Below are 72,089 nucleotides of genomic sequence, written 5' to 3' on the forward strand. Positions count from 1 at the left end.
AAAAAAGACATCCAAGGAAATAGGTTTAAGGGCTAGGACAAGTCAGCATGACGGTAACTCTACCTAGCAGACTGGAGATCCCAAGAGCTAGGTTCAAGGAGATCAAACAAAGTTGTGTCTGACAGGTTTAACATTGTCGAATACCCAACCCATTCTCATGATATAGATAATGTTTAGTAAACAAGGATAAGACTTCAGGTGAAAAGTCTTTTAACGATTATCTAAATTTGGCAGATTTGACCAAATAGTTTAATCTACAGAATTGAACGTTTAGAAATCACCTATGTGAGGGCAAAGTGGAAGCCGCTTCAAGGAGAATATTAGTAAAGGCCTATTCTCTAAGCTCTCATGAAAACCGAGACGTGTTCATGGCTGAAAAGAACAAAAATCGTGAGAACCATAAACGTTAAAAGGTTGGTTGTGTGACATGTGTTGTCTAGGTGTACATTAAAGCTCGATGGTTTAAATATATCAAATCTACCGATTGACCGAGTGCATCCGAAGCATGTTCACTACGGAAAGTTCAAAGGAAAACCCACTTATCCAGATGTAATCAGTCTTTGCTTGATGATCACATATTTGTCCATAAAAGTTTTACGAAAAATAGCCATTCCCCATTCATGTGGGGGATTGTTGGGGTCATAGAAGTGTGAATGAAAAATGGAGAAAAAATAGTGAAGAAGAGGAGACACCAATTTGGAAAATGTACTCCCAAAATTGGAAAGTTCACTAATTATCCCACATTGGTGGGAGAAGGGAACTTTAGAGTGTTTATAATGATGAATACTTACTCCACATGATAAGCAAGACAAGAAATAAGAGATACCTCACCCCGTCGTTGCCGTCGCTCGGCTTCGGCTTCGGATTTGGATTTGGATTTGGATTTGTCAAATGATCGATCGATAAGATCTATCTTTTTGGACAAACTTTATTTGTCAAAATCTGATCAATACTTCATTTATATGCATGCAGTAACAGTAACAGATGCAATGTTTCGACAGAACTGATGCATTATTTCTGAACTGATGTACTATTTCTTTTCGACTGAACTTGTGCATGCACTGAACTGATATACTGTTTCTGTTTCGACTGAACAGATGCAATTCTTCAATGAAGTGATGCACTATTTTGAACAGGTGCACTGTTTGGTGAAATGGTATACTGCTTCAGCAAAAATACTGCAGACATGCATTTTTAAAAATATCACACCATTTAAGTGAACCAATGCCACCTTTTCGAAGAGGCATCTGCTAGGCTATATAAACCAGCTTTCCTTCATAGGTTTTGATATGAAATTTTCAGAATAAAAACTCTCTTCTTTTCTTTACAAATATTCTGTGTGATCAATCAAAATGTTCTGTGTGTTCGAAGAATTCGCCTATTTGAGGTACCGCTATAGTCGGATTGAAGACCATTTTATCTTGGGAGGAAGATTCCATAACCTCGGGTACAGTGAGGGAAATTATTCCTTAAGGAAAGTCCGTGAATTCGGAAGACTTGGTCTTATTCATTTCTGTTTCATCTATTTTCTGAAAAATAAAATACACCTCTTGGAAAGGTCATTTTGATGTTGTGTTGAGGGTATTTGATATACTTCATTGTGTTCTTGTTTATATACTTGAGCTTTAGTTGAAGTTGTTATTTGTACTATACAGATTCTGCGTACCCGTAGAAGGAATATAATAATCTTAAGGAATAATCTTACAGAATTTGTATAACTTGTTTTTGGAGATTAAAGCTTAGGCTTTCTACTCCGCTTGAATTTAACTAGTGATTAGAAGACATAAAATCCTCATCACAAGTTAAAGTTCACTCGGTTGACGAGTTGAAGTTATAAAAACTTCATCGTTAACTAGAAACAAGAAGAAAAGTTGAAAAGTTATTTAACTTTATAAATAGTATTTTGAAAAATAATAAATTTTTCTGTCTTGTGTTTACAGGAAAGATGACAAGCGATAGTCAAATGCAAGATGCGACAACGTCTATGGGGGAAACTAATATTGCCACACAAGTCGCACAAATGCTCCGCCAACAATGGCATCGGCGGAGAAGCCCGAAAAATTTTTGGGCATTGACTTCGAGCGGTGGCAACAAAAGATGTTCTTTTACCTTACCACTTTGTGTTTGCAACAGTTCACTAGCGAAGACGCTCCTGAGGTACCCGAGGAAACCTCAGACAAAGACCATTTTATTATTGTAGAAGCTTGGAAACATTCAAACTTCCTTTGCAGGAATTATATTCTGAGTGGTCTCCAAGACGACCTTACAATGTTTATAGTGGAACCAAGACATCAAAGGAACTGTGGGGGTCACTTGAACGAAAATATAAGATGGAGGATGCGGGAATTAAGAAATTCCTTGTTGCACGGTTCCTGGACTTCAAAATAATAGATAGCAAATCTGTTGTCTCTCAAGTACAGGAGTTGCAAGTCATCATACATGATCTCCTAGCAGAAGGTATATCTTTGAAAAATACCTTAGTTGAACAAATTAAAAATGTTCTTAATACTCACATAAACTATTTTGTAGTTTTAATTGTGAATGATGCTTTCCAAGTAGCGGTGATAGTTGAGAAACTACCACCTTTGTGGAAAGACTTCTAAAACTACATAAAGCATAAACGCAAGGAGATGACTGGTGAAGATCTTATTGTCCGACATTGTATTGAAGAGGATAATAAAGCTGCTAAAAGAAGGTCAAAAGGGAATTCTACAATTAATGGAGCACATATTGTAGAAGATGACCAAAACAATTCCAAGAAAAGGAAAAAAGTTGAACAAGGAAGCAATCAACCCAAGAAAAAGTTCAAGGGAAAATGCTTTAACTGTGGCAAGAATGGCCATAAGTCCACAGATTGTCGTGCCTCAAAGAAAGGCAAGAAGAAGGATCAAGCAAATATGATTGAATCCAACAAAAAATGCGATGATCTTTGTGCTATATTCTCAGAATGCAACTTGACGGGGAATCCTCGCGAATGATGGATGGATTCTAGTGCCACCCTCCATGTATGTGCCAACAAGGAGTTGTTTTCGTCATTCTCTCCGGCTCAAGTAGAAGAAATGATCTACATAGGAAAAATTTACTTAAAGATGACTTTCGGAAAGGTCTTGACACTTAACAATGTCTTGTATATTCCGAAGTTACGTAGGAATTTAATTTCTGTTTCACTTCTAGACTAGAACGGATTCAAATATGTAACCATTTCTGGAAAAATTGTAATTAGCAAAGGAGAAATGTATGTAGGAAAAGGCTATCTGACCGAAGGCCCATATAAGATGAATGTAATGACTGTTGAAATAAATAAAAGTTCAAATTCATCTTATTTGCTTGAGTCTTATGATTTATGGCATGAACGTTTAGGCCATGTTAATTACAAAACGTTACGAAAACTATTAACTTAGAAGTTTTGCCAAACTTTGAGTGCAATAAATCAAAGTGTCAAACGTGTGTAGAATCGAAGTATGCAAAGCATCCATATAAGTCCGTTGAAAGGAACTCCAATCCCTTATACTTAATACACACTGAAATTTATGATATAAAGTCAATACTATCATGTGGTGGAAAAAAGTATTTCATAACTTTTATTGATTATTGCACTTGATACTGTTATGTATACTTGCTAAATAGTAAGGATGAAGCAATAGTTGCGCTTAGGTAATATAAAACTGAAGTTGAAAATCAGTTAGACAAAAAGATCAAAATGATAAGAAGTGATAGAGGCGGAGAATATGAATCTCTCTTTGCGTAAATATCTGTAGAGAATGGAATCATCCATCAAACTACGGCCCTATATTCACCTCAATCTAATGAAATTGCGGAAATAAAAAACCAAACTTTGAAGAAAATAATGAATGCCTTACTTATAAGTTCTGGTTTACCGCAAAACTTATGGGGGGAGGCTATCCTTACGGCCAACAGTATACTCAATAGAGTTTCCCATAGTAAGACACAATCAATTCCTTATGAAAAGTAGAAAGAAAGAAAACTCAACTTGAAATATTTCAAAATGTGAGGGTGTCTAACAAAGATCCAAGTTCCTGTGCCTAAAAGGGTTAAGATAGGACCTAAGACGGTGGACTGCGTGTTCATAGGATATGCTAAAAGTAGTAAAGCATGTCGGTTTTTGGTTCATAAATCTGAACATCTGGATATTAATGAAAATACGGTTATTGAATCAGACAATGCTGAATTCTTTGAAAACATTTACCCGTATAAAATTAGACATGAACAGTCTAGTGGAGGATCTAAACGACCTCGAGATGAACCAAGTGAGAATGTACATAATGAAGAAAATCCAAGACGTAGTACACGTCAAAGAACGTCAACTTTGTTTGGATCAGATTTTGTAACATTTCTCTTAGAAAATGAGCCTCAAAGATTTAAAGAAGCGATGTCGTCGTCAGACTCATCCATTTAGAAAGAGGCAGTCAATAGTGAGATAGATTCAATCTTAAGCAACCATACATGGTCTTGAAATTCATCAAATGGATGTGAAAACCGCTTTCCTAAATGGAGAATTAGAGGAAGAAATTTACCTGTAACAACCTGAGGGTTTTGTAGTTCTAGGGAAGAAGAATAAGGTGTGTAGACTTATTAAGTCATTGTATGGATTAAAGCAATCACTTAAGCAATGGCATGCAAAGTTTGACCAAACCATGTTGGCAAACAGATTCAAGATAAATGAATATAACAAATGTGTATATATTAAAGACACAGCAAATCACCAAGTAATTATTTGTTTATATGTGGATGATATGTTGATCATCAGCAGAGATATTTGTGACATAAATGCAACCAAACGAATGCTCGAGAGCAAGTTTAATATGAAAAGCCTTGGAGTTGCAGATGAGATCTTAGGAATAAGAATCCATCGAAATCCACAAGGGTTAGCATTGTCACAGTCTCATTATATTAAAAAAGTACTTGACAAGTTCAAGGATATGGAATTCGGTATTGCCAAGATTCCATTGGATGTGAACTTTGCACTTTGAAAGAATGAAGGTGAAAGTGACTCACAATTGGAGTACGCAAGAGTATTGGGATGTTTAATGTATATAATGAACTGTACACGACTAGACATAGCATGTGCAATTAGTAAATTGAGTCGGTACATGAGTAATCCCAACAAAACTCACTAAATGACAATGAAAAGAGTTTTGGGTATCTTAAGTACACTCAAAATTATGCCTTGCATTAAAATAAATATCTTGTGGTACTTGAAGGATATAGTGATGCAAATTGGATCACCGGATCGAACGACATAAAATCCACAAGTGGATATGTATTTACTATCAGTGGAGGAGCAGTCTCTTGAAAATCATTCAAACAGACTTATATTGCTCGCTTTACAATGGAATTTGAATTTCTCGCATTGGACAAAGCGGTGAAGAAGTAGAATGACTCCAGAATTTTTTAGAAGATATTCCTTATTGACCCAAGCTAGTGGCACCAGTATGTATACACTGTGATAGCCAAGCGATAATTGGTAGGGCACGGAGCATGATGTACAACGGTAAATCTCGTCACATACGACGAAGACACAATACCGTTAGGGAACTTTTCTCTAGTGGAATTATCACTGTAGACTATGTAAAGTCAAAGGATAATATGTTGGATCCTCTTACAAAAGGCCTATCTAGAGAAGGAGTAGAAAGGACATCCAAGGGAATGGGTTTAAGGCCTAGGATAAGTCAGCATGGCGGTAACTCTACCTAGCAGACTGGAGATCCCAAGATCTAGGTTTAAGGAGATCAAACAAAGTTGTTTCTGACAGGTTCAACATTGTCAAATACCCAACCTATTCTCATGATGTAGACAATGTTTAGTAAACAAGGATAAGACTTCAGGTGAAAAGTCTTTTAATGATTATCTAAATTTGGAAGATTTGACCAAATAGTTTAATCTACAGGATTGAACGTTTAGAAATCACCTATGTGAGGGAAAAGTGGAAGTCGCTTCAAGGAGAATGTTTGTAAAGGCCTATTCTCTAAGCTCTTATGAAAATCGGGACGTGTTCATGGCTGAAAAGATCAAAAACCGTAAGAACCATAAATGTTAAAAAGCTGGTTGTGTGACATGTGTTGTCTAGGTGTACATTAAAGCTCGACGGTTCAAAAATATCAAATCTACTGATTGATCGAGTGCATCCGATGCATGTTCACTACGGAAAGTTCAAAGAAAAACCCACTTATCCAAATGCAATCAGTCTTTGTTTGATGATCACATATTTGTCTGTAAAAGTTTTACGAAAAATAGCCATTCCCCATTCATGTGGGGGATTGTTGGGTTCATAGAAGTGTGAATGAAAAATGGAGAAAAAATTGTGGAGAAGAGGAGACACCAATTTGGAAAGTATACTCCCAAAATTGGAAAGTTCACTAATTCTCCCACATTGGTGGGAGAAGGGAACTTTGGAGTGTTTATAATGATGAATACTTACTCCACATGATAAGTGAGGCAAGAAATAAGAGATGCCTCATGCCGTCATCGCCGTCGCTCGCTCGGCTTTGGCTTCGGCTTCAAATTTGGATTTGGATTTGGATTTGTCAAATGATCGATCGATGAGATCTATCTTTTTGGACAAACTTTATTTGATGAAATTTTATCAATAATCCATTTATATGCATTCTGTAACAGTAATAGATGCAATGTTTCGACAAACTGATGTACTGTTTTGACTGAACTGATGAGCTGTTTCTGAACTAATGTACTGTTTCTTTTCGACTGAATAGATGCATGCACTGAACTGATATACTATTTCTGTTTTGACTGAACAGATGCAATTCTTCAATGAAGTGATGCACTTTTTTGAACAGGTGCACTGTTTGGTGAAATGGTATACTGCTTCAGTAAAAATGCTGCAGACATGTATTTTCAGAAACATCACACCATTTAAGTGAACCAATGCCACCTTTTCGAAGAGGAATCTGCTAGGCTATATAAACCTACTTTCCTTCACAGGTTTTGATATGAAATTTTTAGAATAAAAACTCTCTTATTTTCTTTACAAATATTCTGTGTGATAAATTAAAACGTTCTGTGCGTTCGAAGAATCCGCCTATTTGAGGTACCGCTATAGTCGGATTGAAGGCCATTTTATCCTGGGAGGAAGATTTCATAACCTCGGGTACAGTGAGGGAAATTATTCCTTAAGAAAAGTCCGTGAATTCGGAAGACTTGGTCTTATTCATTTCTGTTTCATCTATTTTCTGAAAAATAAAATAAACCTCTTGGAAAGGTCATTTTGATCTTGTGTTGAGGATATTTGATATACTTCATTGTGTTCTTGTTTATATACTTGAACTTTAGTTGAAGTTGTTGTTTCTACTATATAGATTCTGTGTATCCGTAGAAGGAAGATAACAACCGCTACCTCGTGAAGGTAGAGAGGCTGTTTCCAAAAGATCCTCGACTCAAGTGTAGCAATTCCAAAGTACAAGTGAAGACAATATAGTAACTAACCAGGGAACAGCACAAAGTCTCCGAGAAATAACAAGAACAACAATAGGCTAATGCGATATTCAAAACACAATAAACAGCAGACTAGGATAGATTTCACAAGCAGGGACTATAATATTAAGGCTAGTGCAACAATAAACACCTACAAGCCTAACCCCTCAAAAAGTACGACAATACTCCTACCCTACTAACCCTTTACCCTAGCACACTCCTCTTATCTAAGGTTATATCCTTAGCAGCCCATGTCATATCTAATCACTCTCCCTAATACTGCTTCAGCCTACCTCTACCACTCCTTATACCTACTATATCTAACCTCCTGTATCTCCTCCCTAAGGCATTTTCATCTTGCTCTTCACAGGTCCAAACTGTCTCAATCTTGCTTCCCTTATCTTGTCCGCCATGAAGGCCACTCCCAAGTTATCTCGAATATCCTCATTTCCAATCTTATCACACCTAGTGTGACCATATATCTGCCTCTATATCCTTATCCTCACAACATGCATCTTCTTAACATGAGAGTTTTTGACTGGCTAAAACTCCACCTCATACAACAACGTCAGTCTAACCACCACTCTGTAAAACTTACCTTTAGGTTTTGGTGGTATCTTCTTATCACACAAGACTGTGAGGCAAGCCTCTACTTCATCTACGCTGCTCTAATATGATGTATGATATCATCGTCGATGTCCTTATTTCCCTAGATGATAAACCCAAGATCTTGAAACCATCTTGTTGGGGATAAACCCGCCACTAAAATAATATTTGAGTAATAAAAGCAATAAATGTGGAACACGATAATGCAGTTAATCAACAAGAACAAAAAGAGTTATAATGACACAAAGATTTTTATGTGAAACCCTTCTGAATAAGGAAAAAAACATGGAACGAGAGGAGCAACTAATATCACTAGAGGAAGGAATTCTATACTTGTAGGTCTGAGTAAAATACTCCAAAACCATTACACACTCAAAAGAAATATCTCTCTTTTGATTTTCCCACCCTACTACAATATCGCTCACACTCTTCCTCACAAACTATTTCTTAAACCCTCTGTGATACCTCACTCTTCTTTCTCTCTTTTGTTTGGTGAGTTTAAGAATAAAAATGACTCTCCTCTAATAGGAGAAAATACTTAGGCTCCAAGTTGAAAAATAGAAACTTGCAAACCAGGTTCTATTTTCAACTAATTAAATTGGCACATGCCAATTACTATCAAATGAAACGGATCCAACATGTCTCTCTAGGGGATAGCCTTTATGTCAAGACTCACTTCGATGGTTGCCTTATGCAACCCCTCACTAAATTTGCACTACAAATATTTTGGTCCAGCTCAACCTGAATTCTTTAGCCTCCAAAGTTGGTCTCTGCACCTCCAACCTAGCATTAACACCATTTCGCATCTCATCAATCAGTACTATGTCATCTGTAAATAATATACACCAAGACACTTCATTTTGAATGTTCAGTGTCAATTCATCCATAACCAAGGCAAACACGAATGGACTAAGAATGGATCCCTCGTGCAACCCCATTTCAACTGAGAAGTGCTCCAAGTCTCAACCTCCTGTTCTGACCCGTGTTTTAGCTCCATCATATATGTCCTTTATTGCCCTAATAAAATCCCATGATACACCTCTAACCTCCAAGCATCTCCAGAGATTTTTTCTTGAGACTTTGTCATAAGCCTTTTCAAGGTCAATGAACACCATATGCAAATTCATCTTATTTTTCTAATATTCTCCATCAGTCTACCCACAAGATAGATAGCTTTCTAGTAGATCGTCCCAGCATGAATCCAAACTGATTCTTGAAAATGGACAGAAGACCATCTTAACTAACCAAATCACACACATTCACAAAAAAAAGGATTTTACAGAACTATTTTCTACATAGCTATTACTCTTTTCAAGAAAAACAACTATAACAACATATCTAGTGTAATTCTACAATTTATAAACTTGAGTGAATAAACAGAGGAAACTGCCCCATTACTTTGGATTATAGCCTATGAAAGATGAAACGCTATTCTTATAACAAGCAAAAAAAAAGATAAAAGAAACCTATTACAAAAGCAAATAATGCTCTCAACACACTATTTACGAAATGAGTGCATAAGTAATGCCTATTTGGGTATAGAACTAAATTGTTGCTACAAAGTTTACTTCCGTAGAAAATGTTTCAGAAAAACAATAATTTTATTATAAATATATTATCATATATAGTGAATCTACTTTACCATATATAGTGAATGTCTTCTTTACCATATATAGTGAATATCTATTTATGAAAAAGTTAGAAACCTCAAGGTTAGTTTTTCCCTATAAATAAAAGGAGTTTTCTTCACTTCATTGTAATTCAACTCATCAAGAATCCCTCAAGAGAAATAAGAATTACTCTCTCTTATCTCTCTATTCTTCTTCTTCTTTGCTTTATATTTTATAACATGTTATAAGTACAAGGCACTGCCAAATAAGGTGAGATTATAAATCTAAAGGTAATTTCAAGGCTAGTAATTTTTTATGTTATTTGTCTTTTGCTACTAATGATATAATTATGGGAAAAAGCTCAAATATGTCATCGAATTATCAAAAATGACTCATTTATGTTATCTGTTAAAAGTTTGGCTCATTTATGCCATCATCATTACAAAACAGGTTCATCCATGCCATTACTTGTTAACGGTGATTTTTCACAAACAACTTTGCCACGTGTCGTGTTACTAGATGTCCACATCATTAAATAAAACAAAGAGAAAAGGCTCAGATATGCCATCGAACTACTAGAAATGGCTCATTTATGTCATCCATTAAAAATTATCTCGTTTATGCCATCACCATTATAAAATAGGTTCATACATGTCAGACTTGTTAATTGCGATTTTTCAAAAATATCTTTGCCATGTGTCATCTTACAAGAGGTCCACGTCATTAATTGAAATAAATCAATGAGAATTGATTTATTTTCTCTTACAATTTGTTCATAATAGTCAGTGCCTTGAATCTTTGAGGAAGATCATCCATCATAGCGTTGAATGAAAACTCCCTGAAGAACGAATATTAATCGACCAAAATGTATGCAACTGAAAATGATTAACTAGTCATTTTGAGGTTCATAAGGCTTGGCAAGAGAATATTTTAGGCCTCACTTGTGTTTAAAGTTATTGGAGCTTGGTCTAAGAATATCTCGAAATATATTCAGTTGTTTAGTTAACTTAATTGGGATAATCACATAATTTTAATTAGTGACGTGGACCTCTAGTAAGACGACGCGTGGCAAAGCTGTTTTTGAAAAACCACCGTTAACAAGTAATGGAATGGATGAACTTGTTTTTTAATGACAATGGAATAAACAAGATAAACTTTTAATGGATGACATAAATGAGTCATTTCTGATAGTTCAATGACATATTTGAGCTTTTTTCCATTATTTTAGTTAATGATGTGGATCTCTAGTAAGACGACACGTGGCAAAGCTAAATTTGAAAAACCACCGTTAACAAGTAATGACATAAATGAACCTGTTTTGTAATGATGATGGCATAAACGAGCCAAACTTTTAACGGATGGAATTAATGAGCCATTTCTAATAGTTCAATGGCATATTTGAGCCTTTTCCCTATAATTATTGTTGGATTTGAGGAAAAATAATTGATTTGGAACCACTTATGTTTTAAATTTATTCATGAAGAACAATAATGTTAAAAGATACGATGATGAATTTAAGTCTCACCTCATTAAGAGGGTAAAACATTGGGTTAAGTTCTAATGCACCATGATGATAAGATGTTGGGTTAAGTCTCATCGAGTTATAGCCTAAGACGCCTCTATATGGATAAGATATTGAGTTTGAATCTCAATACACCATATTGATGATATTATGATGGCTAAGGCAAAATAATGGGTGTTTGGTGAAAAATCATGAAACATATCCTATTGAATATGCTTCATTTCATCAGTGAGTGTGGTAGCAATATGTGATAAGTCTGAAATATGATAGTTTGCTCCATTCTTGAAGTAAATGTGGTAGCAATATATAATATACTCTAAAAGATATGTTAAGACAAATTCTCTACATTATATGCACACCTCGATTTGCTCAGCAATATTTTGAAAGAGGCTATAAACTATCATAATTTGATAGGCTTAAGGCACAATTATATTTCATTCCTAAGAATGATATTTTTGATTGTTATAAGCACAGATCCATTTTCTAGGGTGAATATGATGATATTTAGTAAAGCTTATCAATACAAAAGTGCACTTGATTGTGATGGTATCACAACTCACCTCAAAAAAAGGTAGAATAATTAAGAAGAAATATTCTGCAATTTTCTCAGAAGGAGTAAATATGATGTTTATTCTCGTAAAGTAAATCTAAAATTTACTAAAGCGAAAAAGCACATGTCATGATAAACTTGGAGTTTACTAGTATCAAAATCATTCGTTGACATGAACAATTGTGACATTTCGAAGATGTGCATATTAAGTATTAAACATATACTGAAGAATTCAAAAATTCTTCATGAAATTTTAATGTTGCTTGTTCTCACGATAAGTTGATTGAACCAACTAATTTTGGAACTAGATCCCTTAAAATCTGAAAAGTATAAAAGGTGAATACGGGTCCGTTCACCTATCATGTGATATGTTGAAAAGATACATCAATAAGATGATCACATGCATATTTATTATCAACTTGCAGTTTGACATTCATAAAGTTGCTTGTTCAATAAAATTAAGAGCATAATTTTCAGATTGTGCAATCAAGACAATTCTTCATGATAATGTTGATTTGGCATAGAATGACTGATAAATAGATGAACCATTGCTAATGAGAACAAAAGCTTCATATGTTGGTTTGAAATATTATATACAAAAGTACTTATATGCATCAGATCAATAAATTATGATTAATTTCCTCTTAAAGTTGGTTCTGAGTCAGGAACCACACATTGTCCATCTAACAGTTTTGATGTGTAGTATACAATTAATAAATATACGATAATGCACAATGATGGATTCCTCAAAAAAGATGGAGGATGTATGTTACTTTTTCTAACATAAGGGAGAGATTATAAGCAACTATAAAATATGTTTGGAATTATCATCATATTCTCATTCAAAAGATAATTCAAGTCAAATGTCAAAAGTATCTCATATTTAAGCTGTAAGTGATCCTATTTTGTGTCCCTAAAGGACAAAGTCTATGCATGCATGAAGCGTGGTAGACCAATCGATTTCAAATGAAATAATCCTTGAAAAGGATAAGGAGCAAATAATTATAATAAAAAGGCAATGTGCTTTTGAAGAGCCTATGACATAATACCTCATGAAACCTTATGAGAGGTTCAGGTACCTAAAAATAATGAAGTGATGAGATCTCAAAATGTTATGTCACATTGTGAACGGGTACAAAATGATATATCATCGATAATTTCTTTGATACAATATTGACGCAATATTGTAAAAGATTACGAGGATCTAAATTCTACGTTTATTTAAGCATGCTGACATAGAAACATTTATCGAGTGATATGAAAGAATGCATCTTGATAAACATAAAACTTATTTAATTTACAGTCCAGACACTTAAAGATGTCACACATGAAATGTTGAATATTGTCAGTTGACAAAATTTATATGAAAATTTTTTAAGGATTCAAAATGTTTGAAACATATAAAAGTTTATAGGAAACTTATTTATAATCCTTATATTGAATAAGCTTATAGCATAAAAATTATTGGAACTCTTGGAGAGTTTCCCAAAGCAATAGATTATTTGCTGGAATGAGAAATATACCTAATTGAATTGGTTATATATCTTAGTGCAATTGGTGTACTAATGTATCTTGTAACTACTGCAAGACTTGATATAGCCTTTCGAGCAATTTATTAGCAAGGTATGGTTCTGCTCCTACTAGGAGACATCAGAATGAGATCAAACACATGAGCTTATTTTATTCTAAAGATTGTAGTTCCAATCTTGTTGGTTATGCTGATGCTGGGTACTTATCTGACCCGTATAAAACTCGAACTCGAATAATCTATGTGTTTATATATGGGTGTACTGTCATATCTTGGAGATATCCAAAGCAGTCTATCATAGCCACTTCATCGAACCATGTTGAGATAATAACTATTTATGAAGCAAGCCGAGAGTGTGTGTGGTTGAGCTCCACGATACATCTCATTCGTGAAAATGTGATTTAAAATGTGATAAAGTACCCATGATTTTTTATGAGGATAATGCAGCATGCACAACACAACTTAAGAGAGGACTCAAGCAGATAGAACGAAGCACATTTCGTCAAAACTTTTCTATACACACGAGCTACAAAAGAATGGTGATATTAACGTGCAACATATTCGTTCAAGTGACAATGTGGCTGATTTATTCATCAAGTCTCCTTCAATTGCAACTTTCAAGAAGATGGTGCACAAGATCGGAATGCAAAGGTTAAGGATGTTCTCATTCGGGGGAGTTAATACGCATTGTACTTTTTTTCCCTTACGAGGTATTATCCTACTGGGTTTTCCTTGTAAGATTTTTAATGAGGCAGCTTATATGCATATTGTTAGAGATGTGTACTCTTTTTCCTTCACTAAATTTTTTTTTCACTGGGTTTTTCTAGTAAGGTTTTAACGAGGCACATTATCTATCAATTAGACATTCAGGGGAGAGTGTTATAAATATATTACCATATATAGTAAATGTCTATTTTACCATATAAAGTGAATTTTTATCTATGAAAAAATTAGAAACCCCAAGGTCAGTTTTTTCCTATAAATAAAGGAGGTTTCCTTCACTTCATTGTAATTCAACCCATCAAGAATTCCTCAAGGAAAATAAGAATTACTCTATCTGCTCTCTCTATTCTTCTTCTTTTTTGCTTTATATTTCATAACAAATTTCATAAAACATCTTCATTGGTTGGGTAAATTTTAGAAGATGTTAGCTGCTTATGCAGAACATTTTTTACAGTTTCGAACAACCAAACACAACAATACATAAATTTACACAAGGTGCATACAACAAAGAAATTATGTTGTTAGGGAAATAAGAGGTTGCTTAAATGAGAAAATTTGCCATGAAATTTCAAGATTGGTTTCTCTCCATTAGTAATAACCTCAAACTTTATGCAATCTCCCGCCTTCAAGTCATTATCAGCACATCACGCAACCCCTCTCCAATATAGAGTCCAACATTGTTGGTATCCAACCTTAAATTCTAGGGTCTATGTCTTTCATCTCTAATAACCAAATCGTATTTCTTGTTGATGAGACTGTTTGACTGAGCAAATCATTTGCGTAGGTACTGAAAAGGTTTATAAGTTATAATGATTACCACATATCGCCAAACAATTCATCAGCTCCATTTTTTTGTTGTATCATTCTTCCAATAAACAAAGAGTGGAAAATAAAGAAAATGATGCATATGTTTCCTTTTAAGACTCACCAAGTAATTCCTTGTAAGGCAATACGGCTTGACAATGCACACAAAATGAGATTTAGCAAAAGAGTTGTGAGTAGCAGATTCTTCGTTGGGAAAAGCCTTTCTTTTTGAAATGATGTTGGGGTTTGGTGTGTCTGTTACATGTTTATTGTAACAAACCCAAGTCAAAAAATCAAATATGACAAGAATTAAAGTATGAAAGAAGTACACAGCCTCTCTTTTGACTAATTTAATCAAAAAATAAATTAAGCTTATTTCAACGTTAAGGTTATTAACTTGGTATTCATCTAGTATAAACTAACTGTACTATAATACGTGGCAGTTTATTATTGTTAGTCATGCTCTTCATGTTCTTTTCAAAAACTACAATATGTTGGACTAATGTTTTGAAGCTCTAATTTCTTTGTAAAATCATAAACTACTACATTATACTTGTGTCACAATATATCACCAGAAAAGTGGAGGACTAACCCTCGTCTCTGTCAGACTCTAAAGATCCCTTAACTTTGATTTCAAATTTCCAACTGTTTGCTTGATTTCTCGCAGGGCCGGAAGCAGTGCACGTCGAGTTAGATAGAGCAAAGAAGGGTCCTCTAGTAGATTGCCCTTTCTTTTCCTTTCTTGGGCTAGGTAGCCATTAGTAGAATATCCGAGGCATTATAATTATTTGAGTAAAGCATCAAGTACCCCTGAATTATGATTAAATTTGCTACGACACACTCCAACTTCACGGGGGACCTATTATTCCCTAAACTAACTTTTAGCGTATTTTTGTCATCCTGTTTAGCTGACATGGCACCTTTTGTTAGTCTTTTTAGCTGACATGACACCTTTGATGTGGGTCTTAAATAAAGGTGCCACGTCAGTACAATGTGTAATAGGATTCTTTGCACAACTAGCTGATTGGATTCACTATTTACTTTTCTAGCCGATATACCTAGATTGTAAACTAATTATACATAAATTATTCGGATTAATTTTTCTAAATTTAAATAGGTTTCCCGACATTAAAGTAGCATTTTCAAGCTTGTTCTCTCTATGTGTAGCTTGTAAATACGAAGTTTATAATGTTAATCTTTCTCCTAAAATTCCAGCTTCGTTGTTGCAACTGTGGTCATTACTCCAACACTTACGAGCCTCTTATTGACGTAAGTCTGTAGATCAAAGATGCTGACAGCTTACATTCAACATTGGATTCATTTACAAGAGTTGAGAAACTTGATCTAGAGATCAGGTTTACTTATGAACAATGTAACGCTCAAGTCTCAATTATGAAGCAGCTGATGCTAGATAACGCCCCTTCTTCCATTTGAAGATGTTCCAAAATGATGGTTCTGTTGTTCGGAAGGTTGATAAGCATGTTTCATTTCCACTGGAATTGGACCTGCTTCCTTACACCGAAAATAACCAAACCAATAATGTGAGTATGTTACCTATATGAGCTAAATGAGTACTTGCCTGTTGCTGATAAGTAATTTATTAATAAGTTGTTTGGAGATTGATGGTAATAAATTACTTATTAGCAACAAGAAAATACTCATTTAGGTAACAAATATTCACATTATTGGTTTGGTTATTTTCGGTGTAAGGAAGCAAGTCCAATTCCAATGGAAATGCAACATGTTTATCAACCTTGCGAACAACAGAACCGTCATTTTGGAACCTCTTCAAATGGAAGACGGCAACAGAATGGGCGTTATATAGCATCAGTTGCTTCTCAATTAAGACTTGCATGTAACATTGTTCACAAGTGAGCCTGATCTCTGGATCATCAAGTTTCTCAACTCTTGTAAATGAATCCAATGTTGAATGTAAGCTGTCAGCGTATTTGACCTCCAGACTTGCGTCAATAAGAGGCTCGTAAGTGTTGGAATAGTGGCCACAATTGCAACAGCGAAGCTGCAATTTGAGAGAGAAAGATTAACATTATAAACTTCATATTTACAAGCTACACATAAAGAGAACAAGCTTGCAAATGCTACATAAATGTCGGAAACCTATTTAAATTTAGAAGAATTAATCCGAATAATTCATGTATAACAACTATGTGTAATTAGTTTACAATCTAGGTATAGCGGCTAGAAAAGAAAACAGTGAATCCGATCAGCGTGACACCTTTGAGTTCAGGTGGGTAATAGGACCCTGTAAAGTTGGAGTGTGTCGTAACAACTTTGGTCATAGTTCCGGGGGAAGGGGGGTACTGTATGCTTATCTCTAATTATTAAAAGGGTTAATTATTGTGAAGAACATGTTTTACAATATGGAGAACCAACTACAAAACCCAATCCCGCAAAGTGTGGTTTGGGGAGGGTAGAGTCTATGCAGATGTTATCCCTACCTTGGAGGTAGAGAGATTGTTAATGATAGACTCAATATATTTGATAGTATGGAGAACCAAACACAATAATTTTGACAAAGATGCAATATAGTGTCATGATGTATATAAAAAAGTACAAGGATCATTGAAAAAAAGTTGCTTAAATTGAAAAAATTTACCGCGAAATTTTCATATTGGTTTTTCTCCATTAGCAATAATCTCAAACATCATATAATCCCCCCCCCCCCCCCTTAAGTCATTCACAACGCGGAATTCAGCCCATCCAAATATATGGAGTCTGCTAGCCTTAAATTCCATGATCTTTGTCTTCTATCTCTAATAATCAGACAACGTTTCTTGTTGATGAGACCATTTTCCATTGCAAATTCTTTAGGAAGGCGCTGAAATGGTTTATAACAATTCACACATATGTTACATTTCACGACATGGAGCAGTTACAGCTTACTGAAGACATGACCCTAGATAAGAAGGTGTGGAGGTCGCGGATAAGGTAGAAGGCTAGTGTGTGTGGGTGAGTCATAACTAGTAGTTAGGAGAGCTTTTGTGTAGCCGGATTAGTAATCCTAGGACTGCGTCCATAGGTAGGAGCAGCTAGTTAGGAGAGCTTGGGTGTGGTGGGTGTCTTTGATCTGTGAGTGTATGGTACTATTGAGTGGGTGTCTTATTTCTTATTTCTCTTATCTCTTATTTCTCTTATTTCTTATCTCTTATTTCTCTTATTTCTATTTTTATTATTTCTTATCTCTTATTTCTGTTATGTCATCTATCCTGTTTCATGTTTCATTGCGACCTTGTTTACTATTCTTTATCTTGAGCCGGGGGTCTATCGGAAACAGCATCCCTATTTCTTCGGAGGTAGCGGTATGGACTGCGTATATTTCACCCTCCCCAGACCCCACTTTGTGAGAATGCACTGGTTTATTGTTGTTGTTGTAAATAACTCCAATAAACAAAGAAGGGAAAAAAACAAAATGGTGCAATGTTTCCTTTAGCATGAACTTTTTGAACGGTAAAAGGGGAAATGAGCTTTGAGACTTACCAAGTAACCATTTGAAATACAATATGGTTTGCCAGTGCACTCAAAATGAGATTGATCGCAAGGGTTGTGAGTACCAGCATCTGCATAGGGAAACACCTTGCTTAATGACATGATACAGACGTTCAATTTGGCTATGAAATTGTTAGTTATAGAGATATCCATGTCAAAAAAAATTAGATATGACAATTTTTATTTTTATTTTGATAAAGTAGATATGACAAAAATTATTACAATCAAAGCATGAATAGCGTCTTAACATCCACCCTATTATTAGTTAGTTTTTTTAGCTAAACAAGTTGAAATTTTTTTTTTTTTTTAGAAGGTAACATTTGTGTAGATTAACAAAGGACAGTACATAGGTTGTACTGAAAACCATCTTTACAACATATCACAATAGAGAACTGAATCAAAATCCTAACAAGAGCCTAGGATGTCAATGATTGACTCAGTATACTCTAAGTACATCTGTTTACACCAAAAACAAAACAATTTGGTGGAGTTTAGCTTGATCTTCTGTAGATCACAATTTATGCCCCCAAAACATCTAGAATTTCTCTATTTCCATAATGTCCACTACCAGATACAAGCTGGAACAATCCTCCATCTGTCTCTGTCTGCAGCTCTTGCTCCTGCCTCCTCCCACATAAATAATAATTGAGTGAATTTGTTGGGCATAACCCAAATAATACCCCTGAGGCTAAGAAAAATCCTCCATGGTTGACATGTAATCTTGCACTGTAGAAATGGATGACTGACTGTCTCACCCTCTTCACCACAGAGGTAACATCTAGAACAAAGGGAAAATTTCCTTTTCTTAAGGTTTTCTTGAGTTAAAACCGCTTCCCTTGCTAATAACCAGAAACAGGCAACTTTGAAAGGTATCTTCACCTTCCAGATATGCTTCCAAGGCCAGTGATGTGATTAACGACTTCCTTTGACCAGAAGTTTATATGCATAGCTAGCCTTAAAAATACCTTTACTGTCCAGATTCAACCACAATCTATCAGCTTCTTCATTTGTGCCTTTGAATTCCTCCAACACTCAGAAAAAATCAGTCACTGTATTCATTTCCCAGTCATTGAAGTTCCTTCTAAATTGGATGTTCCACCCTTGATGTGTCCAAGAGCTTGCAACATGCTGTTGTTGTTGGACAACCACCCCATACATCGGAGGGAACAAACCTTTAAGACTATCTGACCCCAACCATTTTGTCCTACTTTGACAACAATGTGATTTTTTAAAAATGGCCAAAGTACTCTGATGGATCTCCGGAGACTAACAACATAGGGAATATGAACCTCTTTTGTCATCCCCCTATTCTCTTCTCCATATTTTGCTTTGATGATCTTGCTTTAGTATTCTCGAGGTTTATGGGAGTACTTACAAAGCCATTTTAATATAAGAGCTTTGCTTTGTAGCTTTAGATTCCTTGTACCTAGACCCCCTTGTTTCTTCCCCAAGAGAACATAAGTTGAAACTTATGTTAAGATTAGTTGTGGCAAATGAATAAGTTACCTATAAATACGTTGTACACAGGTAAATGGATTCATTCATAAAATAAGATCAATTTCTTCTCTCTTTATATGCATTTCTCTCCTCAGCTACAATTCTTGGTTCATTCCATGATTTAGCAATCATCTTCTTCAAGTTTCTACTCCTGGATTAACTACTTTCCATCTTAATCACTTCTGCTTGTATCAGGTACAACAGGTAATACCTTAAACCAGTCGGAAAGCTAGAAATCCACACAAATTTGAAACCGCATTCAGCTCATTTTGAACCATTGTGTTGAGGATTGAGAAAGTGTTAGATTAGTTAACCATATTTAAAATGGGACGGCTGAATATGAGGTTGTTACGGGTGACTTGGGCGGGTAAATCAAATATAGGTGGAAAGTGCCACTACCAAGGCGGAGCCAGGTAGGGTTGAGGGGGTTCATCTGAACCCGATGAACCTCCTTCAATGGAAAATTACACTGTTTACACATGATATGCTTAAAATTATTATTATGTATCTATATCGTAGATGTTGAAGCTCTTAGTGAAAATCTTGGCTCCGCCACTAGCCATCATTTGTTAAGATCTATGTTGCTCGGACTCTTCAAAAATGTCAGAGAGTGCGTGTCTGATTCTCCAAAGTAGTGTATTTTTGGAGAATCCAACATGGGTGCGGCATCAAAAGTGAAGAGTCCGCGCAACTTAAGTTAAGATTAAGGGATTCTAAAGATGTTACCTTTGAATTCAAAATTTTTGGAAGTCTCTTCAACATTATTGCATCCTCCTTCTTCCTGCAGATACTCTGCATACTCTCTGTTGCGACGACTTGAATCAAAGATGGAAACTTCAAATTCCATGTCTCCTTCATGTCTGAAAATCAACAAATCTCCCATTTGCAAATCATGTTCTTCTACAAATGCAGCCCAACCTGCTTCGAATCGGCCGCCATTAGACCTTCACCAATCAACATTTGACCTCCTTTCTCAGTATTGCATGTTTAATTTGATCTTGTCCCTTCAAATACTTAAAGAAACCTGTAGGAATTTTCTGCAGTACAACATAAACTTTCCCAATAAGTACTACTATTTTGTTTTGTTTAGGACCTGAAATTGTACTCTCTCTCGACCTTGTTAAATATACAAAAACGAGAAACCCAATATAATCCCACAAAGTGGGGCCTGAGGAGGATAGAGTGCACATTGTCCTTACCCCTACCTTGGAGATAGAGAGGTTGTCTCCGATAGACCATCGGCTCATGGAATAACACCCATAAGGACTAACCAGTTAAATATACTACAACAACATACCCCGTGTAATCCTACAAGTGGGGTTTGGGGAAGGTAAAGTGTACCTAACCTTGCATCTACCTCGGGGAGGTAGAGAAGCTCTTTCCGAAATACCCTTGGCTCAAATGCAGCAAATCAAAGTATATACGAAAAAGAAATACAACAGCAAAACACGTCAATCAATAAGGAAGGTAGTATAGAGCCTACAAAGAAAAGAAACAGTAACAACAACGAGAAAATGTGATAACTGAATAGAAAATACATGTATAAGTCCAATACTACAACAGCCCTAGTGCTCCCAAGCTCCCACCAAGCCCAAACCTATCAAAAAGCGAGTCAAAGGACAGTTAGCTATTAATCTTCTTCCCTAATCCACGACCTCCATACCCTCCTATCTAAGATTGTCTCCTAAGTGAGCTAAAGCTATGTCATGTCCTGTCTAATCACCTCTTCCTAACACTTCTTCGGTCTACCTCTACCTTTCATACTACCCTCTATATCCAATCTCTCACAATCGCCTCTTTACAAATTCAAACCATCTCAGTCTCGCTTCCCTTGCCTTCGCCTTCTCTACCACAAAGGCTACTACCCAGTTAAATATGACTTATAAAATCTTTAAAAGAACTATAGCTTTCAAATTTTAGTGTTTTATTTTTTTCTGGGATAAATTCTTCAACTTTTATATCATATATGCAACACATAGTAGGCAAAGGAAAGACTGAAAAAAACAAAGAAACAGAAGGGATAACTTACAAGACCATGCTTGAAACCTTTTTGAAGGGGTTTGAAAAAATGAGGATTCTTTGAAGGGATTTTCATGGCAATCAACAAAATGCCCTTTTCTGTTTTGCAATTGAAAGTTTGAAACTTCAGTTGATATAATTGATTTTCATGGGATTTAGCATGTGAGACTTGAAGAATTCTAACATTTTTCTGCACAAAGCACACATATATGAAAAATCACTAAATTTCTTAAAAAAAGAAAAAAAGGTATCTGATGAACTTATATGTGCAAAATCCGAGGAAGGGCGTTCTAAAAGGGTCTAACACACACAACCTCATCTTGTATTTCGCAAGAGGCAGTTTCCTCAGCTCGAAATTGTGTCAAATGGAGACAACTTTACCAATTATGCAAAGGCTTTACATATATATATATATGAAAAATCTAATAATGTACCAGTTATGGAAATATCTACTATATATACATGATTAAAAATTATTGAAATCTGAAATTATATGTGCGGAATCTGAGAAGGACCAGTCCTCAAGGCTCTATGTACACAGTCTTACCTTGTTTTTATGCGAGAAATAATTTTAACGACTCGAACAGTCAAACCTGTATCACATGGAAACAACTTTATCAATTACACCAAGGATTTACATATAGGAAAAATCTAATACTGTAGCAGTTCTGGAAATATATATTATATAAATTTCTAACAATAATTTGAATCTGAACTTACATATACGAAATGTCGGTCCACAAGGGTCTATGTACATAGTCTTACCCTGTATTTATTGTGGCTTGAACTTGTGTCACATGTTACTCCAGGAATTTACACACATATATATGAAAAATCTAATATTGTAGTAGTTATGGAAATACATACCATATATAAATTTCTAGCAATTATTGAAATCTGAACTTATATGTGCGGAATCTCAGAAAAGATTGGTCAACAAGAATTTATATACACACTCTTACCCTGTATTTATTGCGAGAGGCAGTTTTCATGGCTCGAACCTCTGTCACATGGAGACAACTTTACCAATTACGTCAAGGCTTTAGTTTCCACAACTCAACCTGTGTAACATGAGACGGCTTTACCAATTATGTCAAGGCTTTAATTTTCACAACTCGAACCTGTGTAACATGAAAATGACTGTCAAGATTATATACATATATGAAAAATCAAATAGTAAATTTGTAACAGTAAATGTACCTTTTTCAAGGCAGTGGACTAAGTAAATCAGATGTCATTTTGTAGACTCCCGGAGAAAAGTTGAACACTGTTGGTCCAAATGAGGAGAAATTTGACCACATGGAAAATTGTGGGTCCCATTTGAAATTTCTATCCAACTACTCACTACATTTAAAAAAAATATCTTACTTTTCTTTTTAATTCGTTTAAAAAAGAATAATTTTTTCTTTTTCTGATAATATTTTAATTTCAACTTTTCAAAAAACATATTTAGGACTACAAGATTAAAAAGCATTTTGATACATTTGACACAATTTTAATTTAAGACCACAAAATTCAAAAATTTTCTTTATCTTTTTAAACTTTATATCAAATCAAAGTAGATCATTCGTTTTTACATGGAAGGAGTAATACTTACATGAGTGGCAAAGCCATATTGAAAATTAGATGGAAAATGGAGTGTGTAAAGCAGATGACATTTTTGCAGCTTTCCAAAGTGAAATTTGAACACATGTAAAGTTGTGGATCCCATCAAGGACTAACCCTATCAAAATACCAACGTATATATACCTAAAAATCTCCTCAGTGCAACCAACATAAATTTTCTTATCCACGTCACATTATTTATTTATTTTTAACCTTTTAAGTTCATCAATTATTTAAAGCTATCATTTTTGGGGACAAATATGTAAAACAACATTGCATTAAGAATATATTAATTATAAATTTTTAATTTTGTTAAAGATAACGATATTCTAATCAAATATATTTTTACATATTTGGCTTAGTAAAGAAAATATACATGCTTAGAAAAAATAATCATTGCATCTAAAATACACACACATATATATAAAGCTACATTCTTTATACTTGTCATCTATTGTCTTCGAAACAAATAAAAAGGACAGTCCATTGCACTAAAGCTCCCTTCGGAGAAGGGTCGAACCACGAGTTTATTGTACGCAACGTTACCATGCATTTTTACAAAAGGTTATTTCCACGGAACCTGTGAAAACATAAACAACCTGAATGATTTCCGATCCCACATGGTCTACTTTTTCCTTAAAGAATTTGATCTCCTCACAGTACCAAGTTATGGATCATTTTGAAAACAATGCACAGAGAGAGGAGATATATTTCAAAAAATCCATATCAAATTTTGAGACATTGACTTAGTACAAGATCCAAATATATTATATCCACTTGCTTCAGTGCTAGTTTCCTTGCCCGCCACCAACTACTTCCTATTATCCTGTCAGTGGCTTCTGTGATGTTTGGCATCCTTAAATTCCCAGAAAATTTACCTACAATGTCAAAAAACAAAACATAGCCCCAGTTCTGAGATTGAATTGTATAAAACAGACACTCAAACTTAGCCTAAACTGACAAGGAATTATGAAGTCTTAGAATGCAAAGTACCTTTGTCCATTTAAGAAAGTTGCTTCATCCAAGAGATATACCAAAAAGAATCATAACTTATGTGCATATAAGATAATAGCAAAACAAGTCGTGCTTAAATGAGGAAACTTACCATTGTATTTCCATATTGGTGTGCTTCCATTAGAAACAACCTCAAATATTATGCAATCTCCTTCCTTTAAGCAATTTGCATCACGGAATTCATGACATCCACCTCTGATATATACACTATTGCCAGAAGAATGTAACTTAACATTCCACGATCTTTCCCTTTCATCTCTAATAATCAAATCACATCTCTTGTTGGAGAGACGATTTGCAAGAGCAAATTTTGTAGGAATGACCTGAAACGGTTTATGACCAATTGCACAGATAACCAAAGAGTGCTCTACTTCATATTTTCACCAAGAAACAAAGAGGGGGAATGGTATTCTTGAAGGAACTTCTTAAAGTAAATTTTAGACTTACCAATGAATCACTGACGAAGCAATAAGGTCTAACAATGCATACAAAATGAGATTGACTAAAAGGCTTGTGAGTGCAGCTCCTGCATAGGACATGCATGACTTGATGCTGGGATTTTGTTTGACAATATATTTCAGTAGAGTTTAAAACGTCTAAAAGTGTTTTTACCTGCTAAAATGTTGTATCTCTTCTTTTTTATCATCAAAAAATATTGCATCTCTTGTTCTTAAAGCAATTTTTTAAAAAAATTACAAAAACTGACAGTCTAGAAAGGTTGAGAAAGAACTAACCGAAGACCACCTTACAACAACAACAACAATGTACCCAGTGAAATCACAAAAGTAAGGCCTGGGGAGGGTAGAGTATATCCACGCCTTACCACTACCTCGTGGAGGTAGAGAAGCTGTTTCCAAAAGACACTTCGCTCAAGTGTAGCAATTCTAAGTACAAGTGAAGACAATATAGCAACTAACAATGGAAAAAGTGCAAAGTCTCAAAGAAAGAACAAGAACAACAATAAAATAACTCGACAATCAAAACACAACAGACAACAGACTAACAGATTTCACAAGAAAGGACTACAATATTACGACTAGTACAACGATAAACACCTACAAGCCTAACCCCTCGAAAAACACGACAACACTCCTACCTTACTAACCTTCTACCTTAATACACGTCCTCAACACCCTCCTATCTAAGGCCATGTCCACAGTAACCCAATTCCTATCTAATCACCTATCCCCAATACTTCTTCGGTTCACCTTTACCTCTCCCTATACCTACTATATCCGACCTCTCGCATCTCCTTACTAGGCGTCTGCACTTTGCCTCTTTACATGTCCAAACCATCTCAATTCGTTTCCCTTGTCTTGTCCACCATGAGGCCACTCCCACATTATCTCGAATATCCTCATTTCTAATCTTACCACACCTAGTGTGACTACACATCCACCTCTATATCCTCATATCCACAACATGCATCTTATGAACATGTGAGTTTCGAATGGCCAAAACTTCGCCCCATACAACAAGGTCAGTCTAACCACACTCTATAAAAATTACCTTTAGATTTCGGTGGTATCTTCTTATCGCACAAGACTCCAAGGCAAGCCTCTACTTCATCCACATTGCACCAATGCGATGTATGATATCATCGTCAGTGCCTCCACTTTCCTGGATGATAGACCCAAGATACTTGAAACTGTGTTTCCAGGGAATAGCCTCAATGTCAAGCCTCACTTCGATGCTTGCCTTATGCTACCCCTCACTGAATTTGCACTCCAAATGTTTTGGTCCAGCTCAACTTGAATCCTTTAGCCTCCAGAGTTTGTCTCTGTGTCTCCGACCTAGCATTAACACCATCACGCATCCCATCTATAGTACAATGTTATCTGCAAATAACATATACCCAGGCACCCCATCTTGAATATTCCGCGTCAATTCATCCATTACCTAGGCAAACAGAACAGACAACGAACAGAGAACTGATCCCTGGTGCAACCCCATTTCCACTTAGAAGTGCTCTAAGTCTCCACCTACCGTTCTAACCCGCGTTTTAGCTCCATAATATTTGTCCTTTATCGCCCTAATATAAGCCACCGGTACACCTCTAACCTCCATGCATCTCCAGAGAACTTCCCTAGAGACTTTGTCTTGGGCATATTCAAGGTCAATGAAAACTATGTTTAACCCATATGAATTTTTCTTCAAATTTTTTAAATAACAAAATATGAAAACTTATCAAGATGGAACCTGGGAAAGAGCCTTAATAGATGACTCAACATATAAAAGTGAGTGAATAAACCTAGAAAACTGCCCCTTTACTTTGGATTATAGCCTATGAAAGATGAAACACTATTCTTATAACAAGTAAAAACAACTAAAGGAAACCTATTAAAAAGCAAGTACAATAGCATGTAAAGCTCTCCATACACTACCTACTAAAGGAGTTCATAAATAAGGCCCTATTTGGGTATACAACTAAATTGTTGTGCTACAAAATTTAGTTCCGTAGAAAATAATTCGGGAAAACAACAATTTCATAAAACGTCTTCATTAGCTGGGTAAATTTTTGAAAATGCAAGCTGCTTATGAAGAACATTTTTTACAGTTTCGAACAACCAAACACAACAATACATACATTTATACAAGGTGCATACAAGAAAGAAATAATGTTGGGGAAATAAGAGGTTGCTTAAATGAGAAAACTTGCCATGAAATTTCAAGATTGGTTTCTCTCCATTAGTAACAACCTCAAACTTTATGCAATCTCCCACCTTCATATCATTATCAACACAGAATTCACGCCACCCCTCTCCAATATAGAGTCCAGCATTGTTGGTATCCAACCTTAAATTCCAGGATCTATGTCTTTCATCTCCAATAACCAAACCACATTTCTTGTCGATGAGACCGTTTGCCCGAGCAAATCGTTTAGGAAGGTACTGAAAAGGTTTATAAGTTATAATGATTTGCACGAACCACATTTTTTCACTGTATCACTACTCCAATAAACAAAGAGGGGAAAATAAAGAAAATGATGCAGATGTTTCCTTTTCAGACTCACCAAGTAATTCCTTGTAAGGCAATACGGCTTAACAATGCACACAAAATGTGATTTACCAAAATAGTTGTGAGTAGCAGATTCTTTGTTGGGAAAAGCCTTTCTTGTTGAAACAATGTTGGGGTTTGGTTTGTCTGTTACATTGTTTATTGTAACAAATCCATGTCAAAAATCAAATATGTCGAGATGTTTACAATTAAAGTACTGAAGAAGTACGCACCCTATCTTTTGACTAATTTAATCAAAAAATAAATTGAGCTTATTTCAAGGTTGAGGTAATTAACTTGGTATTCATCAAGTATAAACTAATTGTACTATAATACGTGGCAGTTTATTATTGTTTGTGATGCTCTTCATGTTCTTTTCAGTCATTACAATATGTTGGACTAATGTTTTGAAGCTCTAATTTCTTTGTAAAATCATAAACTACTACATTATACTTATGTAACAATATATCACCAGAAAAGTGGACTAACCTGCATCTCTGTCGGACTCTAAAGATCCCTTATCTTTGACTTCAAATTTCCAACTGTATGCTTGATTTCTAGCAGGGGCGGAAGAAGCGCATGCCGAGTTAGATAGAGCAAAGGAGGGTCCTCCAACAGATTGCCCTTTCTTTTTCTTTCCTGGGCTAGGTAACCGTTAATGGACTATCCGAGGCATTATGAAGAACATTTTTTTCAGTATGGAAATCCAACAACGAAACCCAATCCCGCAGAGTGTAGTTTGGGGAGGATAGAGTGTACACAGATCTTACCTTACCCCTACCTTGGAGGTAGAGATACTGTTAATGATAGACTTAATTTATTTGATAGTATGGAGAACCAAACATAATAATTTTGACAAAGATGCAATATAGTGTCATGGTGTATATAACAAAGTAAAAAGATAACTGAAAGAAGAGTTGCTTAAATGAGAAAACTTACCGTGAAATTTCCAAATTGGTTTTTCTCCATTAGCAACAACCTCAAACATCATACAATCTCCCTCCTTTAAGTCATTTGCAAGGCGAAACTCACTCCATCCACCTAATATATGTAGCTAGTCTTAAGTTCCATGATCTTTGTCTTTCATCTCTGATCATCAGACCACATTTCTTGTTGATGAGACCGTTTTCCATTGCAAATTGTTTAGGAAGATGCTGAAATGGTTTATAACAATTTGCACATATGATACACTTCATATTTTTTTTGTAAATAACCCCAATATACACAGGAGGGAAAATAAAAAAATGGTGCAAACGTTTGCTTTAGCATGAAGTTTCTTAACGGCAAAGGGAAAATGAGCTCTGAGACTTACCAAGTAACTATTTGAAATGCAATATCGACTGACAGTGCACTCAAAGTGAGATTGACCGCAAGGGTTGTGCGTACCGGCATCTGCATGGGTAAATGCCTTGCTTGATGACATGATGCAGAGCTTCGATTTGCCTATTAAGTTGTTAGTTATAGAGAAATCCATGTCAAGAAAATTGAATATGACAAAAATTATTATAATCGAAACATGAATGGCACTTAAACATCCATCCCATTATTAGTTACTTAGTTTTCAAATACAGTGTTAAGATTGCCCATAAATACACTGTAAACATATAAATTGATTCATTCATGAAATAAGATCAATTACTTCTCTCTTTTTCTACATTTCTTTCCTCAGCTACAATTCTCGGTTCATTCCTAGATTTAGCAATCATCGTCTTCGAGATTCTGCTCCTAGATTAACAACTTTCACCTTGATCAATTCTGGTTGTATTAGGAACAGAAGGCAATAGCTTAAACCAGTCGGAAAACTAGAAAACCATACAAATTTGAAACCTCATCCAACTCAGTTTTACCCATCGTATTGTGGATTGAAAAAGTTTTAGATTATTTAACCATATTTGAAATGAGTGGGTTGAATATGGGGTTGTTACAGGTGGCTTGGGTGGGTAGAGAAAATATAGGTGGAAATTGCCACCACAAGGGAAGGAGCCAGGTAAGGCATCCACACCCTCTTCAGTGGAAAATTACATTGTTTATATATGGTTTTGGTTAAGATTACGTTTTTATGTAGATATAATAGATGTTGAAACTTGAACCCTTTAGTGAAAATCCAAGCTCCGCCACTCACCTCCACTATTTAAGAGAAACAGATTCTAAAGATGTTACCTTTGAATTTAAAATTCTTGGAAGTCTCTTCAACATTATCACATCCTTCTTCTTCCTGCAGATACTCTGCATACTCTCTGTCACAATGACTTGAATCAAAGATGGAAACCTCAAATTCCATATCTCCTTCATGCCTGAAAATCAACAGATCTCCCAATTGCAGATCATGTTCTTCTACAAATGCAGCCCAACCCGCTTTGAATCGGCAGCCTTTCACCTTCACCAGCCAACTTTTGCCCCCACTTCTCAGTACTACATGTTCAATTTGATCTCGTCCCTTCAGATACTTCAAGAAATCCGTAGGTATGGTCTGCAATACAACATAAACTTGTCTCAAATCACCATTCTGCTCTGTATAGGACCTGACAATTGTACTATTTTTCTACCTAGCTAAACAATTGTACTCACTCCGTTTCAATTTGTTTGTCTTACTTTCATTTTTAGTTCATTTTACAAAGAATGTCATTTTCTTTTTTGTGGCAACTCTTCAAATTCAACTTCCTATAGAGCATGTTTAAAACAACAAGATTTAAGTACATTTTGGTTCATTCTATGTATCTTTAGTTTAAGACCACAAGATCAAAAAATCTAATTACTTTGTTAAACTCTGTGCCAAGTCAAAACAAGACAAACAAATTGAAACGGAGGAAATACTTCAAAGAAATATGGTGTTCAATTTTTTAGTGTTTTATCTTTTTTGGGATGAATTCTTCCACTTCCATATCATACATGACACATATATTAGACAAAGGAAAGATGAAAAAAACTTAAAAAAGGATTACTTACAAGACCATGCTTGAAACCTTTCTGAATGGGCTTGATAAAATGAGGTTTCTTTGGAGGGATTTTCATGGCAATCAACAAAATGCCCCTTTTCTGTTTTGCAATTGAAAGTTTGAAACTTCAGTTGATATAATTGAAGAACTCTTGACATTTTTTTACACAAAGCACAAAAATTTCGAACAATTATTGAAATCTCTAATTATATGTGCGGGATTTAGGAAAGGATGAGTCAACAAGAGTTTATATACACAATGTGCTCCAACATTCATCACATGGAAATAACTTTACAAAACTTCACGAATACCTGAAAAAGTTAATCGTAAATTTGTAACAGTTATTGAAATCTAAATTTATATGTGCGGAATAGAGAAGAACCGATCCACAAAGGTTTATAGTACATAGACTTACAGAAAAAAGTTAACAATATTGCACCAAAGGTGTGGCGCAGTTAAATTTTGTGTGCGCACCCTAGTCAATTAAATTAATATAAAATTAAACACGTAGATACATGCATATTATGTGGTCAATTCATATTGTATATGATGTTTTACGTGTATTATACTATACATAATAAGTGAGTCTATTTATTTAATTTTATAGAAGTTTATATATTATGCCTTTATTATGAATGTCAAGGGGGCAAACGATCTAGGTCAAGTTCCCACATACTCTTTCTGATTTAAAAAAAAAATAATTAGGTGTATATTTATTATATTAACTTTATTAATAATGTTTTGAAACTTTATATTTGATTATTATTACACTATGTAATTATTTACTACTAAAATTCGAAAGAGAAAAGTATAATAGAATTTTCTTCATTTTATAAATTAAAACAATTATTTTTAATATAATAACTTTTTTTTATTTTATAAATTAAATAAATAAATTAAAACAATTACTTTTAATATAAGCGACAAGTAAAACGAAATAGAAAGTGTAACTTTAAAATTCGATGGTCTTTATTTTGTCTCATATAGTAGGACTCTTATAAAAATGCCTTTTATAATGGCTATCTTAATGAATTGGTCCGGCTTAACAAACTTTACCATAAAGTAAATATTTTAATATTTATCAGATAGACGATCAAGATATTTTAAGATAGTGAATTTACACAATTAATAAGAAGTTCTACCTTATAGATAAAAGTAAGATTTTGGTACATTATTGTCAATTAAACGTAGATTAAATTTTTGTTCATGAAGTATAACCAATTAAGTACCCAATGAATTAGACGTAATGAAATAGTATAAACTATTGTCCATGTGATATAAGTCAGTTTCTAAAGCTCTTGAGCTACGACATGCCTGTAAAACTACTTATAGATTATAGAGTACCCAGTATGTTAGATTTAGTGAAATAGTTTAAATTGTTATCCATGAATAATGACTTAATTTTTGTAAAATCTCCGAGCAAAAGTTAAAAAGTATCTCAAAAATAAAACTTTATGAAATTTTTCTGAAGTTTCAATTACATATTTCAAATTCAAGAAATATCTGCCGAAGTTCTTATTTTATAAGTTGCATCGAATATCTAATATTTTAAACTTTTCATTTTGTAGTCTAAGAATATGATTAAGCAAATACTTGTTTTCGTATTACAAAGTGAATAAAATTTCGTTAATTTCAAAATGCAAAATATAAAACTTAGTAAGTGATTTAAAAAGAGGCTATTTGCCCATTTCCTCCATATCATAGAGTAGGCAAACTAATCGAGGCAATTTTAATTACTCGCCTCAATCTTTTATTTTTATTTTTGGTTTCTCGCCAATGTAAGGTACCCTAGGGATTGTTTGGTAGATTGGATTAAACGAAATAGTCCATGTATTATGAGTGATACTATTTAGTACTTCCTTCGTTTAAAAAATAATGACCTACTTTTATTTTTAGTTCATTTAAAAAATAATGACCCATTTTCTTTTTTAGAAACATTTTAATTTTAACTTTCCATGTGGCATGTTTAACACTACAAGATTAAATGACATTTTGATATAGTTGATATATATTTAATTTAAGGCCATAAGATTCAAAAGTATTATTTGTTTCCTTAAATCCCGTGTCAAATCAAACTATGTCAGTCTTTTTTAAACGAATGAAATATTATTTTTGGTAGAAATTTGAGTCTACGTATAACTAATATATGCATTAGTTATACACCCTGTTTGGTATCATAGGGTGTATAACACTATAACTAATACCCTTCATTTGGTGGTATTAATAATACATTGAATTTAATATCATGACATTATATATGTAAAGACAAAAATACCCCTCAAATCCTTATCATTTTGTTTATTTTCTTGAATTTATGTTTTATACTTGTACTAGTAAATTTGTTTAAGTAAATTAGCTTACAAATTTTATTATTTAGAGAGAGTTATCCGTTGCTAAAAAAATCTAAGATCAATCAATACAAAGCGGCCTCCTGAAGCTTAAGCTGATGTTCTCCATCAATAAATTTATTATGATAAATAATTGTGATACAAGTCAAATGGCGGCCTTAACTTTCAATGACCTCATTCAAAGTCACTGCGTGAAGAATCAAGCTTTGGTCGCATGAAGGGCATGAGATCATACTTGGAGGGGTCGTCTTAAGCATGCCATTAAACAAACCTGAATGTGGAAGATTGCTTGGAGCATTGAAGACTTGAGGACTCTCGGGTTTGGGTCACACTTGGTGGTTCACGATTTTGGTTCCCTTTATTAAGGGCATTTTGGTCACTTAGCCTTGAGGGCATTTTGGTTATTTAAACTTGTCTAAATGACACTCCATGGCCACCCCGCCTCATAAAGGCATTGGAGTCATTTTGTCTTTTTTTTTGTAATATACTATATACAGACTCTTTTAGGTCTTTTCTCATTAGTTTATGAATGGTGAAATATTGAAACATTGAAAGTTCTCTCTTTGAGAGTAGAACACCTTAGTGTAGTCTTAGTTAGGGCTTGGAATAGCCATTATAATTTGGGGCTTGGAAAAGCTAATATTGACCTTTGCTTGGAAACGGTGGATCTTGAGGTGAGTTGATTCCCTTGGCGGTCACCGTAAGAGTGTGGTGTCAATTATTACATTCATTAGGGGTTAGTGTTGATATACACATGGTTCTTAATCTTGTAATAATCTTTATCTCACTAACTATCATTTTTTTTCTTGTAATATTGTTGTGTTTGTCTTGTTCATTACTCTCGGCTTTGTAGTGTTGTTGGCCGACTTGTTCTTCTTCTTTGTTCTTCATCTCATTGTTGTTAATCTAGTTTGGATGATGGATTTTTTGGTGTGCTAAGCACCTTGTTTCTTCTCATTCTTGTGTTGTATTGTGAATCCGAGAGTTGGTCTCCAATTTGATCCTCGGATCCTAGTGATTTGTGGACTGATTTGGAGTGTGTTTCATGTGTTCCTAGTATTTCTTGTATCATTTGGTATCAGAGAATGGCTTGATTTTGTTCCCACAAGATCAATTTTGGGCTAGCTTACTTGAAAATCCCAAAAAAAAAATAAAATAGATTTGGTGTTCTTGTTGTTCTTGGCCAAGAAAGCTGTTGTTCTTGTTGTTGTCTTAGCCGAGACTTATTTGTAAGTCTAGATCTAAGTGTCTTTTGTTTGTTTTGTTGTTTCAAGTGTTAGTTTTGTTCTTCACTAACAATTTGAGTCTAGATTTAGATTTGAGATTGAAAAGTTGAAATTGTTGTTGTGAACAAAAAAGGTGGCCGTGAGTTGATGTTGTTGTCTTGGCCATGTGGTGACATTCTCGTGGACTTGGGTTGGACGTTTTTGTTGATGTTCTTGTTGTGGTTATTGTGTTCTTGATGTTCTCCGCATCCTCCATACCTTGTTAATCATAAAGTGAAAGTTTGATCCAAAAAAGTGAAGGAAAAAGGTTTGAGAACTTGTTAAGTTTTGAAAGACCTTTCACCCACCAATGACTTGTCAATCACATCTCAACCACTTTCCATGAGACAAGGGTCCATGTTTCAAGAAAAAGTACTACAAAAGTCAAGTCTTGAAATTTGAAACTTGAAAAAGAGGCTTCAAGACTTATTCTTCCCTCCTTAAAACAAATTCCACCAATTCAAATTAAAAATGGGTCAAGACTTGGACTTTGAAAAATAAATTGTAGAAACCGCAATCAATACGTGGCTTCCATATCATCATTTTACTGTTCATGCAACTTTATTAAGCTCAAATTTTAGATGCTTAATTTCATTTTATTGTTTCATTAGTTTCATGTCTTGATTCTAGAATTAATTAACAACTAGTAATCACCTACTTAGTTATAGATTAATTATTGAATCCATTTCTTTCGTGTCTTCGTTATTTGTGTGTTTTTCTCATTTTTTAACTCGTACTAACTTCTTTGTTTCAAATTCATAAGTAAATTTTATTTTTGTGTCTTAAGTCGATCAAACAAGAGTCCATTCCAGCCGCCAAGTAGAATTGACCTCCTATTGACTACCGAAGTATAAGCAACTTTCAATATTCGCCGTTTCAATTGTGAGAATCACAAAGGTGAGTGTATACAAGTGATAGTGAGAATCTTTTACTACTAATCTTGTTTGTTCATTGTGTAGATACGAAGGTTATATAAGAGGAACATGTCTTCGATAGTCGGGGATTATTGTGACTACAACATTGGATACTATGATTGTAGTGAGCGATTTTATGGTTACGAAGTTGAGAGAGATTGCGGAGGGTATGAAAATAGCCATGATCAAAACTTGGACAGATTTGTGGGACACGGTTTTAGGGGAGAAAATGAGGGGAATGAAGTACCTAGTGCTTATGGTGAATTTGGAGATTATATAGGACCTCGTGATGATTCTTATAATGAAGTTGGAGCATGTGAGGAGTCTTACACTTTCCACTCCGAACCTAGATTTGGTATTAGGTATAAACCCTTTATTCGCAAAGCTTATGAGAGCTATGATGAGAGTACACGTGAGGAGTGTGAAAATTCACTTTCTTCACCTTATAGTACTTCTTATCAAGATCGACATGGTGTGAATGGTTATCCTAGATATAGTAGAGATTGTCCCACGAGAAGAAGAGGATATGCATCTCCAAAATCGACGGGTAATCATATGCCTACAGTGTTGATCTGAGAAGGAGTGTACACTCCGAAAAGGTGACCATTTGTGGGATATCGGGCTGCCTCGATGTGTTAAATGATAGGTACTATAGAAACTACATCCTTCCATTCATGGTTGACTACTTTGGGTTATTTCGAGAGCCTTTACTTGTTCCATACTTCTTGGACGGGTTTAAGGTTATCGAGAGGTTGATGGTTGTCTTCTCCCAATTTGATTACCACGATGAGGTATGGTGTGATATTTTTCCCTTAATCTACGGTCATGTGATCTTGAGTACCGATTGATTTGCACAACATAAAGTTTCAAATGTGCAAAATTGGCCTAATGTTGTAAGAGACCGATGGGAAAATCGCCTCATGACATATATTCTGCCCGGCCCACAAAGAGAAGTGCTCACCTACTTTAATCCAAATAATGATGAGAGATAAAAGATTGAGAGGAGTAAGGGTGTGCAAGGTGGTAATCCAAAAGTAGAAAAGGGAGAGCTTGTGTGGAGCGAAGTGAGGGGGTTGCCACCAAATCGAGCTAACATTATTTGTCCTTCTATTTCTAAGGGCATTTGTGTAGGTACTGACATGACAAGCGAAGGAGAGAAATGTTGATTCGTTGCCCAAGCTTGTGGAGGACCTTCACTACACAACAAAGGAGAGTCTACTCAAGAACTTCAAGGTAAAATAGCTAACTCTTACACTTTGGTACGTGTGAATGATAATTGTGTGGCTAGTAACGCATTGAGTATGAGTTGTAGCTTACTTACTTATGAATCTAATGATTCTTTTCCTCTTGTTGATGATGTACATGTTGTGAGTGTGGATACACTAGTTGATCCTATTGATGAAGAAATTGACTTTTCTTGTAAGAGCAATATGTGTCCACCTAGTGTTGAAGCCAATATACTAAACAAAAGTACATCGTCTTGTGTAATTGGTGTTGATAAACTTATGTGTGAAACTTGCCCACAACTTGAGGTTATGTGTGATGTGCTTAATAGAACTCAAGTGAGTGAAGTATTTGAAAATGTTGGTTAACAAAATGGGAGTGAACCCGAGAGCTATTCTTGGGATAATCTTGTACTTGAAATCTCTTTGAAACTTGATATTGATCTTTTAGAGAGTGATGAATGTGTTTGTTCCGAATCTGCCCGTAAAATAGATCATGCTCTCTTTAGGTATAATGTTTTGTTTGAAGATGATAGAAACACTCCTAATAGACTTAGTGGTGAAAATGATGGTATAACTTACCTTGGAAGCTATAGCCTATATGCTAACCTACTATGGTGGGACAACATTCCTCCTAAGTGGAAATCTCTTCATGGAAGATGAGAGTACTCTTAAGGGTAAGGAATGTGTGGCCTTGGAAACTACTTCTCCTTCTACTTTGTGTGACTTTATTGTTGAGAGTACTCATATTGATGATTGGAAAACGAGTAGTGAGTACACACATGAGGGCACCTTAGTAGAAGTCGACTTCAGTGATACCTTTCTCTACTCTCTATTTGTTTTGGATAATATGTATGCTATTGTAGAGAGTATGTTATTTAGTTTGGGTGGAGACCACGGGAAAGGAGAGTGTTGTCTAGACCCGTGTCTATGCCCACTTTTCCCATTTGACCCCAGTGCCAAATGTAGAAATGGTAATGTCGGTGCACCCAACTTGTTGCTTGGTCTACATGACAAGCAAAGTGTCACTCTTGGTGAATCTCATAATCAAATCCTTCGTACCTCTTTCATTGAGTTTTTAATATTTCATTCAAAGGATCCTTGGTTATGCTTCAAGTATGTGCCGCCTTAGCGTGATGATGTTTATTATTGTGCTAACTCTAACCCTCATGTCATGAGGATGTTGTGCTTGTTTGTCCTTTCTCTAGTTTTGCAAGGTGCGAATTCGAGGTCGAATCCTTTTCAAGAAGGGGAAGATGATACAAGTCAAATGGTCGCCTTACCTTTCAATGATATCATTCAAAGTCACTACGTGAAGAATCAAGTTTTGATCGCATGGAGGGCATAGGATCATACTTGGAGGGGTCGTCTTGAGCATGTCATTAAACAAACCCAAGTTTGAAAAATTGCTTGGAGTCTTGAAGGCTTGAGGAATCTCAGGTTTGGGCCATACTTGATGGTTCATGGTTTTTATTTTTTTTATTCAGGGCAATTTGGTCACTTAGCCTTAAGGGCATTTTGGTCATTTAGACTTGTCTAAATGACACTCTATGGCCACCCCACTCATTAAGGGCATTGGAGTCATATTGTCTTTCTTTTGTAATATACTATTGCCCCGTTTGGCCATGAAAATTACTTTTTTCGGAGTTAGAGTTGGAGTTGAAGATGAAGTTGGAGTTGGAGTTATGTTTGGCCATGAATGTAAATTAAAGTTGTTTTTGAAATTTTGTGAGAGAAGTATGAGTGAAAAAAGTGAAAACAAGTTTTACTTGTTTTCACTTTTTCAAATAATTTTTCGGAGTTGGAGTTGAAAAATTCATGACCAAACGGTGCATGTTTTCACTTTTTTCACTAAAGTGAAATAATTTTTCGAAAAAAAGAAAAAAAAATTCTATGGCCAAACGGCTACTATATATAGTCTCTTCTAGGTCTTTCATTAGTTTATGAATGATGAAATATTGAAACATTGAAAGTTCTCTCTTTGAGAGTAGAACACCTTAGTGTAGTTCTTAGTTAGGGCTTGGAATAGCCATTGTAGTTTAGGGCTTGGAAAAGCTAATATTGACCTTTGCTTGAAAACGGTGGATCTTGAGGTGAGTTGATTCTCTTGGCGGTCACCGCAAGAGTGTGGTGTCGATTATTACATTCATTAGGGGTTAGTGTTGATATACACTTGGTTCTTAATCTTGTACTCCCTCTGTTTCATAATAAATGAATTGTTGGATTTTGGCACACAGATTAAGGAAAAAACAATAAAAACATAAATTTAACACAACTTTTCATTTTTACCCGTCAAAAAGCAAAAGTTGACCTTTAATACCTTTTCGAAAATTAATTGATTGTCAAATCATAAGGGTAACTTTGGAAAAAAATTCAATGATTCACTTATTTTGAAACACCAATAAATACCCCAACAATTCACTTATTCCGAAACAGAGGGAGTAATAATCTTTGTCTCACTAACTATCCTTTTCTTTCTTGTAATATTGTTGTGTTTGTCTTGTTGATTACTCTCGGCTTTGTAGTGTTGTTGGCCGACTTGTTGTTCTTCTTTGTTTTTTATCTCGTTGTTGTTAATCTAGTTTGGATGAAGACTATTTTGGTGTGCTAAACACCTTGTTTCTTCTCATTCTTGTGTTATATTGTGAATTCGAGAGTTGGTCTCCAATTTGGTCGTCGGATCCTAGTGATTTGTGGACTGTTTTGGAGTGTGTTTCGTGTGTTCCTAGTATTTCTTGTATCAAATTGTTTCACATAAAAAAACAAATTGATATCAATACCAATCAATTTTGACTTAAAATAACTTATCGTGCAACAATAACTTTCTTGATAAACTTTAACTCTAATTCAGCATAACTTACACACATCAACAGAATGTATTCAAGTTTGTAGGACAAGGCAATAATTAAGATTGATTAGTTCGATTTAATTAGTTGAAAAAACTAATTTTTTTAACTTCCTATTCATAATTCCTTTATGATATCCATTAACTCCTCCTTGTCTGCAAACGAATCAACAAAATCATCCTCCAAACTGACCAATCATAAAGCTATAAATCATCAAGATTTTTTTCTATAAAGTTTAAATTTCTATTAAAAATAAACTCAAGTTTCACTTTAAAAACAATAAGAAAAATAATATTTAATAGAGAAAAGGCATTGACATAGGTCTATGAAAAACAAAAACAAATGTAACAAAGTACTGAAAATCAATTAACAATAATGAATTCATGAAAGAAAAAAAAGTTGATAAAAGATATAGAAAATAAACAAAGTTACAAAATTTTGAGGGTATTTTTGTAAACAAATAATATTTTTAAAGAAATATAGCAATACATATTATTTTTAATATATCAAACCATACACTGCATAAGAAATAAGTTCAGCATTATTAGCCCCAACACTACTAATCCTAGCATTATTAACACACCTTATTTAGTACTATTCTTATACGCTCGACCAAACGACCCCTTAAAGTCCGACTAATCTGAATTCGAGCCAGGAAGTTCTTCCGCTATGGGAGATAAAACGCTCCCTATCAAAGACAGACTCCATACTCAATGCTCGAACCTAAAACTTCTAATTAGGAATGAAGGAGCAATTACGACTCCACCACAACCTTTGATGACTAGTTGATCCAAAATTTTAAGCTAATGTAGAAGTGTTTTTCTATTTATACCAATAAATTCTCCTCTTTTCTTCAATGTATGGAACATCTTCCATTTGTCATTCACAATCAAACTCAAACGTCATATGTCCTGTTCTCATTGGCCAAAAAAGAAAGGTGCACAAGAAATCCGAATGCTTCCAAGCCTCAATCACCAGGAACCGCTCATTGTTGGGAGTTCCTTCCGACATCATCGAAACGTCTACAAATTCAGGATGATCAGATAAAAGAACATCTTTTGCTGTCATCTCCGGTAATTAGCTCTGAAAATTTTCAGGCTTTTTCTATTGGCGCAGAGCAGCTTAACGAGGCCATCACATCAACTGTTGGTTCTTTCATATCTATATCAAAAAATGACAAACGAAATCTAACCTCAATGTTCGAGTAGAAAATCGCGAAAATTTTAATCACAAAAGACGAGTAAAGAATCACAAAGATTTAATCTCTAAATAGGAGTATAAAATCATGGGAACTTGTCTTTAGAAAACAAATATCAGATGATCACATCACAGACAAGAAATAAAAAAATTACATTCTTTAAGGTTGTTATCTATTGTGAACATAAACAAAACTTGAATTAATTCTGAGCCCCGGAAATTTACTTTGTCCTTAAAGAATTTGACCTCCTTGCAGTAGCCAAGGTATTGAATCATTTCCTCCCAAGATAGAACAATTTACTTGTGTTGGAATAGCAATACTTCAAGTGTCAACAACAACAACATACCCAGTATAAATGGGGGTCTAGAGAGGGTAGAGTATACACAGGACCTTACCTCTATCTCGGGAGGTAGAGAGGTTGTTTCCAAAGGACCCTCATCTAGAGAAAAAATCTTAACATGAGTAATGAAATCATGCCAAAACTGAAACAAATCACACAACTCTATTTCTATCAAAAGCAATGCTTAGAGAGGGGAAATATATTTCAAAAGTTCATATCAAACGAATAGGTACTGTGATGAAAAGGTGCAATTATTCCAAAATCTAATCAATCAAATAATTCAAATCCAAATCCGAAGCCAAGTGACATCAAATGCTTGCCTTCTTCCCACTCCTTTAAGTTAGTGCAGAAGTTATTTTCTATTTATACGAAACTAATTCTTCTCTTTCCTCCAATGCGAGAAAAACCAGTCACGGTCAGCTCAAAATTGACCATTGAAACCTTCAAGATTTTCTGTAACTTCAAAAGTTAACATAACAACAATGATATACCCAGTGTAATCAAGTGGAGTTTGAAGAGGGTAGAATGTACTCAGACCTTATCCCTACCTTGGAGGTAGAGAGACTATTTCTGAAAGACCTTCAGCTCAAGAAAGTCAAAAGTTAAACATAACATTCAAAAATCTCAGTAAAAATTGTTTTTGGTTCCACAATAACTCCTATATTCTAATAACAGAAGGGACAAAGAGGAAAAATAACAACATCTACTAAAACACAAGATAGTCATTAAACTAAAGGGAGATAAAGAAACACTCACAATGGACATGCATTATAGGTATTGTGCCATTGTCGGTGAGTTCAAACATATAAGTATCTCCAACTTGAACACCATTTGCTTTTCTGAACTGTGGCCATCCACATTTAATTCCAAAATGGCGAGGATCCATTTTCCCTAGCCACACTGTCCATGATCTCTGCTTTTCATCGACAAGAATCATCTCATGTTTATCCATCATGCCATTTGATTTTGTGAAACCCTTTGGAAGATACTGCTCAAATTTATCCCAATATATAGATCAATACTGAATTTGTTCACACCACTCTTACCAAAATAGCTTTTGTGAAGGTGTAATGCTTGATAGTGGATATAAAATGCGGGTTGGCATCAGCAGATGTTGAAGCTGGTATTTGTGATATCGGAGTAGTCAGGTCTAGCGCCTTATGCCTAAGATCCTTTATTACTGTAAAGTAACCAAGAAAATAAGAAAAAAGAAACATCAAAATATCACAATCATTATTCAAATGATTAGTGGCAACATTAAAGAAGAAATCCAAATGAACATTAGTATTGCTAGCTCTTTCTTTACTTGGTTTGCACATAGCAGTAGAACACCAATGATTATATCAAAGTTGATTTTTATTCAATACTTACAAAGTCTTCAACAATCTTTGCTGAAACAACCCAGAGAAATTTAGTCAGCAAATGAGACTCGAGTAAAATGGAGAAGCCACCTTATACTAAGGGGCCGGAAAATTATACTGTTTAGCTAGGTCAAAATTTAAGTTTTATGTGCCTATACTATATGTTGACTCGCCTTCTTTCTATGTGTGTCTACATTTTTCATATTACGACACCCCTTACTAAAATCCCTGGCTCGCCACTGCTTGAGTTGACAACATACATGCTGAAATTTCTTTAGAGTGCCAACAAAAGGTTAAGTCCAACTTCAACCATGTTCCTCTTAGGGTGTGGAAAGGCCATCAAAAATGAACCCATAACAAGCTTTGGTTGCTCCCTCGGTAGGTGTATCAAAGTAGATAAACGATGTGAAGCGAATGTCAGAAGTGACAAAAGAAAAGTTTAAATGATGTAGTGGATAATCTTGAACTACATATTTATCCTTTGTAGGGTATGGAATGATGATGAAAGTTTAAATTATGATCTTTTCTTTAAAACCCCCATCCACCCACCCACCCCCACATCATTTAACCCATTCCCTCTATTTTAACTCATTGCATTTATTTTTAACCCGATCAATGCTATAACCAGACCCAAATCCCATTTTAACCGAACCCCTAATCTTCTTCCTTTTAACTCATGCAAAATGAGTTTCACCAAAATGCTTGTGAGTGGCAGTTTTTGGATAGGGAAATGCATGACTTGATGCTGGGGTTTGGTTAGGTTCAGTATAGTTTAATAGGTCACGTAAAAGTGCTTTTAGGTGCTAAATATTATATCTCTTTTTTTTAACAGTTACAAAAACTGACGGTCTAGAGAGAGCTTACCAAAGACCATCTTAACTAACCAACACACACACATTCACAACAAAGGCCTTCTACAGAACTATTTTATGCATCTCTATTTCACTCTTTTCAAGAAAATAACTTTCATCGACACTATTTGTCATTCATATATTGTTTAACCCACATGAATTTTCTTTGAAGTTTTTAAATAACGAAATAGGAAAATTTATCTTGATAGAACCCGCGACAGGGACTTTAATTTAGGGGTCTCAATAAATAAACATGAGCCAAGGGTCCCTTTATTTTGGATTATAGCCTATGAAAGGTGAAGCACTATTGTTATAGAAAGCAAAATCAACTAAAAAGAAAGTACAATATTAACTTCTTAACTGTTAGGTTGGGTTAATTTTTAACGACGTAGTTGTTTGTGAAGAACATGTTTTACAGTTTGGAGAACCAACACCAAATAATTTTTTCAAAGTATATATAGTGTCGTGGTGTATATATCAAAGTAAAAGGATTGTCGACAGAAAGACAGAGGTTACTTAAATAAGAACACTTACAGCGAAATTTCCATATGGGTTTTTCTCCATTAGCAACAACCTCAAACGTCATATAATCTCCCTCCTTTAAGTTATTCACAACACAGAATTCATCCCATCCATTGTATATATGAACATTTAAACCATAGGTAGCAAGCCGTAAATTCCATGATCTTTGTCTTTCATCTCTGATAATCACACCAAGTTTCTTGTTCATGAGACCGTTTGCCCTTGCAAATTGTCTAGGAAGGCGCAGGAATTGTTTATAACAATTTGCACATATGAAACACTTCATACTTTTGCTGTAAATAACTCCAATAAACAGAGGAGGGAAAAAACAAAATGGTGCAAATGCTTCCTTTATCCAATGAGTTTTGAGACTTACCAAGTAACCATTTGAAACGCAATATGGTCTGACAATGCACTCAAAACGAGATTGGCCGCAAGGGTTATGAATAGCAGCTTCTGCAAGGGGTTTGATTTATTACATTGCTAGTTCAATAAGACACAAATGACTACCATCAACACATGAATAGAGCCTAAACATCCACCCCAGTCATCTATTTGTTAGTTTTAATCTAAACTAGTTGAAACTTATGTTAAGATGTTACCTTTGAATTTCACTTTCTTGGAAGTCTCTTCAATAGTATTGCTCTCTTCTTCTTCCCGCAAATACTCTGCGTACTCTCTATCACAATGACTCGAATCAAAGATGGAAACCTTAAATTCCATGTGTCCTTCATGTCTAAACACCAACAAATCTCCCAATTGCAAATCATGCTCCTTTGCAAACTTTTTCCAACCATCTTCTAATCTCCAGCAGTTCACCTTCAACAACCACTTTTTACTCGCCCTTCTCAGTATTGCATGTTTAATATGTTTAAGTCCCTTCAGATACCTCAAGAAACCTATAGGAATTTTCTGCAATACAACACAAACTTGCCACAATTAAAAGAACTATAACTTTAAAATTTTAGTGTTTTTTCTTTCTAGGGGAGATGTTCCACCTCCAGAACATCATACATGCAACATATAGTAAAGGCATAATATATAAACTTATAAACATACACTTAAGCTTGGCCTCAACTACTAGTAAGTAAAGCACTCCAACTTTGAGAGCATAAATCTAGACACCTCAACTTGGTATCAAGTGTCAACTAAACACTCGATGATGTGACAAACAAATTTTGGAGGACCTCACCATATTTTCACTTTTTAGAAAAAAATCCTAATTTTTTATTTTCATAAAATAACCCCTTTAAATTATATTTCATATATTTTTTTTTCAAATGTGCATTTTAATTTTAAATATTTATTGAAAAAAGTATGGTCAAACACAATCACAACTCCAGCTCCAGCTCTAAAAATTCCAAATAGAGTTAACTTTCTTTTTTTTTAACTTTCATGGCAAATGTCCACTAAGTTGAGAGTGTTCAACTCACACAATAGAGACACGCTGAACGTTTAGATGTGCCCTCTCAAAGTTAAAGTGGTTACTTGGAAACTAAAACCAAATTTGAGTGTCTGTTCATATATTACCTATAAGTCAACAAAGGAAATATAAAAAAAAAAACTTGAAGGATAACTTACAAGACCACGCTTGAAACCTGGCATAATTGGCTTGAAAAAATGAGGTTTCTTTGGAGCAATTTTCATGGCAATCAACAAAATGCCCTCTCTGTTAAAGAGTGCAATGTCCTGGAAAAAAAAAGTAATTGCTAATGCCATAATGGTAAATCCAGTCAAAAATGCAATAGAGAATTATAGTAAATCCAATTTATAATGAAAAAATAAAGTTCAAGAAAATGAAATACTTACTGTTAGAAATTTTTATAGCTTAACTGGTCAGATATCTGAAACTGAACTTTTACCAAGTCGGTGAGGGTGAAATTCCCAATAATCCCTCACCCATTACTCCCTAATTTTCAAAAGTACAATACAACATATTCAGTATAATCCTACAAAGGAAGATCTAAAAAATAGAGTGTAGGACAGTCCGTATTCACTACAAAATTCCCAAAAAAATTGGAAAAAAAAATAATCAAGCACTTATTTTTTTATCCCCAAACCTCTGACTAATGGGGTTTAGGGTTTTATCAAGGAGATCCTACATCATGATTAAGTGATAAGTCTATAATTTGTCCTCTTATCAACTCTCTTCGTTCCCTTTATACTCCATTTTCCCAAATTTATTGCTTGAATTGAATATGCTTATGATAATTTAGTATTAACGGCTGAAATCTAATCCTCCCTCACTTTTTGAATTTAAAAATTCAAATAAATTTATGTTTGATTATAATTTTTTTTTTAAATAATTATTGTGATTTATAATAATTTTAATGTAGGTTTTAAATATATAAATTTTAAATTTTATTTTTTAAAAAAGTTTGTGTTATAAATATATTATCAATGTCTATTTATGAAAAAATTAAAAATCTCAAAGTTAATTTTTTTCTATAATAAAAGGGTTTGTAATTACCCCACCAATCTGGTAAGAATTACTCTCTCTTCTCTCTATTCTTCTTCTTTATTCTTTATTATTTTATAACACATTATCAGTACGAGACTCTGTCAAACAAGGTAAGATTATAAATCTAAAGGTAATTGCAAGGTTAGTAATTCTTTATGTTATTAGTGTCTTTTGTTACTAATGATATAATTATTGTTGAATTTAAGAAAAAATAATTGGTTTGGAACCAATTATGCTTTAAATTTGTTCATAAAGAATAATATTATTAAAAATTATGATGATGATGATGATTTAAAAATGTCTTATCTCATTAAGAGGGTAAAACATTGGGTTAAAAGTTCCAATGCACCATAATGATAAGATGTTGAGTTCCAGTCCCACCGATTTATAGCCTAAGACACCTTTACATTGAGTTTGAATCTCAATGCACTACATTGATGATATTATGATGGTTAAGACAAAATAATGGGTTTGATGAAAAGTCATGAGACATGTCTCACTGAATATGCTCCGTTCTCTAAAGTAAAGTGGTAGCAGTACATAATGTGTCTGAAAAAAAACAAATGATTGGATGTATGATTATAAGTGTGAAGGGAAAATATGATAATAATCATCAAAAGTAATAGTATTTCCGCACGCTTATTATGACTATAATATATGTTAGAGAAAAATTCTCTACATTATATGTATGCCTCGATTTGCTCCTGAAGTAGTAATATCATGAAGGAGGTTATAAGTTATCAGAAGTTGATAGGATTAATGCACGAATATATTCCATTTCTGAGGAATGAGAAGCTTATTAATGGAAACGTGCACTTGATTGTGATGATATCAAAATGCACCTCCGAAAGAGGCAAAATAGCTGAGAAGAGTTATTTGAAAATTTACTTCTATAGTAGTAAATCTGAAATTTATTCATGTAATAGTAAATCTGAAATTTACAAAAAAAGAAAAAAAATAATGGCACGGTAAACTTGTGTTTACAACTATAAATGAGTTCATAAATTGATATGAACGATCGCTACATTCCAAAAATATACATATTGAGTATTAGACATATTTTGAAGAAATAAAAGATTCTTCAAGAATTGTTTATGTTGTGTATTCTCATGATAAGTTGGTTGGACCAACTAATGTTGGGATTTCATCCCTCAAAATTTGAAAAATATAAAAGGTGAATAAGGGACTGATCACCCATCATGTAATCTATTAAGAAGTATCGAAATAAGATGATTACATCTACACTTACTGTCAACCTGCAGTTTGACATTCATAAAGGTGCTTGCTTAATAAAATTGAGTTAAGAGCATAACTTTCAGATTGTGCAATCAAGACAATTCATCTTAATGATGATGGTTCAGCATTGAATGCCTTCGATAAATAGCTGAATCATTGGTAATAAAAAAAAGGCTTCATGTGTTGGTTTGAAATATTATATACAAAAGTACTTGTATACATCAAACCAATAAATTATGATTAATTTCCCCTCAAAGTTGGTTCTAAGTCAAGAATCATACGTTGTCCATCTAATAATTTTGATGTGGTATATGAATAATGAATATACCATGATGCACGAAGTTGAATTCCTCAAAGAAGATGGAGAATGCATGTTAATTTTTCTAACATAAGGGGGAGATTATAAGCGGCTATGAAATATGTTAGGAATTATCATCAGATCCTCATTCAAAAGATAATTCAAGTCAAATGGCGAAAACATCTCATATTAAGCTGCAAGTGCTCCTATTTTGTGTTCCTAAAGGACAATGTCTATACATGCATGAAGCGTGGTAGACCAATCGATTTGAAATAAAATAATTCTTGAAAAGGATAAGGAGCAAATAATCATAATAAGAAGGCAATGTGCTCTTGAAGAGCCTACGACATAACACTTAATGAAACCTTATGGAAGGTTCAGATACCTGAAAATAATGAAGTGATGAGATCTCAAAATGTTATGTCGTATTTAAACCAATACGAAATGATATCTTTGATACAATATTGGCGCAGTATTATAAAAGATTACGAGGATCCGAATTCTACGTTTATTTAAGCATGCTGACATAGAAAAATTTATCAAGTAACCTGAAAGGATGCATTTTGGTAAGTGTAAAACTTATTTGATTTGCAGTTCAGACACTTGAAGATGTCACACTTGACATATTGGATATTGTCACTTGATAATAATCTATATGAAAATCCCTAAAGGATTCAAAATGCCTGAAGCATATAAAGTTTCTGAGAATTTTTATTATTCTTATAAGAGATAATTTGATGATTTGAGTATCACTGGAACTCTTGGAGAGTTTTCAAAAGCAATAGAATATTTGCTCAAATTAGAAACATGCAAAATTGAATAAGGATCCATTCCGACCTCAAGAAAAGAATAAGGAACTCCTTGGTTATGAAGTACCATATCTTAGTGCAATTGATGCACTAATGTATCTTGCGAATACTAAAAGGACTGATATAGCCTTTTTTGGTTAATTTGTTAGCAAGATATAGTTCTGCTCCTACTAGGAGACATCAGAATAAGATCAAACACATATACAGTACTTAAAGAGACTACAGATATGTGATTATTTTATTTTAAAGATTGCAGTCTCTATCTTGTTGATTATATTGATGTTGGGTATTTATTCAACCCGCATAAATCTCGATCTCAAATATGCAATGTGTTCATATGTGGGATACTGTTATCTCTTGGAGATATACAAGACAATCTATCTAGCCATTTCATCGAATCATGCTGAGAAAATAACTATTCATGAAGCAAAAAATAATGCAGCTTACATAGCACATCTTAATGGAGGATTCATAAAAGGAGATAGAATAAAGCACACTTCATCAAAACTTTTCTACATACATGAGCTACAAAAGAATAGTGATATTAACGTGTAATAGATTCGTTCAAGTGACAATGTGGTTGATTTATTCACCAAGTTTCCTCCAATTATAACTTTCAAGAAGATAGTGCACAAAATCGGGATGCAAAGGTCCAAGGATGTTCTCATTAGCGAGAGTTAATACGCGTTGTACTCTTTTTACCTTACGAGGTTTTATCCTACTGGGTTTTCCTTGTAAGGTTTTTAATGAGGCACCCGATATGTGTATTGTTAGAGATGTGTACTCTTTTTCCTTCACTAGATTTTTTTTCCATTGTTTTTTAGTAAGGTTTTAACGAAGCACATTATCTATCAATTAGACATTCAAGGAGGAGTGTTATAAATATATTACCATATATAGTGAATGTCTATTTATGAAAAATTTAGAAACCCCAAGGTTAGTTTTCCCCATAAATAAGGGGGGTTTCCTTCATTGTAATTACACCATCAAGAGATCTCTCAAGAGAAATAAGAATTACTCTCTCTTCTCTTTCTATTCTTCTTGTTCTTAATTTATATTTCATAACAGTTAGAAGATTTTTTATCCAAATCATGATTAAAACTTCTTTAACTTTTAGACTTTGGAGAAGCAAAAGGTGTCGAATTATGGCTTAGAATAATCATAACCAAACCCTTCCATATATTGTTTGTGTAACGACCCAATTTTTTGGAACCAAAATGCTACACAGTGCTCATGACCCCAAAGGACCACAAGCTAACCCATGATTGATATTTGTACCTATACACTGCATAATACATACACTGTAAGAATACGAAATAGAAACTGTAAGGCCATAAGGTTCAAAACTGAATAAACATCTGATAAAAATAATGTCTGAAAATGATATAACAATACCAAAAGAAATCTGAAATAACTGTCTGACATGCTATAGTTTGAAAGTCTCTAAACTGTCTGAACAAAGAGTTGATGGGAAATGTCCCCAACTAACTCCATCTACTGAGATAAATAAGTATTGAAAGAATAACATAATCAAATAATATCATCCTCGAATAATGAGGACTCACTGCTAACTCTATCTACTAAAACTTGGACTGCTACTGACGCTATGGATCCCGTACTCCTAAAACTATGGCGTAAAATAAAATACCATAGCGCAAATGCGTCAGTATATGAGAATGTACCGGTATGCATGTGAGGTAGGCTGAATGCAAAATGGTCATATGCATGAACAATATTGACTGACTTAATAATATGAATGTGAGAATACATGCATAGCTACGTAACTAAAACTGAGATTGTGATAGGACTGAATACTGAGTTCTGGCTACTGAGTTTACTGATAACATGGATTTACTAATATCTGAGTATGTGAATACTGGGATACTAAATAACTGAGTCTGTTGATATTGATATCTGGGTCACTAATAAGTGAGAAATTGATACTGTATTACTGAATACTGAGGGACTAATACTATATTACTGATACATAGATAACTATTTCTGACAGTTCTGATTATGAAAAACTGGTCTGATTGACTGTATCTGACAGTCCTGAAGTTGAATACTGATAACATAAGTTCTGATAACTGATATAACTGCTAACATAAGTGGATGTATTTGACAGTCCTGAATCTGATGGAACTAGCTGAGTTTCGTTCTGTATCTGAGTTGACTGTATCTGACAGTCCTAAAATCTAAAGAACTATCCAACGTTCTTTTACTGAGACTGAGAGTGAGACTGAAACTGTAGGAAGTAATCATCTAATCGACATGCCCCAGAACTGAACTGGTGGGGTCCAACCTGTAACCCTAGCTGGAACGGTGTCAGTACCGTGCCACGGGTAAATACCTGCTGTGAGTATACCCTCTCTGACAAGGAGCTCTTCCGTCAACCCTTCCTGGTAGGTAACCCAAATGAGATGTATATATAGTCTCTAAATGCGTAGGGTGCATCTCAACCTACGCTGGCTACGTAGTTCTGGAACACAGGGATTGCTTCTAAGAATCACACCCTACACTGAATAACAAGTAAGTCACCATCATTGGGTTCACTCGGTGTTGAATCCTACTCCTAATTGAATAGACACTAAACTGATTAACTGATCTGAACTGATTGACTGAAGTGAACTATACTAATGGTATTGTTTAGCGGAGCTAAACTGAGTTTACTGAGTTTTGTTGACTAACGAAATGCTATTGAGTTCTGAGGACTGACTTGTAACGACCCAAAATCGCCTTCCGAGATGTCACACGGTGCTTAAGGATACACGTAGCCCTAAGCTAACCCTTTGAGCCGGTTTCTACTAATAACACTCATTTCAAGATGAAATAATTCAAACACCAGCATAGCTATATCACATGAAAAGAAATACGGGGAAAAGATACTCTATCCAAACAACCATAAAATAAAAAATCTCAACAAGACCACAATACTGAACCCTCAACACAACCAAAGTCTGATACTAGTCTGACAAAGCCTCTACAAATCCATAACCTAGAGAGCCGTTGGGACAGGTCCCCAATTGACTCGAAATAAACTGACGATAAAAAATAGTCTCTCAAGTACTGAAAAGTCTGAATATAGGTCCTCAAACCATGAGGACTCACTACTGTAGGAATGTAGCTAGAGGTACTCGGGAAATCATAGACGCAACTGAGATTGAGCACCTGAACCTACATTATAAGACAATGTAGCACATAGACATATATGTGGATCAACACTTGGAATGTACTAAGTATGCGGGGGTGAATATATGTATATAAAACAGTATCAATATTCTTCAGTTAAATCATGTATGCAATATAGGACGACTTACATGGCTTGAACAAGTATAAAATATAAAGCTCATAAATCATATAGAATGGAGTATGTAACACAAATCTCGTGAGTCATCATTCTTTAACCTTGAAATCAGAAATCTTATCTTATTCTCAAAACTCAAAGATTAAGGAGCTTTAAACAATGCTTTCAACTCATGCATATGCCTCATGGAGAGTAAAACTTCTTTAATGCCCAAGATCTCATAACTCTTTGAACTCAAATACTTGGATTATGAAATCATATAACTTTGAAATATACTTAAAGGCATTTCATTCACTTTAGGAAAATATCTCATTTCAAGCTTTAGGGATATCATTCAATCTCAATGGGAAGATATTCAAGTTTAGGGAAATAACTTATCTCAAGCTTCATGGAAAATGCCATATCAAGGGAGAATACTTTCATTAGGGAAATAACTCATATCAAGGAAATACTTTAATTGGGAATAATCTTGCAACTTTACCATTAGGAAAATAGCTCATAGGGAGGGAAAATACCTTAATTTTTAAGGAAGTAGCTGATCTCGAAGTTTAAATGTCAAGGGAGATTCTCTTAACTGACATAAACCATGCAAGCTATATGGAGTCCAATGCTTTATCCTCCTAAGAAAGAGACCCCACGTTGGGGAGGAGCGTCATACTCTTTGTCAGGAAGTATAAACTAGGTTTAATGATCACTAAACAAAGCTCGACCTCGTGCCCAATATCAACTCGGCCTTAGGCCCAATAATATACTCAACCTCAGGCCCAACCTATGGTGGCACGTAGTTTTGGGGTAAGAAACTGTAGTGACTTACCTGCTCGATGCTAAATACTACTCCCTTTAGATTATCTGCGCTCATCTCATAAAAATCCACTTTTAGAATAATCTCATGGTTCACCATGAACCCAATAATCAAATTTGAAATCTCAAGTAGTGAAGTGGATTTCAAAGCTCTATGACCATTAAGTCAAATCATTTCTCAATAGTCTCAAAATACTCAAATCATGGGTGCTTATAACACCAGAGTTCATAAAATTGCAAGTCTCAAATAGGGTTTACTAACCCTTAATTCAATCTCAAGTTAAAACTCATCAAAAGCATAATGGATAGCATATAGATTCATAACTCATGTAGAAATCTGGAAGTTACAGCAATATGTCTCAAAATCTCAATATACTCATATACTACAATATCTCAAACATTGCAAATATTAGCTTTTCAAGGATTAAAATCATGGGGTATAGACCCAGCTGTAATTTCTCAAGAAAACATGTAGAAATCATACCATTTGACTCTCAATTCATGGGAAATATCAAAATAATGCATTCAATAATAATGGGTGAAAACCCCCAATTCAAGTTCATGTAAAACCTCATAAATTTCAGAAAAATCATGATTTAAATAAGCCTTTTGGGCACAAGGGTGAAAGGGTTACCCTTGTTCAAACTCACATACCTTAGATTATGAGATTGGAAGGACAAACTTGCTCTAACGCTCCTCTTCTTACTCTTGGGAGTGGGTTCTTGAAGCCTTTGAACTTGGGAAACTCAATTCTCAACTTTCTTACACAATCTATAGTGAGCTCTTAGATTTCTTGGAGAAGAATTTTTGATTGATTTAGAGAGAAAACCCTATCTTCTTATGTTAGAGATGGATAATGAAGCCAACTGTTTCATCTGGAATATATATGAGGGCTTTAAAGAGTGGAAAAGACCAAAATACCCTTTTTAAAATAGGTTTAAATTATTGCACGGGACCTGCAACGACGGTGTGCGACGGTCCATCGGGGACCCGATGGTCCATCGGTCCTGACCGTCGAACATCGTCCAGAAAGTGAGTTTCTATCTCGACTTCGACGGTGGGTGCGACGGTCCGTCGAATCCCCGATGGTTTGTCGGAGCCCCGACGGTTCATTGGACCTCATTGTCGCATCCTTCCAGTGAACTCATTCACTGCCTACCTGCGACGGTGGAGTGCGACGATCGTTAGTAGCCCGACGGTCCATCAACCTTCTTCGTCGTATTGAGCCAGTGAACTGATGTTCTGCCTCTCTTCGACGGTGGGGTGTAACGGTCCGTCGATCGTCCAACTTAGATTTTTGAGATTTCCTAAGTCACATGACTGACTAAGTTCTATGGATCATGATTTGACTGAGAATATCGTGAAAACATGACACTGGCTCTAGGCACACAGCTAATGTTTCGGGTACAAGTACCCCAGGACTCGATGGAAAGAAATTGACATAACATGACTTACTTGAACGCATGACAAATCATCATAATCCATAATTCATTTATTGAAACATTTCATCAAACATGTGATATGCATGAACTTGTACAAACATAGGGATTTCATGATATCATACTAGTTAGGCACTTTTCCTTCACATAGGCATTAAATCAAACACATGGTAGGCATAGTATGTGTAAATAATATTTTACAACAATTAAACATCATGCTTCAAATCTAGTTTCATCATTCAAGGGTTTAATTATAGGTTTGCATGAATCTATATCTATACTAATCAAACCAACATAAAATTCATCACCCAACATGGAATAGAATTCAATTACTCATTATCAACATGAACACTAGCAGCCCACCATGAAATTCATAAAGAAGATCCATAACTTGAATTTAGGAAAGAGATTCTTGGACTTCATGGACAAAAGGGGTCCATAAATGAACACCATGCATACCTGGGTTGAGTTTTCTTGAAGATCTGAGGAAGAAAACTTGAATTCTTGGCTTGAAATTAAGCACCTAAGGTTTCTTATTCTTGGGGATTGATCCTTGAGAGAAACCCTAATGTTTGTTGTTGTGAAATAATGAATAAATGAGCTGAGGTCGGGTATAACTGGGTATATATAGACGGGTGGTAAAAGACCAAAATATCCCTATTAAAACGACCTAAAATAACTGAGTGGGACATGCGATGGTGGGGTGCGACGGTCCGTTGAACCTCTCAGTCGGACTGAGACAGAACTGGGACCTACTGTCATTGTGCGACGATAGGGTACGACGGTCCGTCGCTAGTCCAAAGGTTCGTCGGAGCTCGCCGTCGTACTCATCCAAAGGGCTGGCTCACTGCCTCGATGCGATGGTGGGGTGCGACGGTCCGTCGGCCTGCACCGTCGCATCTAGGCGGTTTTACTGCCTTCTATTTTTCGGCCATAACTTCCTCGTTCGATACCGGATTTTTATGAAATTGGTATCGATGAAAAGCTTATTCAATTTTCCACTGAACAAAAAGTGAAAATCTTAGAAATTTCATGTATATAAAAGTGGATTCATATTTCAAAGGAAGTTTCTAACATTCTTGGGGAAAAAATTTCAAGCTTAGAAAAGTACGAGTATTACAGTTTGCTTTCAAAATATATTCACTATCACAAAATTTTTGGTGAGCCTTATATATTCTTCAAACAATACTATATTACTTACTAGTTATAATAAGAAGAAAAGGAGCCAAGACGTCAACATGTCTGCTTCATCAATCTGCTTGCTTCATGATTTATTATATCATTTTTAATTAATCATTATAAGTTTTTTAACTATTAAAAATACTTACTCATAAGAAGAAAAGCAGGTAGCACGACGTCAACATGTCTGCTTACTTCGTGATTTAACTATATAATTCTTAATTAATTACTATAAGTTATTTATTATTAAAAAATTAATAATATTTAATTAAAAAATAAAATAGACATTTATGACATATCTGCTCCAGCTGCTTCAATTATAATTTTACTAAATATTACTCCTAATTAATTGTTATAAGTTATCTAAGTATTAAAAAATTAAAAATATTTAATAAAAAGGTAAAGTAGATATAAAATAATAAATTAACTCTTGTTGTTTTAAATTAACTTGACATCATATACGAGGTCCACTTAAATTTCTTTCACAAGTATTTTTTTTATAGTAATTTTGTTATATCACTTCTAATTAGTTGTTGTGAGTCGTTTAAGGCATGTCTATTTTGCTGCTTCAATTGTGATTTTACTTTATCATCTCTAACTAATTATTATGACCATCTAAGCATTATGCCACTTAAATTAGAATAGAAGAAAAATAAATCACAATAATTAAAAATTTAGATTATTTAATAAATATAATTGACTATCAGTGTCACAAAAGTTTAGAAAAGGAGAATAATATATATTATTTGAAAAATTACATAAAAGGTATTGTAAAATACAATAGTTAACAACTTAAAATATCAATAAAGGAAATAATTTGTTGTATTTCAAAAAAATCCATAAAACATACTATAAATCACATTAACTAACAATTTACAAAATTTAAAAGATAGAAAATATTTGGTTGACACTCAAAATTATATCAACACCACTTAAATTGGAATAGAAGAAAAGTATTATAAATCACAATAATTAAAAACTTAAATTATTTTAAAAATATAATTGACTGTCAACGCCACAAAAGTTTGGACAAGAAGAGCAACGTATATTATTTGAAAACTAAAAAAAAAATATTATAAATTACAATAGTTAATAAGTTAAATATCTAAAAACATAGTAAAAGTATAATTGATTATCTAAATTCTATTTGTATCGCATAAATTGAGACAAAAAATAACATATACTAAGCCCATGTGTCACGGTTCGAATCAGGGCCTGGCCGTGACGAGTATCTCCATTCTCACGTAGATCGGAGATCACCCCCTTCACCTAACCTAATCAATACAACAACCTCCAGCGTTGGATGAATTTTGATCATATAATAAGATAGTGCAAGATAGGACTAATATTAATTCATAATATGTTTATATCAGCCATCGGTAGCACACAATCGTCCATCATCGAAACACCCAACCAAACCACCCAAGTCAACAATAATCCAACAAAGCCTCTACAAAATCAAAATCAATAAAATAAAGGGACATACCCCCTAAGATAGCCAAAAAAAAAATCTAAACAAGGTCCATGACATAAGTAATAAAGACCATGAAAAGAAGCCTTTCGAAGTATGTAAGCTCACCACTTCAATGTCAACTCACAAACTAACTCGAACGCCTAATCGTTGCACGAGAAAAGTAGAAGAAGCTTTGATGCCTGCATCGTGTGGGGATACAACATCCGAAGACGGTTAGCTTTTGGAGCGCTAACATGTAAATTGGGGATAGAGGATAAAATAATGCCAAGTCAAATTCAATCAAAACCTTATGCACATCATCATATACATACGTAAGTAATATGTCGGGGTAGCGAACAAGGTTTAATATGAACTTTTGAAATCTTAGCCTGGGTTGTGTAGCTTAGCTGTCATATTAATAACACATACGGGCTATATAAGCTCCAGCTCTCGTCCCTGGTCGGGCCACAGTTCGTGTAGTCGTACGAACTGGAGAACAATCTTACATATACGCATGGGTGACTCGAACCTCCCACTCATATACTAAGGTGACTTAAGCACCCGATCATAAAGTATGCTATGGGAGACTCAAACTTCCCACATCCTATAATACGGGGGACTCGAATCTCCCGGTCATAGTAAGCAAGAGGTCTCGAGCCTCAGGCTGTTTTGATCCTACGCCAGCAAACGCAGTTTTCAGTGTTTCTCCCTCGGGACCTCTACCTTCACAACTTGGCTACACAACCCTCTTTAAATCCCAATTAAAACATTCATTACACATACACAATCATTAACCCAATACTTTGGTGCATTCTATTGGTATTGTCATACCAACCACACTTGCAAGTGTACAATATGCTATAGCCATTATTAATCATCATGGGACTTGAACCCATTATCTAAACAAAGATGTCAATTCAATTCAATTCAACGTTTAGGGACTCAAATCCCTTTAGTATTTCAAATAAATTTATGGCCAACAAGGCTTTCCTAAGACCATTTACCAATCATTAACATTCTTAGGCCAATGCTTTATTAGTTCAAAATATAATTTCACGTCCGACAAGATCATTCTCAGTTACAATTTCACAAATAGGTTGAGGGTATACCATTATCAAAACCAAAACCCATCAAATTTAGGGTTAAACATGACTCCTTAGTTAAACCACAATTCCCATTCACCAAAATTTGCAAATCCATTATTAAAACATGTATAATCATAAATTCAATAATGAGAAGCAATACCCAACAATATTCATTCGAACCCTCAACCTTGGTTTCCAAAACCACCATTAATGACTCATAAACAATGTTTTAAACATATTCTTTTAGTAAACTAACAATGAGGGAAGAGTCACATGCCTGAGTTAAGATGATTCACGGAGAGAGTTTGATTCTTAAGCCCTTAGATGATCACTTTGAAGAAACCCTAGCCCAATATTTCTTGAGAAGTTTTTGAGAGAGTTTTATCTTTTAAAGGTATAATGAATGACCAAAAGATGTGGGGTCTTAAGGGCTTGGGGTGGGAAATGTCCAAAGTACTCCCAACTTAAAGCTGTAGAAAACCCATACTTGGTTACGAGTTAGACCTTTAACTCGTCACAACAACTTATGACTCGTACCCTTGAGTCGTCACCAAGACAGATAATTAGACACCATACACTGTCCAACTTACGACTTCCAAGTCCCACTCATCTCCCCCACTTAGGATCATTCGTCCTCAAATTATGGGACAAGTCATTCCTAGCACGATTAAACCCCAAACATCTCCACTTTGACCTTTAAGATAGAAGACAAAATACTAAGGAAATTTTCAATCTACCTTTAACAAAGACAGGAAACAAAGATGTTAAGAACAACACATACCTTATGTTTCTCCCAAGGGATCTATACTAAAACTCTACCTTCAGTCCTCACCCCATGAAATCAGTTATGAATGTCATACCCCCAACTTAATCTTACAATTACCTACAAACACATCACTATGAGAACTTGATTCTATCTATACTTGTTTCCATGGTTAAACCTATTCAAAGCTAAAAATGGTTAACTAGGCCATGAGGCTCTATTCCTTACATCCATCCAAAATACTACTCTGCCCCATCACTAAAGGCAAACATCATGCCCTATCAAGATTCCTAACTACCTAATACAACGATTGGTATATCTATCAATCACAATGTTTAAGCCTAACTTTACTATATCCGATGTACGATTTACCCCACCAAAGATCCAGTAACCTTTAAAATCATCTCCTTGCAACTGCTAATTAGGGGTATGGACATCTATGCTTCTGAACACTCAACACTTCATTTTCAACTCCGTAGAATATCAATTTCTCCTCCAATATCATATCCCCATACTTTGATAAATTTTAAATCTATACCAGGAGTTCACATAAGCTATCTACTTCTCTCCTCAGTTTGGATCCACATAACACCGTATAACAACTCCTTAGACTTCCTTGTGCTAAGAAATTTTTTTAATAACATAAGTTAGGAATACACAACACCGCTAGCTCGAAACTGACTATACTTTACTCTTGCAACCCAAAACTCTAATCCATATAATGATTTAGCCGCCATATTTACTTTAATACATAGTCCTCATACCTATATCACAATTACATATTGCACTATTTCATAAGGCATCAACCCAAACTCTTACCTATAACATCACCCTACTAATTTGCCCTCACAAATCTTGCATCACTATCCCCGAGTTAATATTTTTGTCACCATAATTAGCATTAAAAGCTCAAACTTAGCATCTAAAAATGATCATGTATCATCTACGAAATATCTCGCAAAACACACTAGTCTAAGTCTACCCAATAGAGAGATCACTCTAAATTCCTTATCCTATTGCCGACAGCTTATACACATTCGAAGAAGCCCATCTCCCTTACTCACAAAAACATACGATCACCCCATGGAGAAACACTAGGGTGGGCAAAACCTTATCAAGAAGATCCTTCAACTATTTCTCAAGATCCTTCAACTTAGCTGGACCTATTCTATAGAGGGGGACAGAAATAGGACGAGTGTCCGGAATAAGATCACTACCAAAATCAATCCCCTTATCGGGAGGGACACCAAGTAGATTATCAGGAAACTCATTTACAATCGGGACAGAATATAAAGAAGGACCCTCAGTGTTAGAATTTTTAACCCATACCAAATGATAGAGACATCCCTTAAAAATTAATTTCTGGGCTCTAAGATATGATATGAATCTCCCTTTAGGCTCTAGGGAACTTTACTCCCATTTAATAATTAGTTCATTAGAGAATTTAAACATGACCTGACTGGTCCGACAGTCTAAAGAAGCATAGCACGAGTGCAACTAGTCCATTCCCAAAATAACATCAAAGTCAACCATGTCTAACTCTATCAAGTCTACCAGAGTCTCTTTATTACCAACAGATACCACGCAACCCCCATAGACTCTTCTAATAATCATAGAGTCTCCCACCGGGGTAGACATAGAAAAATGATTTGGTATATACTCAAGACCAAAACTAAAATACGCAGGCACAAATGGGGTCACATGAGAGAGTGGAGCTTGGATTAAGTAAACGATATACATCATGGAAAAAGAGCTTCAATATACCAGTAACGATATTTAGAGATGCCTCAGAGTCCTGACGAGAAGCAAGAGAATGTAAATGATTTTGTTCAGTGCCGTATCAAAAGCAGAAATAACACCCTTTGGTACAAGAGCTGATGAAAAGGAAACAAGAACCTTATTGGCCCCAGAAGCAACCCTAGAAGGACAATCCCGCTGCATATGATCAGTCTAACCATAATTGAAGCATTAATTCTTCCCTCCACAACAAAACCCGTGATGCAACTAGCCACAGAACTGACAAGAAGGATAAAATGGAACTAACTAAGCTCCATCAGACTGGTATTGGGCACCCCGTGCCCTAGGACCACTACTATTTTAAATTTGACATTCACTGAATGACGACCTATGGTAAGAGGCTCTAACGATGGGTAAGAACCAAATTTTCCCCAACTTCCTTCCTTAGTCCATTGTCTCTTATGACTACTATTTTTGCACTGACCCTTACCTTGCTCTGAATATCTAAAATTCTCGCTTTGTCTTTCTTCCATCCTCATCTGACTCCTCCGTTCACCCATAAGACTAGATCGGTGTGATAAAGAGACCACTATTTGGGTCAATAGCAAAATAGAATGGCAGAACTCCGCTTTAGAAATATCTCCTTAAGTGACTGAGCAGGGGTGTCACCACCTGGAGAAAGATCAATAGGGACCAGTGGGACTCCATGAGGATAATTAGAAGCAGCGACCCTAGACCGGGTCTGTACCCCATGGGTAGGACGAGCTCCATCCATATTGTCCTCAAGTGGGACAGAAGAATTTTCACGAGTTTCGTATCTCTTTGAAGTAAACCTGTCAATAGGTCCGGTCCGGTTCAAACTGGCACTATACCAATTTTTATTATCGATTTTTGGGCCTGTCCGATCTTAAGTTAGGTCTTAATGGGCCGGTTCGGACTGAGCCTAACAGTAAAAACTGCCTAATCAGCCTGTGACTAGCCCACTTAGCTTTAAATCGGTTTTGATCGGTCAAAACTGGTCAAAATGTAAAAAAAAATAAAATTTGAATTTACATGGTTTTTCAATATATACTATATATACACACCTATATACACTTTAAATACGTCAAACAATAAACGTATAACATATATACTACATATTATACTACTTTAGATTTTAGAAAACATATATACATGTATACAATAAAATAAATATATACTACTTTAGAGTTTAAACTTTAGTCTATACTCTATATAGAAAATATATACATATATATACGTACAATAAAATATACATACTACTTAAAATACTACTTGAAACAATATACATACAATATATATACACTATATATATACTAATTTAGAAAACATGTACACATGTATACATTAAATGTATACTACTTTAGAGTCTATAGAAAATATATAAACATATATACATACAATATAATATATATACTACCTAAAATACTACTTGAAATAATATACATACAACATATATACAATATATATATATATATATATATATATATACACTACAGTACTACTTTAGAAAATATATACACATTTATACATTAAATATATACTACTTTAGAATCTATGAAAAATATATACACATATATGTAGAATATATACTATAGACATCTAATTTTGTCCCTCTCAAAATTTCATTTTATTCATTTTAGCTCACTTTATCATGCGCCTCACCCATGTGGTTATGCCCTATAAAAATACAAAAAATAACAACCCTTAACAATCCTAACAAATTTTATCTTATTTTAGTCATCCTAACAACCTATCCCTCACTTTTTTATTCAATTTAAAACCAATTGACAAAAGGAACAAAAAGGGAGAGGGCCCAAATATTCCTAGATTGTCCAAGTCATTAGCGGGATTTTCCATTTTTGGTTTTTCGTTCATACGTACAAGACAAAAAAAAAAAAGGGACCCACTTAATTTTTTTAGGGGATCGAAAGCAACACCCACACTCACAGTGCACGCATATAAAAGGTCATCTTCTTCACATAAAGGGGGATCACACAATTTCATTCACGGACACACTCAATTCATGATACACAGCTTCTATGAAACACAGAGCGCACACACTCACCTTTCCATAATCCTCACAGACTTTCTTTCACACTCACCAACACACACAGATCTATACACTGAATCGCACACATACACACGTAGCTGAGGTAAATCGGGAAGGGATAATGGTATAAATCTGGCGTCTCGACTGTTTTTCGGTGAACCTTCTCGCCGAAATTGGTTTACAAGTTGGTCTTGCTGATCGATTCAAGCTTCAAAAATCTAAAATATCTTTGGGTTATTGTGGGTTTTTAGTTCCCTGTCGTGATCGACTACTTCGGGCTCATCGGGTTTCGTCCCTGGTTTGGGAATTTGGTTTTCTGTTCATCTCGTCCGGTTCATCGAGTCCAGTTTTCAGTTTTGAACTCCCCAATATTGAAGTTGGAGCTCATCGCTGGTTGAAGTCGATTCGAGATTCTGATCACGTTCTTAATCGGGAAAGAGAAATTTTAATTGAAAGCTTCTTACGTCCAATTTTTTTTTTTAAGTCCTTTTCATTTTACTCAATTTGTTATCTTGATGTCGTTACTTGCGTGTTTCGTGATGATTGATGATATAATTTTGATCGTATGTTTGAATATCTATGATTGTCGTGGCTTCGATTGGTTATTTCTAGATTGAAGTTGATTGTTTCATTAAAAAAATGAGATTTGAGGGAGCAGAAATTAAAATATTGATAAAAGTAAATATTAGTTTATGTTGATTCATTGGTAATTGTTTGATTCGGGATATGCATTGATTTTATTTAAATTCGATAGTCTCATGTTTTAAGTCGATAATTTTTAGGCAAACGATAGGGGTAGGCAAATTTTAGAACGTTGGATTGGTGAATGCTCGAAATGTGTGTTAAATGATTTTGTTTTATCACTTTTGGATCAATTGTACTATTTGTTTGGGGAATGCCCCGAAGTATCTGTATGTATTTTTTCACTGGGGAATGCCTCGAGGTATTTTGTTCCCAAAGGACGTTCGTGATGAAGGCTTGAAGTGTCGGGTAGAGCATTAGTTTAGGATTAGTTCAGAATAGGATTTATATTTTTGCATTTGTTCTATCTTCAGATTGTATAACTCGGACTGGACATTATTTTGGTTTTGAACTTTATTTGATTTGTTTGTTGCTTGTTTTTATGTGCTTTATGTGGTTTACACATATATAGTGTTAAATTAGCCGATATGCTCCACCAAGCGATCGTGGTCAAACCACGGGACCGAGGGGTGCCAACACCTTCCCCTCGGTCAACAGAATTTCTTAGCCGGAATCTCTATTCGCAAATCAGTTTAAAGAGTCAAATGATTTTGAAAAAGATTTTTCAAAGGTGACTTGGCACACCGGACTATGCCAAGTGGCGACTCTGAATTTAATTAAAAAATGAATTCTTTTTCAAAATAAGTCTTCTCCATTTTGTCACTTAATAATAAAAATCCTTTCAAACTTTAAAATCATAATTTTTGTTGGAGTTAAAAAAGGGGTGTGACATATACTACTTAAAATATCACTTGAAAGTTAAAAGATATATACATTACATGTTATGGTACTTTAGAAAATATACACGTATATATACACACAAGATTGTAATATATACTACTTAATATAATAATACTTGAAGTTTTTGAACATATATTCAATTATTTACAATCTTACATACAACACTTAAAAGATAAACTTATAGTATTTTTATATGTCAATACTAGTTGTCTAAGTAATATTTGCTAACATTATGTTTATTTTTTCATTATATGTATATCTGTTTGTTATGTTTATTACTTGGTGAGTTAGTGTAAAGTTTGATAGTAAATTAGTAATATATTAAAAGTATTTAATTTAAACTAGACATTCAATTTAACTAAAAAAAAATAAGTAAGGAGTAAATGAATTTTGTATTTTATTGATTGCAAAATGATCTAAAACTTATAATTTATATGAAATGAAAAATCTATAAATTTTGGATCATTTTTCCCAACTCATGGAAGTTAATATTAACAGGAACTGTCATAGGAAAGTCAAAATCAATGGAGGCAAAGGCAAAACCATGCATTGGACTTGATTGTGCTGAGTTCTCTTTTGAAGGCCTAATTTCTTCAAGATTCTGTTTGTCTTTTAGCTACTCCTCCATTCCTTGATTTCTTCGTTCCGCTCCAATCCAATCTCTAAGGCAAGCTAGAACATTTATAACATTGCTTCCCAATGAGTGTCGGTTGTCTCCAAGCTGTTGTTGTCCCTGACTAAAAGAGCTCTCTGATGCAATGGTTGACATTGAAGCATTGAATATATCTCTATCTAATCTTGAAATCACCGAATATTGTCTTTCATTATTCTTCCACTATTCCAACGCGCAGATCCTTGCTCTAGGATCATCTATCGACTGTCAAAGATAATACTTAACCCAAGAATGTGTTCTGTTTGATGAAGGTTGCACCTTATCCCAAACATTTAAAAAGAAAGTAATCATAATAACTACTATGTGCCTGCCTTTTAGAAGATGATGACTCCTTGGGAGCTTGAGGAGCGACAGTTGGAGTGATATTTGTCGATACGGCTTCATCAAGTAAATCGACATAATGGTTATATAATGCTTCCATGTAATTGTTCGCATCACTCATAGCCTTAAACAAATAAGGTTCTTCTTCAGGTTGTATCTTTAAAGCATTATAAATAATAGAACTTAATTTGGCCATAGTATTATATTTCATACATGAATTTATTATAACACCAATCAAATAAATTTGGGGGAGTGGATAAACATATTTTTTTAAATTTAACAATTATAGCAGTAATAGGTTCTTTGTAACCTTCTTTATTCTTATATTCGTTAAGCAAACAAGAAATGTCGGCTAAATAAGCTAAAATATTACAAACAATAGGATAATAAGCACTAGAGAATTCAACCATAGGTATATAAAAGTTTTCCAAAAATTTAACAAGATCATTAGTTGTAGCCTAATCAGAATCATGTAGCATTCAGTCAAGAAAAGAACCAAAATATTGATTAAAAGTCATTGTAATAAGAACTTTTTAAGCAAGACAAGTTTTAAAATAAGTATAAGTAGTAATCCATCTAGTATCATATTCTTCAGGTATAAATATGGGTCTAAGTCCATTTTATTCACATTTGGTTTTAAATTCTCTCGCTCTAGCTTTTCAATTATTTTCTTGAATAAAGCCAACATCAAGCCGGACCTTTTCAATATACAGCTCAAAAAATTCAATACCATCTCTTACGATTAAATTATATATATGACAAGCACACTCAACATGAAATATTTCGAATAACGGCGGAGAATGTTCAACTTTTAACAACTCAACAATAGTCTCGTTGTTAGATGCATTATCAAAAGCTATATATAAAACTTTTCTTTCAATATCATAAAATTTTGCTACTTTAAAAATAGATTCAGAAATAAATTTTCCGTGTGTCTAAGATCTTCCTCTTACAAAAATACTAGAATACGTTTTTGCACAACAAAATTACTATCTATCCAGTGACAAGTAATTGTTAAATAATTATTTTTGTTAACAACACATTCAAGATTAGAAGTTAGAGAAATTCCACATGAAATATTTTTAAATAACGCAGATAAATAATAAACATATTGTGCATGGAGTAAAAAAATATCGACCCGACAAGTACTTATAGGAATACCTGTAAATATAGGATTATAAATTGCTTGAATATAATGAATAAACGCATTCGAAGAAGCACAAGTGAAAGAGAAACAACCCACAACCATCATTTTCGCTATTTCTTCCCGGTCATTCATTTTATTATAATTCATAACTAATTGACCGGTTGTTGGGTTCAATCTAGTTCATGCTAGCCCACTAACAACCTCACCACCCTGTGCGATACTTAGCTCTGTTGGGTGTCTATCTCTTAAATGTATCATCAACAAACCTGTACCCCTTTATTGCCTCCAGTTTTATGCTCATATGCAATTTCAAAATATTGCATTGCACCTTACTTTCTCCTTCTATTTTCAAAAAAAATTCTCATGCAATACTAGTTCTTATACGAGATCTTGCAAGGGCACGGGGATGACGGGGAGGAAGATTAACCGATTTGGATCTAACATTAGCATTTTTGACTTCGGGTGTGTCACCAATATTTTCATCATCTACATATAAATTAACCGCGTCTACTTCATTCTCTTCTTCTATACCATAATTTTTCTGAGCTTTTAAATAATTCATATCGTGAGCGCCTACACCTATTTCATCCTCAAAAGGTTGACTAATTGGTACTGAAGGTACACATGTATATCTAGTACTTGAACTACCTTTACCGGAACTGCCCCCAATTCATTTTTTACTGCCACTCACTTTTGAGATAATTTTTTTGGGCACTTTTACTGAGGTTTCTTAATTTTTCTATATTATAAATTAAACTAATAAATATTCAAAATACACAGAAATATTAAAAATAAATATTCAATAATTAATACACTAATTAAAAATTAAAAGTAAGAGATAAAACGACAGTACCAAATTTTAGAGGTATCCGAAAGTTGCGACTTTAGAAAACTTCCACTTGATATTTGTAATCGCAAGATTAAAAAATAAAATCAAGCACTTTAGGAGATAATTAGAATATTTTAGAGAGATTGAGAGTGTAAGATTGTGTGAAAAATGATTTGAATTTGGGGTATTTATCGAAAAAATTATGAACTAAATTTTTTTTTTTTAAAAATAAGGAAATTCGGCCAAATAGCCATCGGACCTCAAATGGAATTATAGCCGTTGGGCCAACGGTCCATTTGACCTTTGGAATGGCAACCCACAACTTGCCAATTTTTTTAAAAAAATTATTTCTTAATAACCGGGCCGATCTGGGTAATCGGTGGGCCTGGTCCAATTTTTGAATTGGGCTGGTCCATCGAGCCTGTCAATGCAGATGGACCAGTCCAAGACTGGTGGAACAATAACCTGAAGGCACACCGGTTTGGGTCAGACTAGGTCAGGTTGACTAAACGAGCTAGGCTAACCGAGCCGAACGGGCCAGCCCAACAAACTTTACTGGTTTACTTTGGAGGCATGATCCGAACGACGAACAAAGGCAATTAGAGAGATTCAAGACCTTAGACTCTATAGTTCAAAATAGAATAACAATAAAGAAAATATTCCTAAATGCCTCGTAGCTTATCCCTTATAAGTGTGGCACGATACACACCTATAAAAAAGACTCTATTTGACACGAATTTATGGACACCTAATTGACCATGAACCTAGGCTATGATACCAATATTGTCACGACTCAAACCAGGGCCTGGCAGTGATGGGTATCTCCAGTCCCATATGGACCGGAGATCACCCCCTTCATCTAACCGAATCAGAACAACAACCTCAAGTGTTAAATAAAATCCGATCATATAACAAGATAGTGCAGATAGGATTAATATTAATTCATAATATGGTTATATCAGCTACCGATAATCGGATAATCATTCGTCTCCAAAACCCCCAACCAAACCACCAAAGTCCACAGTAATCCAACAAAGCCTCTACAAAACTAAAATTAATAAAATATCGGGACATGCCCCGATGATAGCCAAAAATAAAGTATAAACAAGGTCCATGACATAAGTAATAAAGTCCATGAAAGAAAGCCTTCCAAAGTGTTGAAGCTCACCGCATCAATGTCAACTCACGAACTATCTCGAACGACTGATCGCTGCACAGGAAAAACAGAAGAAGTACCGGTGCCTGCATCGTGTGGGGATACAACATTTGGAGATGTTTAGTGGTTGGAGCTCTAGCATGTAACTCAGGGATAGAGGGTAAATAATGCCAAGTCAAATCCAATCAACACCTTATGCACATCCTCATATACATATGTAAGTAATATGCCGGGGTAGGGAACATGGTTTAACATGAACTTTTGAAATCTGATCCTGGGTTGTGTAGCTTAGCTGTCATATTAATAACACCCATGGGCTATATGGTCTCCATCTCTCACCCTCTGGTCGGGCCCAAGTTCTGTAGCCGCACAGACTAGAGAACAATTTTACATATACGCATAGGAGACTTGAACCTCCCACTCATATACTAAGGTGACCTAAGAACTCGATCATGAAGTATAATATGGGGGACTCGAACCTCCCACATCATATAATATGGGGGACTCGAACCTTACAGTCATAGTAATTAAGATATCTCGAGCCTCAGGCCATTTTGACCCCGCATCGACAAACGCAATTTCCATTGTTGATTCTTTGGGACCTCTAACTTCACAACTCGACTACACAACCCTCTTTAAATCTTAATTAAAACATTTATTACACATACACACCATTAATCCAATTACCTACCAAAGGCATTTCGTAGGTATCATCATACCAACCCCATTTGCAAGCATACAACATGCCATAATCATTATTAATCATCTTGGGACTCGAACCTCTTTAGTATTTCAAATAAATTTATGGCCAACAAGGCTTTCAAAAGACCATTTACCAATTATTAATGTTCTTAGGCTAATGCCTTAGTTCAAAACACAATTCCATATGTGACAAGATCATTCTCATTGATAATTTCATAAACAGGTTGATGGTATACCATTATCAAAACCAAAAACCATCAAATTTAGGGTTAAACATGATCCCTTAGTTAAACCACAATTTCCATGCACCCACATGTGCAAAACTATTATTAAAACATTCATAATCATAAATTAAATCATGAGAAGCAATACCTATTAATATTCATTTGAACCTTCAACCTTGGTTTTCAAAACCACCATTAGTGACTCATGAACAATGTTTTAAGCATATGCTTTTAGTAGACTAACAATGAGGGAAGAGACATATGCCTGAGTTACGAAGATTCATGGAGAGAATTTGATCCTTAAGACCTTAGATGACTACTTTGAAGAAACCCTAGTCCAATCTTTCTTGAGAAGTTTTAGAGAGAGTTTTATCTTGTAAAGGGTATAATGAATGAACAAAAGGTGTTATAAGATGTGGGGTATTAAGGGTTTGGTGTGGGAAATGTCAAAAGTACCCCCAACTTAAAGTTGTAGAAAACCCGCATTTGGTTACGAGTTAGGCCTTTGACTCATCACAACAACTTATGACTCGTACCCTTGAGTCATCACCAAGATAGAGAATTGGACACCATACACTGTCCAACTTATGACTTCCTAGTCCCACTTGTCACTAGACCATAGACTCGTATGGTCTAGTTATGACCAACACAGAATACCAAGGGCTTGGACATTAGACAACATATGACTGGACCCTAACCACTCGTCACATGATCATATGACTCTTAAGTATTCTCTTGTAATTAGGACAGAAATTAGCCAATAACACACTGGTTAACTTACGACTAGGGTCACCTGACCCATAACCACACCATACGACTCATGATGTGAGCCGTAAGAAGGGCAGAGAGACTAAAGCTCAAGAAATTTGCAAAGGCATACAGTCCGAGGCATTTCACCATGTTATCTGGAAAACAATAATATAAGCCCATTATGTTTTGCTTTTCACACTCTTTATTAATTTATAGATTTGTAGAGTTTAATTTTGATCATAAATTTAATTTTTTGAATAAAATTATATATTTGAATAATAAATCACAATAATTGATAATTTAAAATATTTTAAAAATACATGCAAAACTTACTCTGTAAAATGTTTTTTTTTTAAATTTCAAAATTCAAAAGATGTCACATTAATTGATATGATTATTGTTATAAAATTAATTTAGAATAAATGTTGGGCTGTCTCTTTGCACGATTTTCCCGTAACTAGTTAAACTTATAAATACCTTTGCTTTAATTATTTTTTATAATCAAATATTAAATTAGATTATTTGATTAAGTATACATTGCAAAATATTACAATAATTGTTGAAAATTTGTTCTATCTATATATTTTTAATCATTTTTGCCTCATGATCATGTATATGTCTTATTTATACTTTTACTCAATTAAAATAATATATATTTTTAGTAGTTATCAAAATTAAAAAAATACTAAAGCAACTAAAACTTGATCTAGTGTTATAATCTCTATAAATCCTCTGATTCACTTTTTTCGGTATAAATTCAATAGTCTTTATGATCAAATCTGAATTTTATGAATTTGAACTTGAATTGAGAACTTAAAGGATTTGATCTAGACTTGTGGATTTGATGGACTTGATCTTGACATGTACTTGAATTCATGGGCTACTCAGATGACTCATTTCGTAGACTCGTCTTGTTGCATCTCTGCCTTGTAACCAAAATTCAACCTTCATCAATTTAAGATTTGTCATGCTCCAATGGCTAATCATTATTCTCTTTGAAGTTTCATATTTGTATCGGATCGAGCGAGCCAAAAATGATAGAGATGTGATGAGAAATAACTTTCTCATTATCAGGCACGATCTTCTTCTCAATAGTCAGTCGCATGATTTTATCCTTAAAGATGAAAAATTTCTCCAGAGGGTGATCCATAAGCCTATGACACTTGCAATAGTTTGAGTCATTAATTTTTACAACTTTATCGAGATGCTTCATTTATGGAAGATCAATGATCTTATGCTAGAAAAGTCCATCAAAAATTTCAAAAATGTCAAAATCAAGGAAGGGGTATTCCTTTTCTTGTATATCCTTTAAAGTTAACTTTTGACTTGGAAGTGCTTGAATAGAAGTTTCCTTCATGCTTTGCTTCTTGCTCACCTTTATGGTGAACTTTACAAGTGACACGTTGAAATTCGTGGATTCTTTATTATCATTTTTTGGAACAAACTTGCTCTATCTTCTAGATTCCTGCTTGTTCTTTCCCTTTCGAGGGTTATGGATAGGTGCTACTCTTTTTTTGGCAGGACATGCTCAACTCCATGTCATGAGCATAGGTTGCCAAACCTTTAAAGGATTTTGACTTGATGCCTTGTAATATGTAGAAAAACTCCCAACACATTCCTTAGATACACATCTTAGATACACATCTCTAGCAAAAGTTTCAGTAAGCATATCTTTGCAGTTTCTTCATTAGTTGATGAAATCAATAACTGGCTCATTTTTTTCTGATGAATATTTGTAAGCTCTACCATGCTCACTGTATGTCTTGTGCTATAAAAGAAATTTAGGAACTCATGCTCTAGTTTCTCCAAACTATCAATGGAATTAGGCTCAAGGTCCGTGTACCAATCAAGATATTTTCCTTTAAGGGGCAAAAAAATTGCATAATGAGATAGTCATCATAGGTTCCAGCATTATTATTGTCTCAACAAAGTGTGCGCCATATTGCTTTGAATTTCCTTTTTCCTTAAATTTTTAAAATTTGGGGGGTTGATAACCGACCAATATTTTGAAACTATCAACCCCTACAGTGTAGGGCTTGGCGTATGTCAGGGAAGACTTAGTGGCAACTACATGTTTTTCTTTAAGGGTCCCTTTGATGATCTCTTTCAATTGATCGATTGAGATTATTCTCAGATAAAACTTGTACCTTCTATGTAGGCGGTATTTGTTTTGTAGGGTGCTTTGTATCATGAACTTTTGGAGCTTTCTCAGATGCATGGCTAGAATCTCTGTGTATTAAGCCTTCAATCATATCCACCAACTTGTCAATTCGAGCCTCTTGATTTTGTACATGTTTGGTAAAACCTTCAATTGCATTTAGTAAATCTGTAAGATGCTCCTCCATAGATAAGACATTAGTTACCATTACTTTCATGATCATTGAAGATGTCAAAAAGTAACACAAATTATTTCATAAGTTGATCTTCAAAGTGCTCAGCTTATGCGGGTTAAGTGGTAATGATACGTTGATTTAATGATCATCGTTCTTTATGCTAGGTTTTCTTATACTAGAGATCTAAATTAGAGACGGGCTCTTCTTAATTGTCTATGCCACATTGCTTCCTTCTTTTAAAGTATTTGCAAGGGACCTCTCTCCTTTTGGGATTGAAGATCTAAAAATTAAAGTTGGTGCGGACGACACTTGGTGTGTTTGCTGTCCTAATATAATAGTTTTGCTTCGTGTGACAATTCCAAAGCTTCCAAAATTAACACCAAGGATGTTTTCTACCTTGGCGGAGAACTTGGAATCAACAGCCTTAGAGGCAGTGGATTAAGAGTTGACTTTCTTGGAAGTCATTTTAGTGTCCTTGAATTTTGATGCTGGAAAAGTTGAGATGAGAAGTAGGAATTATGCCACTAGGCTTGCCAGAATTTGTATACAATAAAATTTTGAGTTGAGAAAATAATAATTACCATAAGAAAAATACAACAGT

The 72,089-nt window shown here is 34.6% G+C and overlaps 4 protein-coding genes across 6 annotated transcripts; all 4 read right to left on the reverse strand.

The window, feature by feature from the left end:
• Positions 1-14,139: 14,139 nt before the first annotated feature.
• LOC107848512 (ubiquitin carboxyl-terminal hydrolase 20) lies at positions 14,140-26,918 on the reverse strand. Of its 3 annotated transcripts, XR_007053257.1 has the most exons (10): positions 24,882-26,918; positions 24,526-24,757; positions 23,016-24,298; positions 22,778-22,936; positions 22,363-22,408; positions 21,826-22,005; positions 20,523-20,833; positions 18,291-18,370; positions 14,917-15,047; positions 14,140-14,775 (listed from the first exon to the last, which is right to left on the reverse strand). XR_007053257.1 is itself a non-coding variant. In XM_016693308.2 (6 exons), exons 4-6 carry the CDS (start codon positions 20,677-20,679, stop codon positions 16,426-16,428), a joined length of 624 nt encoding a protein of 207 aa, XP_016548794.1. In that variant the 5' UTR covers positions 20,680-20,833; positions 21,826-22,005; positions 22,363-22,408; positions 22,778-23,009; the 3' UTR covers positions 15,696-16,425. The 3 variants fall into 3 exon arrangements, 2 of the variants coding, with proteins under 2 accessions (XP_016548794.1, XP_047264594.1); XM_016693308.2 differs by lacking the exons at positions 14,140-14,775; positions 14,917-15,047; positions 23,016-24,298; positions 24,526-24,757; positions 24,882-26,918 and adding an exon at positions 15,696-16,812 and having other exon boundaries at positions 22,778-23,009; XM_047408638.1 differs by lacking the exons at positions 14,140-14,775; positions 14,917-15,047; positions 21,826-22,005; ... (3 more) ...; positions 24,526-24,757; positions 24,882-26,918 and adding exons at positions 15,696-16,812; positions 21,143-21,819.
• A 1,447-nt stretch (positions 26,919-28,365) lies between these two features.
• On the reverse strand, positions 28,366-30,667 carry LOC107848534 (B3 domain-containing protein REM8). Its single transcript, XM_016693342.2, has 4 exons — positions 30,378-30,667; positions 29,592-29,901; positions 28,744-28,874; positions 28,366-28,585 (listed from the first exon to the last, which is right to left on the reverse strand). Exons 1-4 carry the CDS (start codon positions 30,441-30,443, stop codon positions 28,460-28,462), a joined length of 633 nt encoding a protein of 210 aa, XP_016548828.1. The 5' UTR covers positions 30,444-30,667; the 3' UTR covers positions 28,366-28,459.
• An 8,741-nt stretch (positions 30,668-39,408) lies between these two features.
• On the reverse strand, positions 39,409-45,446 carry LOC107848559 (B3 domain-containing protein REM10-like). Its single transcript, XM_047412694.1, has 7 exons — positions 45,045-45,446; positions 44,817-44,924; positions 43,838-44,147; positions 43,248-43,691; positions 41,548-41,681; positions 41,258-41,501; positions 39,409-40,124 (listed from the first exon to the last, which is right to left on the reverse strand). Exons 2-7 carry the CDS (start codon positions 44,880-44,882, stop codon positions 40,057-40,059), a joined length of 1,266 nt encoding a protein of 421 aa, XP_047268650.1. The 5' UTR covers positions 44,883-44,924; positions 45,045-45,446; the 3' UTR covers positions 39,409-40,056.
• Positions 41,502-43,471, reverse strand: LOC124896795. The gene is made up of 2 exons (XM_047408642.1): positions 43,248-43,471; positions 41,502-41,681 (listed from the first exon to the last, which is right to left on the reverse strand). The coding sequence occupies exons 1-2, from the start codon at positions 43,441-43,443 to the stop codon at positions 41,533-41,535; spliced, it is 345 nt and encodes a 114-aa protein (XP_047264598.1). The 5' UTR covers positions 43,444-43,471; the 3' UTR covers positions 41,502-41,532.
• Positions 45,447-72,089: the final 26,643 nt, after the last annotated feature.

The sequence above is a fragment of the Capsicum annuum genome, chromosome 1 (assembly GCF_002878395.1).
Source record: "Capsicum annuum cultivar UCD-10X-F1 chromosome 1, UCD10Xv1.1, whole genome shotgun sequence".
NCBI classification, from domain to species: Eukaryota; Viridiplantae; Streptophyta; class Magnoliopsida; order Solanales; family Solanaceae; genus Capsicum; species Capsicum annuum.

What these genes read in the sequence shown, in the direction of transcription:
- LOC107848512 (XM_016693308.2), bottom strand. Translation starts at nt 20,679, where the DNA reads ATGGGAGATTTGTTGATTTTCAGACATGAAGGAGACATGGAATTTGAA. An exon ending in CAAAAATTTTGAATTCAAAG is followed by an intron (nt 18,371 to 20,522) that starts GTAACATCTTTA and finishes TTCCCTATGCAG; the next exon opens with ATGCTGGTACTCACAACCCT. An exon ending in GTATTTCAAATGGTTACTTG is followed by an intron (nt 16,813 to 18,290) that starts GTAAGTCTCAAA and finishes CTCAAATTGCAG; the next exon opens with CTTCGCTGTTGCAATTGTGG.
- LOC107848534 (XM_016693342.2), bottom strand. Translation starts at nt 30,443, where the DNA reads ATGAAAATCCCTCCAAAGAAACCTCATTTTATCAAGCCCATTCAGAAA. An exon ending in CAAGAATTTTAAATTCAAAG is followed by an intron (nt 28,875 to 29,591) that starts GTAACATCTTTA and finishes ACAACTTAATAG; the next exon opens with GCAAATCGAAGCTCTGCATC. An exon ending in GCATTTCAAATAGTTACTTG is followed by an intron (nt 28,586 to 28,743) that starts GTAAGTCTCAGA and finishes AAACCATTTCAG; the next exon opens with CATCTTCCTAAACAATTTGC.
- LOC124896795 (XM_047408642.1), bottom strand. Translation starts at nt 43,443, where the DNA reads ATGAACAAGAAACTTGGTGTGATTATCAGAGATGAAAGACAAAGATCA. An exon ending in ACCCATATGGAAATTTCGCT is followed by an intron (nt 41,682 to 43,247) that starts GTAAGTGTTCTT and finishes GTTACTTTACAG; the next exon opens with TAATAAAGGATCTTAGGCAT.
- LOC107848559 (XM_047412694.1), bottom strand. Translation starts at nt 44,882, where the DNA reads ATGAAAATTGCTCCAAAGAAACCTCATTTTTTCAAGCCAATTATGCCA. An exon ending in CCTTCACAAAAGCTATTTTG is followed by an intron (nt 41,502 to 41,547) that starts GTAAGAGTGGTG and finishes ATATATTGGGAT; the next exon opens with AAATTTGAGCAGTATCTTCC. An exon ending in ACCTATAATGCATGTCCATT is followed by an intron (nt 40,125 to 41,257) that starts GTGAGTGTTTCT and finishes TTTTTGATATAG; the next exon opens with ATATGAAAGAACCAACAGTT.